Raw genomic sequence first — 70,486 nt, forward strand, 5'->3', positions numbered from 1 at the left:
AAAAATACAAGATATTATGATACCTTTTATAACTTGCACTGGTGAAGGAACCTCTTTCCCCCTTAAATTTTACATATAGTTGTCTCCATTACAAAGCTAACTCAGACTAAAATTAATAAATAAAAAATTGTAGTACGTTCTGCTTCGTGTCTCCAAGTTTTGAAAGTTCTTCTTCATACTCAGCAATCTGCAAGACTCAAATCAATTCACATGATGATATCAATGTCTTGTCATTTTCAACCTTCACAAATTTTGAAAATCTTTGAAATTTTAAGTGAGAATTTTTCATTTTCAAGCAGGTGACTTACAAATATTTTGTCATTGCACTTCTCTATATGCTTCCTTCAAGAACTTTATTCATCTTCTCATTTTCAGCAGCTGGTAGGCTTTCTTTTTTCACTTGATCAAGAATAATTACCTGGTCATAATAACAAATTTAAGAAAAAAATATCCAAATTTAAATTAATATAACATGCATAATGAAGTAAATTTCATGGATTAGAGTCAACGACAAACTTTACTTCTTTAATCATTAATTTTTAACCCGTTTCAAAAGTTTTTACAAAAGGAATGATGAGAAAATTAATCAACGAATAAAAGTAGATATAAATAACTCAACATAAAACAAAACAATATTTATAAAAAAAATTTAAAATAGGTTGAAGTTCACAAATTTGGTGCACCAAACTAAGGCCCAAAATAAGCATTTTTGCCGGGTAAAACAATAACCAATTAATTTGAAGATATATGAAAAAGCTAAAGCTCTGGTATGACAAATATTTGAAAATTAAGAGAAATAATTTTTTGAAGAAATAAAATAGTTATAAGCGCAGGAACACTTATATATGAGAAGATACATGAAGCCTGCCGTTGTTGCTTTCCTTGGTCTGCGACAAGTGAAGAGAACGCTGCCCCTTATGTCATAATATATATGTTTCCTATACTTTTATTTTAAATGGCAGAACAAATTCATAATTCAACAACATTCACAACTAATATCATAACATTCAAATATTCAACAATGTAAGTTCACAAGGACCAGCTAATAGCTAAATAGAAAAAAAAATTGAAGCCACATTATATTTATCCAGTACAATCATCCAAAATTTAAATAGATTTAGTAAGGGAAAAAAAACTACTAAGAAGCGTTAGCTTTTGCAAACTTGCAATTCCCAGAATCCATGACTAAGTCTTCACTGAGGAATGGGATTTCAACCATTTCATCCAACTACCTGCATATTTTGGGGGAAAAATCACCACAAATTATTTAATTTATATCCATTTAAAAATGGATGAGCCCATTGGATCATTTAATTTGTTACGTGACATATAGTATATCAAATGATAATCTAATGAAGATTTATACATACCTGTTAGTCTTGGAATCTCCTTTTAATTCTGGCCTTAAAAATTACCAAACGAACATAAATCCAGTCATACATGTTGGTGAAGAATTGAAAATAAGCCGCTCTCCATGAACTTTTAAGGATTAAAGTTCCACAAACTCCCCAAAATCCAACAAGAAATCCTAAAATCATGGTGATGTAGTATCCAAAAGTTGCGAGTTCATCTTTTTCATTTGCATCATTACTAAGACTTGCCTTGCGATTTGGATCAGTGTCACTATTTCTTGAGCATCCTTTTGTGAGTGGCTGGCCACAAAGTCCATGATTTCCTATGTAACTGGAAGCATCAAATGTCTGAAGCTGAGTGGTTTGTGGAATTTCTCCAGATAAGTAGTTGAAAGACAAGTTCAAGAAACTCAAAAAATTCAAAGCCGAGAAGCTCATTGGAATTCCACCAGAAAGAAAGTTACTTGACAAATCAAGTGATTCCAACATTTTCATTTGACCCATGCTTTTAGGAATGAATCCTGTCAGGTTATTTCTCGATAAATTCAAGGATGCCAATGCCACAAGTGATGTTAGGCTACTAGGAATTTCTCCTATCAGATGATTACCAGAGAGATCAATGGCTGTCATTAGCCCCAGATTCTTATCATATTTCACAACTTCCCCTTTCCAATTCAACATTGCATATTCAATGAAAAATGATGGTTCATAAAGCGGAACGTACACATTATAAGAAATGGTATACCTTGGAAATGTTAAATTTGACAAAGCACTCAAGTTATTGAGGCAATAGGGTATTGTCCCAGTAATATTATTTTGCGAGAGATCTAAAATTTGAAGAAGTGATAACTCGCATAAACTTGTAGGTATATTCCCTTGAAACTGGTTTGATTGGAGACGCAAAACAATCAAATTTGGCAAGTAAAGACCAATCCATGTCGGCAACTCTCCGTACAAATTATTCTGGCCAAAATCAATGAACTCCAAAACTGGAAATCTTAAAGATGGTATCTTTCCAGAGAAGCTATTGTTATTTAAATGGATAGTTTCAATATTCTCCAAAGCACCAATCGAAGATGGTATTGACCCTGAGAAATTATTGTTTGCCAATATCAAAGCTTCCAAGAAAGGAAATTGACTCCAACAGTGAGGAAGTTTTCCTGATAGCAAATTACTTGACATGTCAAGATCCTTTAACTGAGATTGCAATGTTGCACATAAAGAAGATATGGAGCCTGAGAACATATTATTTGAGAGCAACAAGGATGTTACTTCTTGTGAAAATTGCGGTATGGCACCTGACAAATTGTTGAAGCTAAAATCCCAGACAATTCCAGATTTTGGTAACGACTTTGGCAATTCTCCATAGATTTGGTTATGCGAAATATCCAAAAATAACAAATACGGGAATAGCCATATCCATTCAGGAATTGAATCTGAAATTGAGCCATTAGAAATGTCCAATGCCCAAAGCTCCCTTTGATGCTTGAGCCACATTGGAAAGCCAACGCTGAAATTGCATGACCTCGCATAAAATTCATCCAATTGAAAAGGTGGAACCCATTTGAAACTAAAGTTGAAATAAAGGGAATTGTTAGAGACATCCAAACTTTGCAAGTTGGATAAAGTCGATAGATGTACTTCATTGACCACACCATTGAACTTATTGTCAGACATATATATAAGGCTGACAATGATGAAAGTTCATGAAGCTTTGGGAATGGCCCACTCAAATTGTTATGACTTATATCCAAATCTGAAAGATGATGTAAGTGCCCAAGTGATTGTGGAATTGGCCCATTAAGACAAGTATGTCGAAGATTTAGTGAGACCAAGGATAAGAATTTCGAAACATCAGGAAATGGCCCACTACTAAATGAGTTGTCACTTAGGTCCAATTCCTCTATACTATGCTGGGCACAATGCAACTGTGGCACCCAATCTCTTAATGGACCAGATAAATTGTTGAAGGATAACAGCAAGTCACGCAATGGACATAAATGAGAGATGGCTTCCCCTATATCATTGGTAAGATTATTTTTGGAAAGATCTAAGTGTTCAAGAGAAGTGGTATTTGTAAAGGCGCTTGAAGCAACATGTTGCAAGGATGTTGACGAGAGATATAGAATTTTAAGAGATTTCATATTTGAAAATGAGCCAGCAGGAATATATTGGAAAGAATTCGAAGAGAGATCAATTTCTACCAAGGTTTTGCTAATATTAGTCACCCAATACAAGATTGAAGCGTCAAGGTAATTAGCGCTAAGGCTAAGGCTTGTGAGAGGAGTGGAAAAATTATTGTGGACCAAAGATTTAGGATTGACCTGAGGTAGAGCACATGCAGTTAAGTCAAGCTCAAATAGAGAGGAAACTTTTGACAATGATGATTGCCAATCAATAGCTTGACTTAGATTTATGCAAGACAAATCAAGATGCCTCAAAAAGGGAAGTTGGGAAATCCACTTAAGATCATTCATGATCAAATCATTTCCACTAAGATCAAGAGTTTCCAAATTAGATAGATTTCCTAGTTGATGACCAATAGTGCCAACAAGATCTGCACCTGAAAGTATCAACTCTCTTAATTGAGGAGCTTTTCTTGATAAAGATGACTCCCAACCGATAGTTTTACTTAGATTAGCTTGTGACAAATCAAGATGCCTCAAAGAAGAAACATTAGAAATCCACTCAAGGTCAGTTGAAATCAAACCATAATTTTTCCCAAAGTCTAGAATTTGAAGATTAGACAGATTGCGCAATTCATGTGGGATAATACCACTGAGATTGGCATCTCTAAATATCAACTCTCTCAGTTGGTTAAGAGAACCAATGCATTTTCGGATTTGATTTCCTCCAAAATCATTAAAGCTGAGATTCAAGTGAGTTAGATGTTGCAAATCACATAGTGAAGAATCAATTTTACCTCTTAAACATCTGGAATAATTAGATGGGACGTGCAGCTCAGTGACATGACCTGTCAAAGGATTGCAAGAAACCCCATTCCACTCACAACAATCAACTTCATGTTTCCATGAGGAAAGAATTCCATAATCATCAATGAAACCAGCTTTCAACTTCAGAAGAGCCTGCTTATCTGTTTTAGCACAACTCTTCATGTTGGGAATTCCTGCACACATAGAGATGCACAAGGTTGCAATCAAGAAAAAGAGATTGAAAGTATGGCTTAGCACATTGATCACCATGCTTGCAATTCTTTTGAACGATAATGTGAAGTGTCGGTAACGTGTATCAGAATGAGTAATCCTCTGGCCTTTTATAGACAAATAATATCCAAACTATTCCAACTACTCTTTTTTCCCCCACTTGAATTCCCATAAAATTGTATCAAACGAGAGAGTGTCCATAAAATTGTCGCACATATTCAAGTATATTGTTATTTTCAATGTTTTTTGGTATTAGCGGTCTCACTTGATTATCACATTATTTTAGTTGGAAAGAGAAAAAAAAACCCTCACATGATAATCATTTTTAATTTATATTAAATTTTATTTTTTTGGTATCAAACGAGAGAGTGCCCATAAAATTGTCGCACATATTCAAGTACATTGTTATTTTCAATGTTTTTTGGTATTAGCGGTCTCACTTGATTATCACATTATTTTAGTTGGAAAGAAAAAAAAAACCCTCACATGATAATCATTTCTAATCTTCGTGGATTATATAATGTCCTTATTCTTATAATAATAATAATAACAATAGTTCTAGAAAATTAATTTGTAGATATATTATTTTAATCATCCAATAGTTCAGGACACTCTTTCGTTGTCCACTCTCTAAACAAAATACAATTAATTATAACATGATTTTTTTAATAAGTAACTTGGTGATTGATTAGGAATAATATTCTTATTAGAGTTTTTGTGTTACGCATACTCTCTTAAACATACAAGCATGGCATTCTTATTATTAGAATGAGTTAATGCTATATTTTCATTTAAATCATATAAATTAAATTCAGACTATTGGCATTAAAATTATTTTGAAAATAAAATAAAGATTATATATGCTTACAAAAAAATTTTAAAAAATTTCTAATGCATTCAATCGTCAAAGATATCCCCACAATGATGCATATTAACCAGTAAATTACTATTACTATTGTATCTAAATAAGCAAAGATAGAACAGGCATTTGCTGAAATCCTGAAATCCTCAGAAATATACTCAAAACCTCCTTGATTCACGTGCCATAGTAGGTGGGGCAGGACTCAACTACTTAATTCTTCCTCCTTTTGCTCTTGCGCGTGTTAAGTGTAAGAAAGTGACGTGACGTGTCTTCCATTTCCTTTTCAGAAATATCAGGAAGTTAGAAAAAAAAAATTTGTGCAAATTTACTCAAAAATTTTAAACTGTAATAATTTTCTCTTCTACTGTTAAATATATTAACAGTTAATATTATTATTTTAACAGTTTAATATTAATTTTTAAATAATAAAAAATAATATTATTATGATTTTAAATTTTTATATAAATTTACATCCAAAAAAATTGGGTTTCCTAACGCTCCTAAATAAAAACTTTTAAAATAAATATTCATCTTAATCTTTTTTTTGTCACTTACATTTTTTTTATTTGTCACTTACATAGGTATTCTTTGCGTTGGGATAATTAAGCCTTATTTGGAGGATTGTTTCAAAAAGTCATGTTCTTACCCTAAATTGATTATGCGGCAATCATCTGAAGGGTTGTAGGGGGCGTAAACACATGCCGTGCTCAGAGATTGTTGGATTGTCATTGTTATGAAGTCTTCTCTTGTGATTTTTTTGGGTCAAGGTTACTCGGCTATTCACTAATTTTTAAACTATCTATAAATGTTTTTTGCTTTTCTTTATTATATTAAAATAGGAATGTTAGTTATTATCCCTATTGTTATATAATAGTAATTAATTATAAAATTCATATATTTTTCAACCATAAAAAATTTTTGTTTGTTTAATTGCATAAAAAAATCAATAAGAATTTAACTAAGCATAGAACATTGAGGAACCTAAGAAGTAGGTGTAGATTTCAGGTCTCTAATTAGTGAGAAAAATTTTTATTATAAATTTTCTATATTCTTAAAAATATTTCTATGTTATATAATTTAAATAAAATATTTTAAAAACTTTATTATCAGCAAAATGAAATTGAATACAAAATGACATTCAGACTTATAAGAGGAGTGTATGCAATATGTATATTTAATATTTATGCAGCCCCCTCCGCCAAGCCCATCTAACGTGGTAGTCCCATTTGCTAGGCGCATCTAATTATTGCACAGTCATATTTATGCTGTATCATTATTTTCTTGCGACTTATCTAATATAATTATATATCAAATAATAGCAACGCTTATGGATTTTTTTTTTTAATCTAATTTGCTGGTAACCTTGAGTTGACTAAGATTTCATTTTTAATTATTCCACTTATAAAATAATAGATAATACTATCTCCGGTCCTTAATATAAAATCTTGTTTGACTTTTATTTTGATCCTAAATATAAGACCCCAATTCACTTTGTCTCTCATATTTATATATTCTTTTCTAAAGTAGCCCTTCTAACAATAATAATTCTAGTCAATATACTTAATTAGCAAGGATATTTTAGGAACGACAACACCTATTTATGACAAATAACTAACTCAACTTACTTCCTTAATATCCTCAAATTAGTCAACTGGCTCTTATAATTAGGACCGGAGGTAGTATAACTTAAGAGCTAATATAATGCAGGAATTTTCAATCGTAAAATTATAGAAAAATAATAGCTTTTAATAAATCCAATGGTTCTTGTACTTAGAAAAACTTTCATTTCTTAAACTTTATTTCAAAAAAAAAAAAAGAACTTAATCAGTCAAGAAAAACATCGTAAATATATTTAATTACACAAAAAACCCAATGAGAGTTTAATTACACGCAGAACACTTAGGAACTTGACAAGTAGAACACATAGAAATTCAACAAGTAATGGTAGATTCTGGTCTTTAGTTAATGATGAGGGCAATTTTGATCATAAATTTTCTATATTTATAAAACTATTGTTTATATTATATTTTTAAATAACATATTATAAAAATTTTATTATAAGTTTAATGAAATTGACAACTTAAATAACTTGTTGTTATTCAGTAAAGAAAGACATGATATTGTATATACTAAATTTTAATGTATTTGTTATATCTTCCTCTCTTTTTTTGCCATTGTTATATCAACATACATATAAAAAAAATGCTATCACTTAATAACATATTTAACCCTGCCTCCAAAGAAAAATGAACGTATAAGGTCGGAGTGATTAATTTGTTGGTAACTTTGATTTGACTAAATTTAACGTTTAATTCTACCACTTGCAAAATGATTTTAATGGTTTTGAATCGGGACTCTTTCATGTATTATTATTAGTGGTGATTGATGAAGGTTGGGGATGAATTAAGATTTATTGATAATGAAAATAATTTAATTAAATTATTGGTCAAGTATATAAGGACACAAAAAAAATTACCGGGACCAAATCGGTGAACTGTTTATTTCAAAAAATCTACCTAGACATTGTTTAATTTTATGCTATCAGTTGTGTCTTTTTCATGTCCTTATTATAAAATTTTAAAGATGGAAAGTTTGGTTATTACACCTATAACTATACTTACTAAAATCATATATATTTTCAAGAATTAAAAATTACAAGTTTGTTTAATTACATAACAAAATCAATATTAGGAACTCAATAAGTAATGATAGATTCCCTGTCTTTATTTAGTGAGGGCTTTTTTTTTTTATCATAACTTTTTTATATTTATAAAAATATTGTTTATGTTAGCACCCAAAAAAATATTGTTTATGTTATATTAGTTAAATCAAAAGGTATAGATAAATTGTAATTATGTACTATCCTTTCTTTAATATAAGAGTTAGTGGACTAATTTGAGTAAATTAAAAAAATTAGTTAACTTAGTTGTTTATAATAAATAGATATTATAATTCCTAAAATACACTTACTAATTAAGTGTATTAGCTAAAACTTTCATTTAATGAAATCTTTAATATATGCAACTATTATAAGAACTATATTAAAAAAATAGATAAATATAAAAGACAAAGTGGATTGAGTTTTTATATTTATGATCAAATTAAAAGTTAAATTAGCTTGAAAAATTTGAGATGGTATGAACTTGACTCCCGAGCTAGCTATTGGAGATACTATTAGGTTTAGAAAATTATTTCTCTCCCTTCTGAAATTTTCTTCTTCAGTGCCAGAAACTCAAAAATAATAAAATTGATTCTCTTTCTTGCAGAATGATTGATTTCATCGTTACATTCCACTCCTCTATATTAAAACCCTGTTAATGGACATCTTCATAGTTTCATGTAATCACAATGAAACATTTTCATTAATTATGCTTATCGTAAGTAATCATAGTAGAATATTTAGTCAATTTTGTGGACCGTGCAAATAGGGCTATTTGATCAAGTTCTTCTACTTCCAACTTTCCAATCCCCGTTTCACGGCATGACGCATCCCTATCTTCTTTTCTTGTCATTCAACACATAATTATTCTTTGGGTTGGAAAAATTGAGTCTTGTTTGCAGGATTGTGTCAAAAAGTCATGGTCGTGCTCTGAAATTATCTTCTTCAATGCCAGAAACTTAAAAATAATGAAATTGATTCTCTTTCTTGCGGAGGGATTGATTTCATCGTTACATTCCACCTCTCTATATAAAAACCCTGTTAATGGTCATCTTCATAGTTTCATGTAATCACAATGAAACATTTTCATTAATTATGCTTATCGTAAGTAATCATAGTAGAATATTTAGTCAATTTTGTGGACCGTGCAAATAGGGCTATTTGATCAAGTTCTTCCACTTCCAACTTTCCAATCCCTATCTTCTTTTCTTGTTAGTCAACACATAATTATTCTCTAGGTTGGAAAAATTGAGTCTTGTTTGCAGGATTGTGTCAAAAAGTCATGGTCTTGCTCTAGATTAATTACTTGTCGGCTTGTCAGGTTGTCATTCTTATGTAGTCCTTTTCACAATTTTCGCAAGTCAAGTCTATCTAAGATCTTGTTTAATTTTTAGATTACCCCATATCTTTTTCATATTTTAATTATAAAATTTTAAACATAGAAGTGTTAGTTATTACAAAACATATTTTGTAATGTAAATTACACTATAAAATGAGTCTTATATTTAGAATTAGAGAAGTATAATCATACTTATATAATAATTAATAAATTTTAAAATTCATATACTTTTATCGAGAATGAAAAATATTATATATCTGTTTAACTACTTATTAACAAATGATAATTTAATTAAAGGTAGATCATAGCTGGGAACTCAAAAAGTACTGGCAGATTATGAGTCTTTACTTTAGGTTTTTAATTTTTGGTCAGGACTCTTTACTTTAGTTAGTGAGAGTAGTTTATATATTTTCTATCACAGATTTCAATTTTTGAAATCATATATTTTTTTCTAGAATAAAAAATTATTAGTTTGTTTAATTACATAACAAAACCAAGGGGAGCTTTTTATTCAAAGTGGAACATATGGAGAACCCAATCAGTAAAGATACATTCTGGGTCTTTTGTAGGTGGTGAGGGCAATTTTTATCATAAATATATATAGAAAAATATTGCTTATGTTACATTATTTAAATAAAATAATTTCAAAATTTTTATCATAAGTTAGATGAAACTGACAACTTAAAATAATTTTTATACAGTATAAAATGACATTTATATGAGGACTCGACGGTCTAATACTTTTCACATTACTATTAACAATTTCATACTTAGATCTCGATCAAATACATGACATAATATATACTAATTGGGGAGAATCTCAAGAAAAAATTTTAATTTAAAATTTCAAATCAGTTTTATATATTACACTTTAATAACAATTCATAACATTTGAAAAATAAATCACAACACAGTTTGTAATCATTCTTCATTTGAGATTTAAAAAATTTAGAGGTATTTTTTTGAGATTTTTCCCATTAATTATATGTTCACGTATTTTTCAGGCAACAAAAAAAAGTTCTCGGATTACATATATATATATATATATATATAATATACTATCATTAATTTACTAACATATATTTTGACCATGCATAAAAAAAAAAAAAAGGGAACGTAGGGGATCAAAGTTTTATAGATTCAAACTTGACATGATAATTTCAAGATTGAACAAGCTTCTCACTCCACCAACCCCATCCAACTTGATGATGTCCAAAGAAATGATCCCATATTGGTGCCACTAAATCTACACTTATATGAGATAAACAGGGGAAATTTCTTAAAAAAACTTAAATGACTCAAATTTTTATTTGAGTTATTAAATTTGTGAAACTCCTAATCAAGTCACATTATCCAAAAGAAAATTTTAAAATTTTATAAAATAACTCTAATGCCCTTTCATTAGAAACTAAAAGAGAATTCTAAATTAATATGCTCCATTTCGTAGTTAACATGTTTCAATTATAAATTAACAATTTTTTTCTCTACAACTCATTTGCAATGAGTCTTTGAAAAAAAAACTTAATCGCCATACAATCTCAAAAATTAATAAGTTCAATTTTATAATTAACAAGTTTTAATCTTAAATTAACAGCTTTATATCCCCAAAACACATTTGCAATAAGTTTTTAAATAAATCTTGAACACAATACAATCTTAAAAATTAACATGTTCTGTTTCACAGTTTCATGTAATCACAATAAAACACTTTCATTAATTATGCTTATTGTAAGTAATTATAGTAGAATATTTGGTCAAATTTGTGGACCATGCAAATAGGGTTATTTGATCAAGTTCTTCCACTTCCAACTTTCCAATCCCTATTTCACGGTATGAGGCATCCCCATCTTCTTTTCTTGTCAGTCAACACATAATTATTCTTTGGGTTGAAAAAATCGAGTCTTGTTTGTAGGATTGTGTCAAAAAGTCATGGTCTTGCTTTAGACTAATTACTTGTCGGCTTGTCATTACTATGAAGTCATTTTCACAATTTTTGCAAGTCAAGTCTATCTAAGATGTTGTTTAATTTTTATATTACCTGTATCTTTTTCATATTTTAATTATAAAATTTTAAACATAGAAATTTTAGTTATTATAAGACATATTTTGTAATATAAATTACACTATAAAATAGGTCTTATATTTAGAATTGGAGAAGTATGATCATTCTTATATAATAATTAATAAATTTTAAATTTCATATATTTTTATCAAGAATGAAAAATATTATATATCTATTTAACTACTTATTAACAAATGACAATTTAATTAAAGGTAGAACTCAAAAGGTACTGGTAGATTATGAGTCTTTATTTTAGGTTTTTTATTTGGAAAAATTGCAAATAAATACACCTAATATGTGAAATTTCGATATGAAACCTTCAATTTGGAAAATAGCAAATAAAGACTTGGTCCCATATTACAAATATAAAATCTTGGAGAAATGTCTGAAATGTCCTTAAGCCAAATTGTAATTTGGTCTACTCAAATTGTCATTCGTTAAAGTGAACTTGTTGTTTCCCATAGTCAGCTTGTCATTTGGCATATCCTCAGGCAAATTGTGATTTGGTCTACTGAAATTATCATTTGCTAAAGTGAACTTGTTATTTCCCATAGTCAACTTGTCATTTGACTGATGGGCATTTCAGACATTTTACCAATATTTCATATTTGTAATATGGGATCAGGTCTTTATTTGTTATTTTCCAAATGAGGGTCCAAATCGTAATTTTACATATTAGGGAGTCTTTATTTGCTATTTTTTGTTTTTATTTTTGGTCAGGACTCTTTACTTTAGTTAGTGAGAGTAGTTTATATATTTTCTATCATAAATTTGAATTTTTGAAATCATATATTTTTTCTAGAATAAAAAAATTATTAGTTTATTTAATTACATACCAAAACCAAGGGGGGCTTTTTATTCAAAGTAGAACATATGGGGAACCCAATTGGTAAAGTTACATTCTGGGTCTTTTGCAGGCGGTGAGGGCAATTTTTATCGTAAATATATATAGAAAAATATTGTTTATGTTACATTATTTAAATAAAATAATTTCAAACTTTTTATCATAAGTTAGATGAAATTGACAACTTAAAATAATTTTTATCTAATACTTTTCATATTACTATCAACAATTTCATAATTTTGGATCTCGATCAAATACATGACATAATATATACTAATTAGAGAGAATCTCCCAATTTTTTTTTAAATTTAAAATTTCATTTCAGTTTTATTTACTACACTTTAATAACAATTAACAACATTTGAAAAATAAATCACAACACATTTTGTAGTCATTCTTCATTTGAGATTTAAAAAATTTAGAGGTATTTTTTTGGGATTTTTTCCATTAATTATATGTTCACGTATTTTCCAGGCAAAAAAAATAAAGTTCTCCTATTACACACACACATATAATATACTATCATTAATTTACTAACATATATTTTGACCATGCATACAAAAAAAAAAAAAGAACGTAGGGGATCAAAGTTTTATAGATTCAAATTTGACATGATAATTTCAAGATTGAACAAGCTACTCAACCCCATCCAACTTGATGATGTCCAACGAAATGATCCCATATTGGTGCCACTAAATCTACACTTATATAAGATAAAGCAATTAAATTGAGTCATATATTATAAACTCCTTCCTATCACCTATATATGGGTAATAAACAGGGAAAAGTTCTTTAAAAAAACTTAGATGACTTAAATTTTTATTTAAGTCATTAAATTTGTTAAAGTCCGAATCAGGTCACATGATCCAAAAAGATATTTTAAAATTTTATAAAATAACTCTAATACCATTTCATTAGAAACTAAAAGAGAATTCTAAATTAATATGTTCCATTTCGTAGTTAACACATTTCAATTCTAAATAATTTTCTATCTCTATAACTCATTTGTAGTAAGTCTTTGAAGAAAACTTAATTACCATACAATCTCAAAAATAAATAAGTTCAATTTTGTAATTAACAAGTTTTAATTCTAAATTAACAGTTTTATATTCCCAAAACACATTTGCAATAAGTCTTTAAATAAATTTTGAACAAAATGTAATCTTAAAAATTAGCATGTTCCGTTTCACAGTTAACATGTTTTAATTTTAAATTCATAATTTTCCATCCCCATAACATTTGCAATAAATCTTTGGATAAAACTTAATCACAATACAACCTTAAAAATCAATATATTCCATTTTAGAGTTAACATGTTTCAAATTAACAACTTCTTATCTTCATAACATACTTACAGGATTAAGGAAGGAATATTTAATATAAAAAATTTACTCACCATTGCCTCCTTGATTGATTTTTCAACTTTACATTAGTAGACACCAAGTTTCTCTTGTTCTCTTGTTAAGAGCTTTTACACAACATAAGAGTGATAACAAATCTTTACCTTTCTAGGTTTCAAATGAAGGGTATTAGAGTCGTTTCATAAAATTTTAAAATTCCTTTTTGAGTCATGTGATCTAATTAAAGTTTTAACAAATTCAATGATCTAAATAAGGAATCAGGTTATTTAAGTGTCTTTTTAAAGATTTCACTTAATAACTAACTAACCAAATTGCATATATTAAAATATTACCTAAAATATAGAGAACATTACACATATCCCAAACAACACAATTTATTAATTTAAGGTCCCTGAAATTTTCAAAATGAATAGGAGGTCCTATGGGACCTGAGAGTAATAAAATCTAAATAAGAAAGTACATCATTATCCCTATTCTGATTGACAAGCTCATAGACGTGAATTAACAAGTTAATGGGAAGCTATTAATAAGTCAGGGAGTGTTAATTGACAACTAAATTTATGAGACATAAGATCAAATTATAATAAAAGAGTATTATATAATAATCTTTAAGTTGAAATCATGTAGTACCAAAGCATGTACATTAATATTAAATGAAATGATGGATTTATATCATAATTTTGTTATGAACAGCAATTTACAAACTCATGGATATATATTAACAAGTCAATGGGAACATATTAACAAGCCAAGAAGTGTCGATTGACAACTAAATTTATGGGGTAATATAACATTTACATAAGATAAAATTAAGAGAAATTCTTATACTTTTTTGTTATAATTTATGTAGAGGTTATATCATTTCATAAATTTAGTTTTCAACTAACACTTTCTAACTTGTGAACAACTTCCTATTAACTTGTTAATCCGCACCCATAAGTTTGTTAATGATTGTCTACAATAAAATTATGATATAAATCTATCATTTCATGTAATATTAGAATGTATGCTTTGATCACACATGATTTCAGCTTAAAGATTGTTATATAATACTCTTTTGTAATAATTTAATCTCATGTGAATATTATATTATCCTATTAATTTAGTTGTCAATTAACAACCCTTAACTTGTTAATAGCTTTCCATTGACTTCATGAGCTCATCAATCGAGATTGAGACAATGACATAGTTTTTTATTCAAAATATATTACTTTTAAATCCCATGAAACCTCACCAACGGGGGTTGGGTCTAAAGTAAGGAGCTAGTTTCTTACAATATGATGAGCCAAGGTTCGAATCCCTACAGGGAAAGGTACCCATATTTATTGCTCAACAGTCTTTCGAATAGAATTATCTCCAATAGAAAGATACATATGCTTTAGCCAAAAAAAAAAAGATCCCTAGGACCTATTCATCTTGAGATTTTAAGAATTGTATTACTTTGAACCTGTGTGTAATTTTTCCTAAAATATAAGCAATGACTAAAATAGTAATTAAAATTAGTTAAAAGTAATAAATGAATAAGAGATAAATGTTTTTTTTTTTGGGAAAAATCTCCATGAAATACCGGTTGAAGTTCAAAATGCCTAAAAGATTATTTTAATGTGTGAAATGACAAATTGGTGGTAAAGTATCAAATTGGCATTTCAATATTTGGGCAAAAGACAAAACTATCCCTTAGAATTTTTTTCCTTTTTCTTTTTCTTAAATGCCACCTAAGCACTTGGTTGGAGGTCGTCGACAGGAGTTTTGGCGATTATTTTTATAAAGATATTAACTATTTTTGTTAAGCTATTGATTATTTTTATTCTATAGTTTCATGGACTACTACTGTAAAGGTATTGACTAGTCTTGTCACTACTGACTAATTTTGTTTATAGAGTTTTATTAATTATTCTTGTAAAGCTATTGACTATTTTAGTTTTGATATTGACTACATTTCTTTCAAAAATTCAAAGTAAGCCATTGGAGATGTAGTGATTATTTACTATTTTTGAAAAACAAGAGTAGTCATCAAAACTCCAAAACTAAAAATAGTCAATAGTTTAATAAAGACAATCAATACCTAAATAAGGGTAGTCATCGAAACTCTAAAAATAAAAGTGATCAATAGTTTAACAAAAAAAAATTCAACAACCTTACAAGAGTAGTTACTGAAACTTCAGCAACATGCAGCCGAAGCTCTAGTGGTTAGCCTCTGGCTAGGTTCTTAGGTGGCATTAAAAAAAAAAAAGAACAAATTCTAAGGGATACTTTTGTCTTTTACCCGAAATATTGAAAATGTCAATTTGATAGTCAATCACCAATTTGTCATGTCACATATTAGCATCACTTTTTGGTATTTTAAAATTCAAGTGGTATTTTTGGGTTATTTTTCCTAGTTTTTTTCAAAATACCCAAATTCGTGAAGATAATGAATGAGATAGAATGTGTGGAAAAAGATATGAGAGAGAATGAGTGGGAAAAAGAGCTAAGAAAGAAATGTCATTAATTGAGGGTTAAAATGAAAAATTGTGCATTACATTTTGCACAAACCCAAATTTTTACTTACTCTCCCCCGGGTTAACAACATAAATCAGTTTAACTAATTCATTCATATAAAAAACAGAAAATAGTATTTAAATACCCTAGAAATTATGAAATTCTTATGTGTTTTCAAAATCACATAATCATGGTTATCAAAGCGAGATACGAATCGTGAATCGGAAAGCCGATTTTTTGAATCTTGAATCGTAACGTATCGTGAATCGTAAGATTCATGAATAACTATTAAGGATGATATATAAGTAATTTTTGTATAAAAAGATATCAAAAGTTTGTAAATATTAATTATTTTAGACTCTCAAAAAAAATATAAAAGCCACCATATGAAATTCTAAAGACAAATAGTCCTCAAAATCAATTCACAAAATCAAAATCCTAGCTTAAAAAGACTAAAATCACTGAGCATAAAATTCAATTCCTCATTCATCATCTCCAAGATCAATGTCACTCAATTCATGATCATCCTTCATTAACAATGTCACTTCTTCATCATCCTCCTCTTCCCCATCTTCAGCATCATCTTCATTCTCATTCTCTTGTCTTACTATAGATTTTCCTTTGTTATTGGCTTTGGCATTCAAGTTTCTTGGACCTATAGGAAAAAAAACTTAATAAGTATGATGGTATATATTTAAACTAAAAATTAACTTAAGTTTAGCTTGGAAATATTATACCTCTCTTTCTTTTTTTACTTGGAGCTCCTTCCTCAAGAGTAAAACTCTCATGTATGTCCATCCATGACCCGTCCACTGGGAAGCATGGATTTTCTTTTTCAGTGATCCACTCATCATCAGATTCAATATCTGATAAACAGATTGGATCATATGTCTCTCCTTTTTCCTCTCTAATCTTTTGTCTCATCTCAAGTTGAAGGTTGTACTTGACAAATACAAGTGCATTTAACCTTTGTTGTTCTAAACGATTTCTTCGCTTAGTATGCACTTGATCAAATGTGCTCCAATTTCTTTCACATCCAATAGCACTACACGTGAGACTCAAAATCCTCATAGCTATCTTTTGCAACTCCTTGCCCTCTCCTCCATAACTTTCCCACCAAAGAGCTAAAAAAAGATACAATAATGAGAAATGATTTCAAAAATTCATATTTATTATTAAGATTAAAAATTACAGTCTTCTAAATAGAATAGACTATAGACTAGAGAATGGTACCAGGTTGCTTTTTGTTTCTAGTATCTATTGCCATGCTCCTTCCAAAAAGCCCCTTAGCAGACTTAAATGCTTCAAGTTGTTGATCAACTAAAAATCTTGTCTTTCTATCCGGAATCATTCTCTCAATAGTTTCATATAAACCAAAATAAACTTCCTGGTCCGCATTAAATTTTTCATCATAATGAAACCTACGAAAATAACAAATAAGTTATGTTTTTCTAAGTTCTAACATACAATTAAACAATAATATTTAAAATTTAAAGTGTATAAAACTTACTTAGGATTAAGAAAGTAGGCAGCCGCATGGAGGGGTCTATGTAATTGCAAAGTCCAACGAATATCAATGATCTTCCATATTTTTTTATACCTTGATTCCTTCTTTTCAAAATTGTCAGCAATCTCTTCTTTGGCTCTGTCCATTGCTTCATAAATATATGGCATAGCAGGTTTAGAGTCACCATCTACAAGTCTTAAAACTTTTACAAGTGGACTCACACACTTTAAGCAATATTTGATGGAACTCCAAAATCTAGAATCCCCAAAAACCATGTCCACCACTTGCTTGCCCTCACTTTTACTAGCAAAAGTACTAGAAGTCCAATCATCTGAAGCAAACATGGTTCGAAGAGCATTTTTTTGTCGCAATATACAACTTAGTGTAAGATAAGCTGTTGCAAACCTTGTCACTGCTGGTCTAGCTAATTCTTTTCCTTTAGAATACTTTCTATACAAGTTAAGGACCCATGTATGCCTATAAATGAAGGTTGTTATTTTCTTTGCATTGGTGATGGTATTATAAAATACTGGAAGTTGCCCAATGTCTTCAAGGATTAAATCAAGACAGTGTGCTGCACAAGGGGACCAAAATAATTTTGTTCTCTTCTCTTCTAACATCTTCCCTGCTGCCACGAGATTTGACGCACCATCTGTCACAACTTGCACCACATTATCCTCCCCAATTTCCTCAACCAGATTGTCTAGTAATTCAAACATTTGTTTAGCATCCTTAATCACACTACTTGTATCCACTGACTTTAGAAAAACTGTTCCACTAGGACTGTTAACTAAAAAATTAGTAAGAGACCTTCCTTTACCATCAGTCCAACCATCACACATCAAGGTACAGCCCCATTTCTCCCATTCCTTCTTATACTTTGCTAAACTTTCTTGAATTTTATCAACTGCTTTTTTCAAGTGAGAAACTCTCACCTCATGATAACTTGGAGGTTTCAAACCCCTACCATATTCACCAACAGATTTTAACATTTGAATGAATAGTGGACTTCTCACCAAATTAAATGATAAAGCATTACCATAGATGCATTTACAAATATCTTGAATTACTAACTCTCTATCTTTTACCATCTCATTCATTGTTTTCTGTTTGGTAGTTTTTGATGTCCCTTCCTTCCCCTTAGCATCTTGAGCAGTTGCCTCTTCAAATATTTCAACACTACTGGCATCTTTACTTTTTTCTCTATTTTCTAACATTTTAACAAACAAATTTTTCACTTCATCAGGAACACTTATACAAGGACTCACATTCTCTCTAGTTCCAGCCAAATGATGTTTCATCCTAGCTACCCCACCCCAACATTGATGTGAACAGTATTTGCATTTAACCATAAGTCTATGGGGAGGAACACTTTCACAGTGATTCCATGTAATATCAGCTTCCTTTTTTTTCTTATTCTGAGTCTGACTCATTTTTCCTACCTTCACAAATATAATATCCAATAGAAGCAAAAAAGAAGCAGGAAAAAATTACCAAATAGGAGTAGAATGGACCCCAATCAACCAGCAAGTCAGCAACAGCCTTCAATTTTTATTACTTTTCGACCAAAAAGGACCAGAAGAAGAGGAGAAAAAATGCAACCGTGGGGCACAAGATACAGAACGTGAAGAACAGAGCATATGGGAATAAAAAAATAGGGTTTCACATGCTTATAATTCAATTTGCAGCAGTTTCTTCCTTTAAATAACAAAAAAATTGAAAAAAAAAAAAAAAAAGGGGGTATTACCGTGTCGGGTCGCGCAAAGATCCGGGTCGGATCCGCGCGACCCGACAACGTCCAGAATCGCGCGATCCACCGGCGTCGCGCGATTCGCACGATTCCGGCGTGAATCGCGCGATTCATGGCGCGATTCAGACGGCAATGAGATACACTGGGAGATTCGTATCTCCCAGTGTGCAATCTGTAGCGTATCGTGCGATCCGAATCGCGAATCGCACGATACTAATAACCATGCACACAATCCCTATGAGTTACCTTAACTTAAATTAAAATTGTGAAATTCAAACAAAATTACCAAAATATTCCATTGAAAAATGAAAAAAAGGAAACAACCCTCGCCAGAGACCCGCTAGCTGTGTCAACAGCCTAACCGTCAACACCCTAAACCCCCATTGATGTCAGAGCTCTAGCATCGACAGGATTAATGCGCCAACTATGTGCATCCTAAAATTAAGGACGACCGCTGAGCCTACACCAAAGAGTTTCATAGTTGGGCTCAATGAGGTGCTGTAGCGGGCCCTATATCAGACACAGCTTAGGGCCTGAATCTCCCCACAAGTCCAAACAGGTATTGTTGGCCAAAATGGGCTTGGTGGGGTGCGCCAGGGAAGTGCAGTAGTGTAACGCATGGGCGACGCTTGAGAATCCCTACCGTGATGGATGCTCCCCCGAGTAAAATAAATTTAATATCATGTGGGCCGATGACCCACCTGTCAGATATTAAACTAATAAGAACACATACGACACTTGATCTTAGCCGAAAGGCCAAGAAAGACATGTTTTGTACTGTGCATTCGGTAATCTTTTATACTTGCCCTACGCTTTGTTGCCTTTTCCGCTCCTCAGTGTGGGACTAGCTTTTATGGCAAGATTATTCTGAGAATTTATAACTTAAAACTCCGGAAGGGCAGGACTTCAACTTGTGAAATATTAGACTTCAAGGAGAGCATGATTCTCTTTGCTCTACACTTGTGATATCTCAGCAAGCTACTGGAAATCTGGAATGGGCCCTCCCCCGGAAACAAACATTTGAGTTTTAGTTTGTAAAGTTCTTCAGCACTCTGGGCAGAGAAGACCTGCAAAGGAAAAACTTCCATGGCAAGATGAAAATTATAAGTTTGACCCTTTGTAAGTAAGTCAATAAGGTATGGAGAGAATGAAGAGTTGAATGTGGTACTACATTCTTTATCTTCCTTCGTCCCACCTTCCTCATATCTATTTGTAATTTAATTTTTAGCAGAACTGTTTGGGGACGTACTTCAACATTTTTTAGATCATTTTTCAGATTCATGTGCGCGCCACCGGGGGACTTGCCAAATTTTTCTTGTGTACCGTTATATTCAATTTCATGCGCATTTTACAGTCCTTGCATGAAATTAATCTCCTGTGTGCATCGTACCGTGGAGAAGGAAAATTTGATGGTGGCAATTCAATAAAAGAAGGTCGAGAAAAAATTCAGCTTAATCAATAGACTAGTTATGCATTTAGAAGTTCAGCTTAATCAGCAGACTACTTATGAATCCATCCACTATAATGATGAATAAAATACCACGCTCCTAGCCACAATAAATTAAAAGCCACCATTGAGCATAGCCTCACTGCAAAAGGTAAGATCAATGCCAAATACTATAGACTCAAATTGGGCCTTCAATATTGGAAAGTTTCCAAATAACGTATTTCAATTCTGAAGGAGCCGTGCTGATTTCTTTGCTAAAAAGAGTAAAAGACCTGCCGATATTAAACTTTAGGAAGACAAATCATCATATCTGATAACCTTTGCCTTGAACAATTTTTAAATTAATTAAGCTAAGGCGGATAAATATATCTATATCTATATCTATATATATATATATATATATATATAATCATCAGGCCCCATTGATCGGCATTGGCCCTGGTGCATTTGATTAATTTTGGCCAGCTGTATACATATTAATGCATGCTTTTTCTACTTAATTATTATTACCTTTAAAACAATAGAATCATTAGAGTTATGACATGAATTAATTAATTAAGGTGATCAGAATCAAGAAACGCCTCTTGACCCAAGCCAAATACTGCAGACCCTCAGCTTAGCTAATGCGGTGGTTTTCGTCCACGTCTAGTTATTGAAATGAATGAAGACAACCAAGTGGTGCCACCACCGTAGTTTGTTTTTCTCTGCATGATGTTTCGACTTATCTCTTTCACTTCTTGTTTTGGAAACACTAACAAGTGGAAGCAGTTCGAGAAGACTCACAGTGAAGAAATCGGAAAGCAAGCGAAAAACAAGACATCATGGGATTGCGAAGAAGTTACACAGTAATGGAATAAGCTAAGAGACAACTAAGCCTGGCACTTCCTCTCTTCTCGGTGGGTCTCTTGCAGTACAGTTTGCAAACCATCTCTGTCCTATTTGTTGGTCATCTTGGCACCCTTTCTCTCTCTGCTGCTTCCACGGCCACCTCCTTCGCTTCTGTCACTGGCTTCAACTTGCTGGTAAATGCATTCCTTCTCACTTTTACCATCAAAGAAGGACATCATTGTCAAACTTCTTCATCATGCATTTTTTGAGATTATTCCTCGGTAACTTTTCCCTGAATCCTATTCTCGGATCGATTCACTTCTTGAAATTGTTAACTTTGTTGGAGGACAAGATTCAAAGATCAAGTAATTCAGGTGTTTAAAGACCAAAGAGTTCATTTGTCCTGAACTTTCTGAGTTTTGAATAATCTCGGAAGGAACGTTTCTCTGATCTTTGAGGTACCTTGGCAATGGCAAGCGACTAATCCAAGGATCTTTGTTGATAAGTTTTTTTCGGTTTTCGGCCAAATGCTGCTTGTGTTGTTAATAAATATGTTGCTGTGTCCTTTGCTTTGCATGCCATGGGAGAAACAACAACGATTTTGGAACATGAGATATTTGGCATTTTCCTGAAGTGTTGATACCCGACCACATGACCTTTTCAATACTATTAACTGTATATGGAATTTTTTTCTTCGCATGTTCTGAACTCCCAATGTCTTTTGACTGCTTGCAGGGTTTATTTAATATATGAACTCCGAATAAATCGATAACCAGTTTATCATCTCATGCACAGAATATTATCATAATGATAAATAATGAAAATTTGTTGGGAAAAGAAACGAGTGTATACATATGATTGCTGAGTAAAATTGATACTTGAAAATAGAGTCTATCGCAAAAAAAAAAAAAAAAAACAGAAAAAACATGGTGTTGAAGTTTATTACTCACGCAAGTTCTAAATATCATAGATCTGTCTCTCTTTGAGGCCAAGATAAAAAAATGCATTTACAACACAAGTTGGTCTCCTTAAAATTAACAGTTTCAATTTTTGAGACAAGTTAAGAGAATCAAACATCTCTTTGTTTTCTTTTCTTTTCTTTCTTTCTCTAAACCACTTTAGTTATCTGTTGACTTAATTTGTGATTAACTGAACAGATGGGATTAGCTAGTTCCCTGGACACCTTCTGTGGTCAATCATATGGAGCAGAACAGTACCACTTGCTAGGCATACACATGCAAATATCCATATTCGTTCTTTCATTGAGCAGTGTGCTCCTTGCAATAATCTGGGCTAACACAGAACAAATTCTTGTGTCTATGAAGCAAGATAAACTCATATCAAAAGCAAGCAGGATCATATGCCTATGCATGATTCCTATTTCATTTGGCATCCTTCAATCCCTTATGAAATTCTTGCAAACCCAGAACATTGTCTTGCCCATGATGATAACTTCTACGGTTGCGGCTCTGCTTCATGTCATGTTTTGTTGGCTTTTGATTTTCAAATACGGACTTGGAAGTCGAGGAGCAGCCATAGCAATTTCTGTGTCTTATTGGGTAAATGTGGTATTAATGGCACTGTATATGAGGTTCTCCTCTTCCTGCAAAGAATCATGGACGGGCTTCTCAAACAAGGCGCTCCACAACATCCTTGACTTCCTTAAACTGGCTGTTCCATCAGCTGTTATGCTCTGGTATCAGTTTCAAGTCACAGTTAAGATTGTGATTGTGTTTGATTTGGTGTTGTACGTTGATGTTTGTCTTTGAACTTTGGACAGCTTGAAAGTTTGGACGCTTGAGCTGATGGTACTATTGTCCTTAAAATTAAAGCAAAACGTGTGAAGGTGATGTAAATTCGAGTATGGTGTATATATGGCCAGGCATCGTGAGAGGGTGTGGATGGCAGAAGATTGGGGCGTACGTGAACCTGGCATCCTTTTATCTTGCTGGGGTTCCTTGTTCTGTGATATTAGCTTTCTTGTGCACATGAATGCCAAGGTGAAATTAAACTAGGATTAATACACGTAAATAGTAAACTATTGTTTCTTCATTTGGTCATTGTTTTGCTGTATCATTCTGAGCACAATTCTACAATTGTTTGTGTTGGCTGAAACAGGGGCTGTGGTTGGGAATCGTAGTTGCTTTTGCACTGCAAGTGGTATTGTTCATTGTCATCACAGCTCGCACTGATTGGGAAAAAGAAGCAAGGCAAAGAGCTCCATCGTTTATAATTATACACAAACGTTTCTATTTATATGTGTATACATATATTTATGTATAACCTTGGGTCTGTGTGCATATGCATATGTATGCTATGGTTTGCTTCCATATACAAGGTAAGGGATTTGTTGTTTTTTGTCTTCAGGCAAAGGAAGCTCAGAGTAGAGCAGTGTGTTCAAGCATCTTCCTCACAGGCGCTGTACCAAGTGATCAAATATTACCATCTCAACAACACGGACCAATTGCACATATAAACCAGCCTTGTTGGGCCAAGATATCCTATATTGAATTTAGTTTTACCTCATTTTGTATCAAGCCTTTTAATAATTGCCGCATTGAGATGTTGAGTTGATTCGCTTAATTAATGTCTAGTTTTAATTTTACATGTCAATATGAAAATATATTAAGATACTCATTATATTTTAAAATTTAAAATTTTTACGTAATTATTTAGAAATTTGAGATTCAGAAATTCATAATACAACGTAAAAAAGAAAAAAAAGATTAAGGGAAACAATTGAAATTGGCCAAAGAATAGCGTAACTTTTAAGTTAGAAACAATTATTATAATAAAAATATAAATACAAATGAAGAGGTATTCGATTGAAAAAGAAAGAATACAATGTTAACCTCTGGAGATGTCTCCATTTGTTTACTTTACCACCACAGAACCGGGGTACTATTCGGCAAAACTGCTTCGGGCCGTGATATTTATTAACATGAGAAGCATTAACTAAATTAGACCAGATAAACATGTTAAACTGAGGATTGGGGGGGGTGCGCCTGGCCCTTGCTGTAGTGCAACGCAGGGGCGACGCTCGAGGATCCCAGTAGCAAGCTACCGTAATGGACCATCCCCCTAAAAAAATAAATTTAATATCACGTGAGCCAATGGCCCACGTATCAGATATTAAACTGATAAGAACAGATACTACACTTGATCTTAGCCAAAAGGCCGAGAAAGGTATGCCTTGTTAAGTGCATTCGTTAATCTTTTATATCCGCCCTTTGTCTAGAAGCTATGGTATCTAATCAATGTGGGACTCGATAGCCGTGGCAGGCGGGCGTTTGCAACACTGATTCGGGATTTCATTTCGCCGTGTGCTTTCAACTTGACTCTCTGCTGGAATTTAAACTTGGCATTCTATAGATATATATATCATATATGTTTGTATATGATATATTTAAGTTTTGTTTGAATTCTACTATGTATTCATGATTACTTCCTTCGGTTCTAATTATAAGAGCTAGTTGATTAATTTGAATAGAGTAAAGAAAGAAGTTAAGTTAATTATTTGTAATAAATATGTGTTATTTTTTCTAAAATATTCTTGCTAATCAAGTGTATTGGCTAAAATTATCATTGTTAGAAGCACTATCTTTAAATATATATATATATATATATATTAGAGACAAAGTGGATTGGGGTCTTGTATTTAAGAGTAAATAAAAGTCAAAAAAGGCCTTATATTAAGGATTCGTGGTAGTATAATTTTGTTTGCAGAATCGTTAGAGATTGTCAGAAGAAAATTGTGAATGCTCATGGCTAAAATATTTGATCCAAGCCAAATGCTGCGGACACTAGCTCAGCAAGATCTAGTGGGCACGTCCAATATTGAAATGAATTAACTGTTCCCAACAGAAACTCCTTTATTATGTTGAGTTATCTTTCTCACTTCCTCTTTGGAAACGCTAATAAACATGAATGAAGAAATCAGAAACCAAAAAGAAGACATGATGGGCCTGCGAAGAAGCCATCCTCGGTGGGTCTCTTACAGTACAGTTTGCAAACCATCTCTGTCGTATTTGTTGGTCATCTTGGTACACTTCCTCTCTCTGCTGCTTCCATGGCCACCTCCTTCGTTTCTGTCACTGGCTTCAACTTGCTGGTAAATGCATTCTCTCTCACTTTTCCCATCAAATAACGTCATTATTATCAAACATCATCATTTATTTTCTGAGATTGTTCCTCGGCAACTTTCCCCGGGTCTTACTCTATGATCGATTCAGTTCTTGAAAATTTTTAACTTTGTTGGAGGACAAGATTCAAAGATCAAATGATTTAGGTGTTTGAACCAAACAATTCTTTTCTCCTGAGCTTTTTGAGTTTTGAGTGATCTGGTAAGGAAGGTTCCTCTGATCCTTGAGGCACCTGCAATGGCAAGGGACTGATCCAAGGATATTTGTTTTTCAATAGTATTCTTGAGCATATGATAAGACGGCTTCGTGTTCCCATGTTGTCGATAAGTTTTTTGGTTTCGGCCAAATGCTGTTTGCGTTGTTAATACTTATGTTGCTGTGTCTTTTTCCTTGCATGCCCACGGGAGAAACAAAGACGATATTTGAACATGAGATGTTTGGCATCGTACTAAACTGTTAACACAATACACGACCGTCTAGTTTTTCCCATAACGTTATATTCCGTTTTCTGAACTTTTATATTGTCTTGCATTAATTATATATGGAATTTCTTCTTGGCATGTTCTGAACTCCCAGTGCCTTTTTGACACCTTGCGGAGTTTACTTGTTAAATATTTGAGACCTACTGATTAATTGAAAATTCGTTTATTATCTCATATTTAGAATGTCTTTATATTGTTTTTTTCACCTATAGAATGTCTTTATATTGAGAAATAAAGAAAAATTATTGTAAAAAATGATTGTATACTATGATTTTGGGGTAAAATATAGAATTAAAAAATGTTGTTATATTGCAATGAAGAAAAACAAGAAAGAAATACAGTGTCTTTTTTTTTTTACCTTCAAATAGTGTCTAAATTTTGTTACTCAAGCAATTTCTACATATCATAGATCCGTCTCTCTCAGGCCAAAGATAAACCAAAGGCATTTAACATTCAAGCGAACCGGGTCTCCTTAAAATTAACAGTGTCAATTTTTGAGAAAATTTAAGAGAATCAAACAACACTCTTTTTTTCTTTCCTTTCTTTCTTTCTTCAAAATACTTTAGTTGTTTGTTGACTTAATTTGTGATTAATTGAACAGATGGGATTAGCGAGTGCACTGGACACCTTTTGTGGTCAATCATATGGAGCAGGACAGTACCACATGCTCGGCATACACATGCAAAGATCCCTGATCGTTCTTTCACTGAGCAGTGTGCTCCTTGCAATAATCTGGGCAAACACAGAACCAATTCTTATGGCTATGAAGCAAGATAAACTTATATCAAAAGAAGCAGGATCATATGCCTATTGCATGATTCCAAGTCTGTTCGCATTTGGCATCCTTCAATCCCTTATGAAATTCTTGCAAACTCAAAACATTGTCTTGCCCATGATGATAACTTAGGCAGTTGCAGCTCTGTTTCACGTCATTTTTTGTTGGCTTTTGGTTTTCAAATCTGGACTTGGAAGTCGAGGAGCAGCCATAGCAATTTCTGTGTCTTACTGGGTAAATGTGTTGTTAATGGCACTGTATGTGAGGTTCTCCTCTTCCTGCAAAGAATCATGGACGGGTTTCTCAAAGAAGGCTCTCCACAATGTCCCTGACTTCCTTAAACTTGCTGTTCCTTCTGCTATTATGATCTGGTATACGTTTCAAGTCACAGCTAAGATTGTAATTGTGTTTGATGTGGTAGTGTTGAACTTTGTTTTTGAACTTTGGACAGCTTGAAAGTGTGGACGTTTGAGCTGATGGTACTATTGTCAGGCCTTCTTCCTAATCCAACTCTACAAACTTCTGTGCTTTCAATATGGTCAGCTACCAAACCATAATTTTACCATGTTATTTTCCTAGCCATGAGCAAGACAAGTTTCTGATTTATTATTGCAGCCTCAATATGTTCTCTGTAGCTTGGACGATCCCATTTGGTTTCACTGCTGCAGTAAGGTGATGATATATATAGTCTATATAGGACCAATTCTATGATGGTGAAAATCAGTTTTAACAAGAGGTGGTTGAATATGACAGCACACGAGTGTCAAATGAACTAGGGGCAGGAAATGCAGAAGCTGCAAGTTTAGCAGTTCGGGTGGTGTTAGGAATAGCCTTAAGCGAGGGTACGTTATTACTTCTACTGATGATTCTGCTTCGAAATCTCCTGGGACAAGTTTATAGCAATGACAATCAAGTAGTAAGACATGTGGCCTCCATGGTACCAGTTCTGGCCATTTCTAGCTTCCTTGATGCAATCCAAAGTGCCCTTTCAGGTCATTCTCGCATCTATATTTCTCATATTGTCCCGCAAAACACGACTCAAACTTGTGGAGGAAAAGTGATTTTTTGTGGTGTGACTATGGTTGGTCTATTTCCAGGCATCGTGAGAGGATGTGGATGGCAAAAGATTGGAGCTTACGTGAACCTGGCATCCTTTTATCTTGCTGGTGTTCCTTGTTCTGTGATATTAGCTTTCGTTGCGCACATGAATGCCAAGGTGACATTAAACTAGTAGTAATGCACACAAATACTACTATCTCTGATCTTAATTATAAGACTCCATTTGCAGTCTTATAAAACCTCATTTGTTACAAACAAGATCTTATAATTAGAACCAGAGGTAGTATGATTTATTTTGTTTATTGTTTTGTTGCATCATTCTAAGCATAAGTTAATTCTACAAACAAATTCATGTGTTTGTGTTGGGTGCGAAACAGGGGCTGTGGTTGGGGATCGTGGTTGCTTTTACACTGCAAGTGGTATTTTTCCTGGTCATCACAGTTCACACTGATTGGGAGAAAGAAGTAAGGCAAAGAGTTCCATAATTTATTTTATATTATATTATTTTATATATATATATATATATATATTTATATATAAAAGCTTGTGTGTGTTTATGCACATTCGTTCGTCGATAAGGTAAAGGGGTTTGTTATTGTTTGTCTGCAGGCAAAGGAAGCTCAGAGTAGAGTGGAGTGCTCAATTATCTCCCTCACAGACACTGCACCAAGTGATCAGATATCGCCACCTGAATCACATGCAGCATAATTCTATCATACTAGCTAGTCTTGTTTTCCCACGTTGTATCAAGTTTTCTTATAATTAATGATTACGAAATTCGGATGTTAAGTTGATTGCCATGATTAAAAGCCGACCATAATTTTCTCATGTTAATATGAATAAACTAACGTTAGACCTTAGGTCTAGGTCTGTTCTTGATAAGCTAGACTATTTGATCAGAGGCCAGGGAATCTTTTTAGTCAAGTGAATCCTAATAGGAAAAGGAATTAAATCACCATTAATTCCTTTGAGAGAACTAGGGAATAAGAAAAATGACCAATTAGGAAATTAATCAAGCATTAATTTTTTGATTGTGAATTGAGGGGCAAGCGGGAAATCATCTTACAATAAATGAGAGAGATTATACCTTCCTAATCTGAAACAATGACACCCTGGCCCGATAAATAAGAAGTTTTTCTTTAACCTGCTCTTCACACAACTGTCGATTATCTTTTCTCTTCTCTTATTTTTCTAGTACATTTATTGTGACATTTTTATTAGCTCCGGAATCGGCCTGGTGTGGATTCTTACTATCTATTTTATTATTCTTCAATTAACATATCCATTGTATTTGAAAATTTAATCTTTTTTATGTAATTCTTCTTCAAAATTTCAGATATGGAAGTTCATGAAACAAATATTAAGATTTTAATGATCGACTTCTTTTAAAAAAATTCAAAGGCATTTGAAGTTGTGAAAACCATGATATTTAAGTGAGGACAATATTGGAAAGAAGAAATAATTAAAAATTTTAGACATCAATTTACTTAACATGTTCTTTTAGTATTTATTAATAAGAAAATTCGCTCTTGGAATGAAAAATTGAAAGAAAATCTTTAGCAAATCACTTTTTGAGGTTGCTTATGTGGACTTGAAAAGGAAAGGCAGAAATCTAGGAAGGTGGGGTGAAAAAAGATGAAAAGGTTTTGAACTCCCCCTCGTTCTTTGGTAGGTGGATGAACAATTGAAAATTCTAAAATCTTAAATAAGGTGATCTAACATCTAAGCTCCCAGGAGTTTGACTGAAAGACTGGATCTAAAAGAAGCAGCTTATATTGATGAATAAGTGCGTTATGTATAAAGAGTAGACTTTCTCAATTATATGTTAACTGATTTTGTGGTCAATTACATGTTAATTAAAAAAAACAAAGAGAGAATAACCAAAAAAAAACTCAAAATTATTAAATCTCAAATCAAGTTTGATAACATTACTTTATTTGATATTGACAATACTAAATTTGCAAATAATAAAAAAAATTTATTAACATTCTTTATTTGATATTTACAAATTTTTAGCTTCTTTTTTTGTCATTTTACTAAAAACAAATGATAGATTTTTTTTTTATTTAAATAAAAAAACTGGGTGTAATTTGGCTTTTTGTGGGTCACCGTGCAAAGTATTTTCGTTTACCTTTTCTCTAGCTACGTTTTGTCTTTTTCCTCCATTTTGTTTGTTAGTGCATGCCGCATGCATATGAATCAAATATGTTTACAGATTGTGTGCTCTGAGGGATATTCACAGAGTAGTTACTGGATTTTCTTCCTCTCTTCTGCGCCTTCCAGAACTAAACCCCAGGCACCGTCTTCCCTGTGTTGCTCGCTTTCTCGGTCTCTAGTTGAGTGCTCACTTCAACCTTTGTCTCTGTGCAGAATTTATGTGTCCTCTCACCATGGGTACGTGGTTTATCCACCTTATCGAACACGTGCTTATCTGTTTTTTCTTATCCAATCCGATCCATTCATCTCTTGGAATTAATCTGTTTGAGATCTTCATGCTTATGGTTTTGCTCGTTGTTTTAAAAGATAGGGAAATTCCTTCAGTGGAAGATCAAAAGGATGTGACGACAGATAAGAGAAGACACCTGAATGTTGTGTTCATTGGTCATGTTGGTAAGTTGTCTACAAGGTTCTTTAATCATTATATGGGTTAGCAGTAGTTCATATGATTGTGCTTCCAGTTGCTCTGGTGGTCCTTTGGTCGGCTGAATGACCTCAGAAATAAAATAATCTTGGCTTATTGAGGATTTTTTTTCCTTCTGTTTACCTGTTTTTTGTAATTATGTGTGCATATTCATTATGTTTAGTCCTCTGGTTTTCTTTATACAATTAGTAATATCTTCTTGAACTTCTTGTTCCAGATGCTGGTAAGTTTACGACTGGAGGCCAGATTCTCTTCCTAAGTGGTCAGTTTGATGAACGTACTATCCAGAAATATGAAAAAGAGGCGAAGGACAAAAGTAGAGAAAGTTGGTGAGCTCATTTACTTTGTGTTTCTTGATTGGAAAACTCATGGTTAATTGTGGATGGCTTTGAAAACAATGCATTTTTTCTTTCTAGAAAGATTAAGTTCGCATCTTCATATAATTTGGACTGAGAAAGAATCCACCAGTTTCCTATGTTTTTGAAGTGGTGATGATTTTCTCCTTCATAATGTTTTGCACGGTTTAATTGTTTTGTCTAGACATGCTATTTTGCAATGCCATTGTTACGGATTGGACTATAATATGTGACTTGATCAAAGAATAAAAAACAGATGAATAAATAATGAAATTGAGTTAATAAAATTAAATTAAATTAATCAAATTTTTAATGATTGAATGAATGCATAAAAATGTAAATTTTTCTTCACGGCTGCCATTATGCAGGATTTTGATTTATCTATCTGTCTATCTATCTACCTTCCTACTATGTATCTTTCTATCATTATACACGCACACATATGATTAATTGATGATTTTATATCCTAGGCATATGGCTTATATAATGGACACTAGTGAAGAGGAGAGGGTAAAGGTATGGGCCATGAATTTATTAGCTATAAGGATTTGAATGCTTTGTCCAATGTGCTTAGTTTTGGTTTTATGTTTTGTTAAAAAGTTGTCCCAATTGCAGGGCAAAACAGTTGAAGTTGGAAGAGCGCATTTTGAGACAGAAAAAACAAGGTTTACAATTTTGGATGTACCTGTGAGTATCTGTGTTTCATGATTCTTATTCAATTTGTTTTACATGCTTTGAAATTGCAGATTCTCTTAAACAATTGTTTGGTATAGAAGCTAGTTTTTCGGACGCACATTCACATAGTTGACGTGTCGTGTAGTTGTTTATATTGATGATGATGATGATGATGATGATGTTCTCTTGGAAATTTTAATGTTTTTAAATGAATGTATGTCCTAGTCTCTACCCTTCTGTCTCACCTGAATAATTATTATGTAGGGCCACAAAAGCTATGTCCCCAACATGATCAGTGGTGCTGCCCAAGCTGATATTGGAGTTTTGGTAAGTGGATTATGATGTGTCAAACTCGCTCTTGATCTCCGGTGGGGTTTGATTAGCAGACATGTGATGATCTCTCCCTATTTTGCCAGGTAATTTCTGCTCGAAAGGGAGAATTCGAAACTGGATATGAAAGAGGTGGACAAACCCGTGAACATGTCCAGCTTGCAAAAACAATAGGTGTGTCTAAGCTGATTGTTGTTAATAAAATGGACGAGCCTACAGTGAAGTGGTCAAAAGAAAGGTGCTCTCTCATCCCCCCACTCTCTCATCTCCTTATTTTCTCTCCTCCCTTCTTCACTTCTGTTTTTTAAGAGATTTCTTACCTGTGTTGTGTTTCTAGGTATGATAAAATTGAGTCAAAGATGATTCCTTTTCTTAAGTCATCGGGCTACAGTGTGAACTAAGGTATTGGTGTTTAGCAACTTCAATTATACATGAGGATCATGAAATTAATGGAGATGTTAATCGTAGAATTCAGGTTGGGTTTTTTAAATATATTTTTTATTTTGATTTTACTGCTCTGCAACTATCTCAATCGTGAGCTACTTGAAAAGCTTGGAAAATGGCTGAGAAACCCCTATTAACGAAATTATTTTAATAAAGTATTTAATGTCATTCTTAGGTGTTTGGCATTTAAATGGTTAGGGATGTGATACTAATTTACAAGTTTTAATTTACTAGATGTGCTGTTTTTACCTTTATCTGGGCTGACTGGTGCAAACATAAAAACAAGAGTGGATAAAAGCACTTGTCCTTGGTGGGATGGTCCCTGACTATTTGAAGCCCTTGATTGTGTTGAAACCCCACCTCGGGACCCCAAAGGCCCTTTCAGGTAATGTACCTTTTACCTTATGTGCATGAAGTGTCATTGTGTAATCTAGCAACTGGGAAAGTTGTCATATGTCTTCCAAGTTCTTTTTGGGCAGATGTGTAGTTCATATGGTGCGTCTTTAAATTTCAAATATGGTAAATCTTTCCACCAGGATTAAATTTTCTTAGTAGGTTGCTAGGATTGTACTGAGTTTGTAAGATCTTGCTACTTTACCAGAAAATTTCCTTTGAAAGCTGTATATGCTGATTTTAGAATATCCCAGTGTTCGTATTTATTGCCTCTTATGTTCTTCCTGATTCAGCTGTTATGTTATGTTTCTGTTGATTGCTCAAGGGTTCTGCTGAAAAATATGTAGTCTTTTCCCTCCTAAAAAAAAAGAAAGTTGGATGACAAATTTCCTTGTTATTGTTGAACTTCTGATTTGAACAGGATGCCTATTCTTGACAAATTCAAAGATATGGGAACTGTTGTTATGGGAAAAGTTGTATGCCAAATAGGGTTGGATCTTATTCTGCTCTCTAATATTCCTTGAGTTGTGAGCTTTCTCCTCTTTTTCTGACTCGGTAAACATGGAACACTGCCAAAAAATAATAGCAGGATCATGTAAAAGTTGTTGCTGTATTCATTCATGAAGATAGGGTCAAACAATCAGGACCTGGTGAGAATCTACGTGTTAGAATATCTGGTGTTGAAGAAGACATATCAAGCGGGTTCATATTGTCTAGTGTTGGTAAGCATTTTCCGCTCCCTTCGTTTGTTTCCTTTTGTTGTGATTTGTTCTATCCAGTGTTGCTGTGTGGAATAATCTAGAAAATATTATCACCAGCAATTTCAATTGTGCTAAAATTAGGCAACAAGTGATCTATCTTATAGTTCATTTTTCATCTCTGCTTCTGATAGGATGCCCTGAAGTATCTGAACCATGATATGTTCTCAGACTGGCTCAGCTAACTTTTACCAGTACTGCTTATGCACCATTCTCTTGCTTTCACCTAGTGAATAAAGAATGCAATATATATTACTTGGATTTCAAATCTTCATCAATGGGATTCTACTGAATTAAATATGGTTTCCAGTACTTTACTGTTGTTTCTTTTTCTAAACATGGATATCCATTCGCTGTTCATATTTTAATGTCATTTTTGTTTTCATTTTTCCTCCTGCAGAAAATCCAATACCAGCTGTTACTGAGTTTGTGGCTCAGCTGCGGATTCTTGAATTGCTGGACAATGTAAATATTCTCTCATCTGGGTGTTACTTTTTGGATTTCAGTGCAGTATGCATATGCTACGGAGTTCCCATAGTTTTATATATAGATAGATAGTTTCTATATAATCTTCAATAAGATTAACCGATGTTACATCACTTTCTAGGCTATTTTTACTGCTGGGTACAAGGCGGTATTGCACATCCACTGTATTGTTGAAGAATGTGAGATTGTTGAACTCCTACAGCAAACTGATCCAAAGACAACGAGACCGATTAGAAACAGACCTCTCTTTGTGAAAAATGGTGCTTTTGTTGTCTGCCGAATCCAGGTGCATTTTATTGCCACGTCAATTTGGAACATCATTTCTGTTTGATAACTTGTTTGGTGTTGCTATATGTGGAAATTATTTCACAGAACCAGTGTGTGAGTTCCATAAAAGTTCTTACCTCCTGCTGCTTGAGCACGACGATTTTGGTGAGGAACCTCTCAACTGCTTTGCTGTATCATATATGCTGCTAAATTGCTTGTTTCTTACTGTATAATGTTTTATTCGCTGGCAACCTAGCTGTAGAATCAACGTACTGAAGATTTCCAGCCAGAAAAAAAAAAATTTCCAAATAAAAATATTGCAATTCTATATCTTGTTACTAGGCCCACAGTTACTAACTCGAGGACTTAAGTGCTGGTCAAAAAAAAAAAAAAAGGGATTTACGAGCTCCTACCTCAATTTCCGAATATAAGATTTTTTTGGGTACGAATGGGAGGGCCCAAACCCAATCAACTAAAATTCTAAATATAAGATTTAGTTTGTAGGGTGATTTGCGTTACAGATTATATCTTATATTTAGAACTAGAGGTAGTTGCTATTTAGGATCTGTTTGTTTTGAGATTAATTAAGCTAAGTGAAGAAGTTTTCTAGAGAATCTTAAGCTAAATATGAGTTGTTAAAGACCAAGGATTTAGATGTATTAAACATCAGATCGTGATCTAATAATATTAAAGACATTTATTTATTTATTAGATCACAATCTGATGGTTAATATTATAATGCGTATCAATTGAGAGGGAATTGAGGGGATCTAAATCCATGATGTATTCCATTTCTTGTCTTTCAGCTTCCACATAAAATCTATTTGCTTCTGTGGAGGCTGTTTTTTTTTTTTTTAATCTTTTCAACTTCTAACGGTCCTCCTTCAATTTTAATTTTTCAACTCGAACAGGTTTGGTAGTCCAACTCAATGACCGGTTCTCTCAGACTCAGAGCCTGGCATGGGGTTGGGAAAATATTGGCCCACGCACATCCCAGGCATCGATATATTGATTTCTTTTTCTTTTTGTTTTTGGGTGGGGGAGGGGCATTTAATTTATAGTAGTAGAGGGTGCGTATGTGTTAACTCAACTGATCAAGTGCTTGCTTTTATTTTATCCTTCTCATCAATGTGTAATGAGTGACTACAATACAACAGCTTGGTTCCGCTGTGTGCTTGAGAATATTCAAATATTCAAATTATGAAGTGAATTCAACGAAGGAAAAATCCTTAAAAAAATACCTTTGAAATTTTAAAATCTTAAATCAAGAATAACTATAAAAATGTGTTGTTATTTACTTTTTAAATGTTATCCATGGTTATTAAAGTGATTTGGAATTTAAAGGTTTTTTTTTTTTGTTGCAATTCTTCCTTAAACAAATGTGAATATATTGTTTTAAAGCATAATTGATTGATGTCATTTTAAAAACAGTCATGGCAACAAAATCCATTAAGTAAGGGTCTTGGCAATAAATAATAATGAGAGAATTACAATAAGGTTTCAAGAAACAAAAATAATTGTAAAATAAGTCTTATAAGTTGTTATTGAGATTTCTTAATAATTATTTTCTTTCCTTAGAACTTTATTGTAATTCTCCCAGTAATAACTCATAAGACATAAAGTATGGTTGTGTGTTTAAATTTCGCCTTCTGGCAATAATAGTAAACAATAAGTAAATATCTCTATAGATATTCAACTAAATTCGGGAATTTATCCGTAAACCTTTGAGACCTAACTTTCTATGATTTTTCTGTAAAAAAATAAATAAAGATATTTTAGTTAAATATGTACACACACTATAGAGAGAGACAATAGTGGTGTGTTATTTTTTTTTCCCAAAAAAAATTGCTTTTCGGGGGAAATTTGTTTTTCAAATGAGAACCATATATGTATGAAGCCTAGCGTAAAAACACACAACGACGACAGAATCATAAATGACCGTCAAAATGTTTCATACACAGTCAGCTCGGGCGACCAAAACTAAAGGGAATGGAAACCAAGCTAGTTCTTCATCATCAATATTTTTATTCATAATGTGAGGGTTCATATCTTCATCATGGTTTACTATTATTTATTGGCTGACACGGAACGCACGCGGTTGAAGGCGATATTGTAGTAGTCAACGACAGAATTTCTGGGAGGTAAGCAATCGTTGAAAGGTGAAGTTTGCTGCAAGTTGAGGCTCCATTGATGAAGATGTGGGAACCTCTCAGCAGTGAGCAATTCCATCTCTCCAACTTGTTCCACAACATTCAGCCAATGAGGTATCCAACCTGCTACTATGTCCAAATACCCAATCTCTTCTCCCCCAAAGTACTTCTTCCCTTCAATCTGCTTTTCCAGAACTGCAAGTGATTCCACAGCTGACTCTATGGCTTTCCCCTTTCCTTCTCCTTGTGCTACCCCAGCTCTCCATACACCCACCACACACTGTCATTCCATGCTAATTTGTAAGAATTGACCAATCCCGGGAAAACAGTACTATAAAAGAAAGGCACAGAGAAGAGAGAAAAAGACAAGGAATGCTGTAAATTATGCTGTACTATTGAGGGTATATAGACTCAAAAGATGGTTTATAATAACAAATGCAGAGTCTTCTATAATAGTTACAATAATGAATATATTGTTCATATCAGGCAACCAAATAGCAGAGTTTATGAAAATAAATCCAAAGTTCAGAAGACCCAGCTCAGTTGTATCAGCTAGTTAGATCCGATAGCTAGCTCAGCTGGCATATTTACATCCATCAAAACTCCTGGTGGGACTAAAATTATGCCTTGACAGTGCTCAATATATATTGAACTCAGATTGAACCATTGCATTTGACCTGGTGGGATTAACTAAAACCGTCACTCCCTGGCTCATAATTATAAATTCTGGCCAAGTTTCAATCCAATCCAACAATCAACATTGACTCATGGTCATGGGTTAAGTTCTTTGGAACTGAAAATACACTTCACAAATACCATATCGTTAAAAAACTCTTGGTAAAGATCCGAAATCAGATCAGAGCATGTCATTTGAACTACTGCTATTTTTTTTTTCGACTGACATTTGAACTATTGCTGTTGAGTGAAATGAACTTAGTCCCGACTTAACAGTTATAGCTCTTGAATTGAGGATCAGCAATGGATCAAGCAAAAACCAAATTGAAAGATATGAGGATACAAATATATGGAAAGTAAGATCAATAATACCTTCTCATCGATAAATCCTGCCCAGAAACGAGCATGGGCTCGATCGCAAGGGTCCTGTGGAAGCAGAGGGTTTTGCTTCCAAGTCTCGTCGATGTACTCGAGGATGACGAGGGATTCAGCAATAGGTAGGCCGTTATGGAGAAGAACAGGTACCTTCTTGTGTACAGGATTGGACTGAAGAAGTAGGTCGCTTTTATTGAGCAGATTTTCTTTGATGTATTCGTATTCCACGCCCTTCATCTTCAAGACCCATTCGATTCTGGCACAGGGAAAGCTCTGAGGAGTCGCAATCAGCCTCACTTCCCCCATTTTCGCGCATCTAAGCCTGCAGGAGGATCCTCGATTCTTTTGATTTGATCTCCTGATTTAACAGCTGCATTCTTCATTTGGCGCCTATATGCATGATTGTATGGCAAGGCCAGCGGAAGTCAACGTCCAAAATCAGTGTCCTAAAAACTAATTGAAAAAGCAAAAGGCCACAACGGTCGATGTAGGAAATACTGCTACTTTTTGCCACGTAAAATGTTGAGATAAATAATTTACTTATTATTAGATCACGATTTGATAGTTAATATTCATTAATTAATTAAGATTTAATTGGAAGATCCAAATTCAACCTGTAATCTGTTTCTTCTCCTTCTACCTAAAAAAGATTTACCACATGCAAGTGTGGATGCTCCTACAACCAATTGAAAAAAATATATTTTTATATAAATCGAGATAAAAAATTTTTTTTTTTTTTACCTTGTATATGGCAAAATCACTTCTAAAAAGCTAATATGAACACCCTCAACATCTAGTTCTTAATATAAAAGTTACTTTACTAAGTTAGATATATTAAGAAAATTAATAAACTTAGTTATTTATAATAAATATGAGTTAATTTTTTTTTCAAAATACTCTTTTTAATCATGACTATCATTTGATAAAAACTTCTTAGTATGTGTAAGTAATAGAGATACTTTAAAAAATAAATTATAAATTTGTGAAACAAAATATATTAAACTTTTATGTTTAAAATCAAGTCCAATCCTCAATTCCTTTTCATATTTAGGACAGGAGGAATATTTTTTTCATAGGCTTAGATTTTTTTTGCCAACTTTTTGACATAGGCCCAAAAACTACATGTTGCTTGTACAACCTCTGGTCCTTAATATAAGATCCTATTTGACTTTTTGTTTGGTCCTAATTATAAGACTCCAATCCATTTTGTCTCTCATATTTATGCATTCTTTTTCAAGATAGTCCTTCTAATAATCATAGTTGTAGCCAATACACTTAATTAGCAAGGATATTTTAGGAATGACAACACTTATTTATTACAAATAACTAACTTAACTTACTTCCTTAATCTCCTCAAATAAGTCAACTGGGTCTTATAATTAGGACCGGAGGTAGTATTTCTTTTTAAAAAAATCTACACCAACAATTAATGTCAACAAAAGGTAACCTGGTTACTAAGAATTTGACTCATAATATAAGATGGTGTATTTAAATTCCGTTGTGGATACGAGTATAAATTGTTCAGCAGTGATTGTATCAAATTTCATGAATAAGAGCTTCATTCAATTTGCTGTCGTTTCTGCGCCTCTAAAAACCAAACACTCCTGTTTAAACATTTGAAGTCAACAATCATCATATTTTTGACAAATATTATTTTCTGTTTATCATCCAATCTTCATTCCTAACATATCTTTTTTGGTATTTGACGTAGCTTCTTACCATCATACAAAGATCCGAAAGCTCAAAAGCATATATGTGTAAAGCCTAGCATAAACACACAATCACTACAGTATCATAAATTATCGTCAAAATATTCCATACACATCCAGCTCAAGCGACCAAAACTAATTGAAATGGAAACCATGCAAGTTCTTCATCATCAATATTATTCAGAATGTGAGGGTTTATATCTTCATCACGGTTTATTATTTATTGGCTGCCATGGAACGCACGTAGTTGAAGCCGAAACTGAAGTAGTCAACAACAGAATCTCTGGGAGGCAAGCAGTCTTTGACAGGTGAAGTTTGCAGCAAGTTAAGGCTCCATTGATGAAGATGAGGGAACCTCTCAGCAGTGAGCAACTCCATCTCTCCAAGTTCTTCCAGAACATTCAGCCAATGAGGTATCCAACCTGCTACTATGTCCAAATACCCAATCTCTTCACCACCAAAATATTTCTTCCCTTCGATCTGCTTATCCAGAAGAGCCAGTAACTCCAGAGCTGACTCTATGGCTTTCTCCTTTCCTTCTCCTTGTGCCACCCCAGCTCCCCACACACCAGCCACACACTGTCATTTCATGTTAATTTGTAAGAACTGAGCAAACTCGGGCCAAGGCCCCCAAAAAAAAAAGAAAAACAAGACAAGGAATGCTGTAAACCAAACTCTATTATATATACTCAACAGATGGCTTACCATAATACATAATATATTCTATGATGATTCCAATGAATATTATGTGCATATTTGCCAACCAAATATGATGAACACTTGGCTTAGTACAGGACTGAGCTCAGATTGAAACATTAAATTCAACCTGGTGGGGTTAACTATAAAAGGATCACTCCTTAGCCAACAATAGCTATAAATTTTAGCTCAGTTTTAATCCAATCCAAGAGGTAATATTGACTCATGAATCATGATAGTGGGTTCAGTTCTCTGAAACTGAACATACACTTCGCAAATCAAATCGTAAAAAAGACTTGGTAAAGATCCGAAATCAGATCAGAGCATATCATTCGAACTGATGCTGTTATAACTCTTGAATTAACGATCAACAATCAATCAAACAAAAACTTCTTTGAAAGATATAGGGATGCAAAATATGTAGAAAGTGAGATCAATAATACCTTCTCATCGATAAATCTTGCCCAGAAACGAGCATGGGCTCGATCGTGAGGGTCCTGTGGAAGCAGAGGGTTTTGCTTCCAAGTCTCGTCGATGTACTCGAGGATGACGAGGGATTCAGCAATAGGTAAGCCGTTATGGAGAAGAACAGGTACCTTCTTGTGTACAGGATTGGACTGAAGAAGCAGGTCGCTTTTATTGAGCAGATTTTCTTTGATGTATTCGTATTCCACACCCTTCATCTTCAAGGCCCATTCGATTCTGGCACAGGGAAAGCTCTGAGGAGTCGCAATCAGCTTCACTTCCCCCATTTTCGCGCTTCTATGCCTGCAAGAGGATTCTCGATTCTTTTGATTCAATTTCCCGATTAACACCTTCTTTCTTCATCAGTCATCAGTCTTATTTGGCGGTTGGCGCCTATAAACAAATGGTTGATCATATGGCGAGGCTATCGGAAGTCAACGTTCAAAATCTAATCGAAAATGCCAACAATCACAACGGCCCATGCAGGAAATACTTAAAAAAAAAAAAAAAAAGAACGTGTGGATCCTATATTGTAGTCGTATTTCCATAATTATTTGTTTTTATTTTAATAATGAATTTTATTACTATGAAAAATATGTTTAATAAAATCACTTTTTATTGTTAGTTTGTCTTTTTTGCCTACCTAAAGGAATTAGTAATATGACGAAAAGTTTATTTGCGCATAACCTAAATTTGGAAAGTTTATTTACATGTAAAACGAAGTTTGAGTTAGCTAGATTAAAAAAAATAGAAGGCATATGATGAGTAGCATGTTATGTTTTATTACTGAAATAACGAAATAATTGATAATAAGACGTTATTTACATAAACATGAAATTGTCGGAGATTTTTTTGTCTAATTCTAAATATTAATAAAATCATTTATACTTGGTTTACAATTTAGATAAAGCTTGTACAATTTATTCAGTTTATTTAAAAGTTACTTTGAAATGTTAATACTTAAATTTTGGTTAAAATTTTTGGAGGTAAGGTGCGCTTGTAGTAACCCGTTTTATCCCATGCGTGGCTAAATCACTGAGATGAGACAAAAAAAATGGGCTGCATTTTTTCCAAACGACACCGTTGAGGCAATACAGTTGAAAAATGAATGAAAGAGACGTTGTCATGGGGAAGAAATGGATGGCCACGATCTCATAAATCGAGGGCTGAGATGTGCCCTTCCGTTGTCGGTAAACGGCACGCCGTTCGGAAAATGCACAAACGAGCGAGTTGATGGCCTTCAAGCTTTCAGCTTCTACCGCTTTTAGCTAGCCTTGCTTTCAGTGTTTATTAGTAAAGCTTGATGGGGCTTTCAACGGCTTTCTTGCATCTTGATTCCTTCTCGCCAGAGCCCCAATTAGTTCGCAATGTTTTACTGGCAAATTCTTAATTTTTAATTTTTAAGCAGAATTAGCTCCGATAATAGCATCAGGACAAAAATTTGAGGGGGCGAAAATGTCAGACATCGATGCGTCTAAGAAAGTAGCCGATAGATATCTGAGGCGTGAAGTTCTCGGTGAAGGTACCTATGGAGTCGTATACAAAGCCATTGATACAAAGGTAACTCCAAATTAAACCATTTGCTTTTATGCTAATTTTTAATTTATTTTGGAACAAACTTATCTTGCAGTTCTTAGAAACATGATTTTAAAAACGAAAAATGGAGGAAATTGGGTTAATGAAGATGATTTGGAAAAGAGATTTCGATCTCTTAATGTGAATGACGAGCCTTCTTGGTTGAATAATGTTGATGACCCAGAAAATCATTGATCTTCAAATATGGCCTTACAATAATATAAATAAACAATCGAGTGTTTTCGATAGTTTGTTTTTCTAAAGTTCCAATGACTCGCAAAGGGTGTTTATTTTCTTGCCTCCTCTGGGCTTTAAATATGTGCCATAGGGTATAAACAAGAGTTTCTTACCATTTGCTGACGCAAAGGTGGCATCCTTTCATTAGTTGGCGCTCTTATGAAATTGAATTCTATGCTTGAACAGACTGGACAGACGGTTGCAATTAAAAAAATTCGACTTGGCAAGCAGAAGGAAGGGGTAAATTTTACTGCTCTTAGAGAGATTAAACTGCTCAAAGAGCTCAAAGATCCCAATATTATTGAGTTAATTGATGCATTCCCGCATAAAGGGAATTTGCATCTCGTGTTTGAATTCATGGAGACGGACCTTGAAGCTGTTATACGAGATCGAAATATTTTTCTTTCACCAGCGGATATAAAATCCTACCTTCAAATGACACTTAAAGGTCTTGCTTATTGCCACCAGAAATGGGTTTTGCATAGGTAAAGCATGCTACTTTTTGTTCACTAAATTTGTATTACATTCTTTTTGGTGATGAGTGAAAAGTTTGCTAATAAATCCTCAGGGACATGAAGCCAAATAATTTATTGATAGGACCAAATGGACAGCTGAAACTTGCAGATTTTGGTTTAGCAAGGATATTTGGGAGCCCGGATCGAAGGTTCACTCATCAGGTTCGCTTCTTTATTCAGAGTGCATTGATCCTTTTCAATATGTGGGCACCTATACGTTGACTTAGTGGCTCTGGAGACTAGTTCCTTTCTGTTAAATAAAACCCAACATTCTGCATAAAACTTTGAATTCATAATTCACAGAATTCTGTTTGTTATCCTACTTTCTGTGGATTCTCTTGCAACAATTTAGCAATGCTCCCTAATATTTGGATGTCACAGAATGTATAACTAGTAGGGACCTTATTAGTGGTTTGCCTAATATGATTAAATAGTTCTTTTTTAAGCAAATATAGGTTCAAACCTGTAGACTATGCCTTAAGATCTTCATAGTAACAGCTGGTCTGTGTTTGAAATGTTTTATTTTTTAATAAATTATTTTGTATTGTTTATTGCCTTTAAAGATGGGTATACAGGGTAAGAAAAGAACACTTTGCAGATTCAAAACTTGAAATTGGTGGAAGAAGTGCTTCTTCTGATTGCTTGTGTTCTAGGTCTTCCGTTCACTTGGATCATTATCTCATGGTGACTTACAGGAGTTGAGTAGAATATGCGACTAGTGAAATTTAGGAAGCTTGCTTGCAGCATAAATGGCTTGCCAAATGTTTCTTTACGTATTCCAATCAGTCTAGCCGTTTTCATTAGGAACTGCTGCATATTATTAAGCATGCCCTGTTTCATCTGAGGATTCATCTTTTATGCTTTCTTCAAGTGCATGGATCTCCATGCTTGACCCTTATGCTTCTTCTGTGAATAGGTGTTTGCTCGGTGGTATAGAGCACCTGAGCTGTTATTTGGAGCCAAACAGTATGGGTCAGGGGTTGATGTTTGGGCTGCAGCTTGTATATTTGCTGAACTTCTGCTTCGTCGGCCCTTTTTGCAGGTAAAGGAAGATTCTCAGTGACTAGGGACAATCAATTGATATATTTGAATGTTTGTCTTGAGATCATGGATTTTTTATCTGAGTATAATCATTTGGCCCTTTTATATAGAAAAATCTGCTTAGCTTTATCAAACTGTTCATATTGCAGTTTGAATAAGCTGCTGGTTATGTTGATTTTATTGACTATTGGTTTAACTCTCATGTAATCTGAGCTCTCATACTTCATCATATTGGCTATTGGTCTTAAACTTTGCTTTTTAAAAGAGAGAACTTGTTATTTTGTACTTTGATGATGTAATTTGTTGTGTCGGATGATTTTATTCTTGTGCTTCTGTATGCGGTAATAATTAATCATTCATCATTGAAGTTTTTAATCATTTTTCTCTTATTTTCTGAATCTTGATAGGGTTCAAGTGATATTGATCAATTAGGAAAGATTTTTGCTGCATTTGGGACTCCAACACCCTCTCAGTGGGCTGATATAGTATACCTTCCTGATTATGTCGAATACCAATATGTTCCAGCCCCTCCTTTGCGTTCTTTATTCCCAATGGCAAGTGATGATGCTTTAGATTTGTTGTCAAAGATGTTTACATATGATCCTAAAGTTAGAATTTCAGTGCAGCAGGCTTTAGAGCACAGGTATGTTATGTGCCTTGACGTCATAAAGATTTTGATAACTGTGTGTTCTATTGCATATTTAGTCTTCTTTTTTCCTTTAGGTATTTTTCCTCTGTGCCTCTGCCCACGGATCCTGATAAGCTTCCTAGACCTGCCCCAAAGAAGGATCTTAAGGCTTCTGATTTCAATCCACATGAGGGCCCGACTGTTTTATCACCTCCTAGAAAGTCTAGGAGAGTGATGCCAGGGCGTGATGGATTTGAAGGAAATGCATTACAAGGAGATAAAGCTGATGATAATGCTGGTGATTACATACAAAAGGCTGGTGATAATACTGGAAAGAATGATACAGCTGCAACGTCAGTAGACTTTTCTATATTTGGATTAAACCCTCCAAATAGGCCTACAATTAGCAGGTAAAACAATATTTGGATTAAGTCACACAAGCGGATCATAGTCACGGCTCTTCAGCTTGCGTACAGAGCTGTAATCCTTCTGCTAAAATTATTCAAGTTAAAAAGGTTATACGTAAAGCTGATGTAGTACATCAGACACGCTGTTTAGATTTTTGCCATATGCCCTGTAATTGGATTTACTTTAGATAATTTTCATATCGTCATCTGGATACATAAGCACTTTTTCTCTTCCTATTACTACTTTTAGTAACAGCACAAAGTAAAAGGTCTGGACTCGTACTATGCTTGTGTTTTGATACATGATTGCAAATAAAGTAGCAAGACAACCTCGTTATAGATTTATAATTATTGCTTAGGCATATTTCATTTCAATATACTTAATCTGTACACACTACACAGAACCTTTGATTTGTGAATAGCTGTGAATTATGCCATACCGGTTGTACCTGTGAGAAAATAGCGCTACATCAGGGTAATTGGATCTGTTTTATGTTACTTCTATAACGGTATATTTTCACAATGGGTGGCAGTGTGTCGGATCTTTTTTATTGTTTAATTCACGTAAATGATGCAAACTAATTTTTAATCCCTCTTTTGGTTTTGCAGCGCTGACAGATCACATCTGAAAAGAAAATTAGATCTAGAATTTCAACATCCAGAATGAATATTCTAGTACAGGAGCCATTAGAGCCGTCCTGATCTGTGCTTCTCCGTGTAAAGCTACTATGGATGTGTAGGTGTATAAAGGAGAAAGTAGCAGTCACGGAAACTTAACGTCGCACTTGAATTTTCGTTTGGGGACCCAAAATAACTGTTGCATAATTAAAATCTCCCCCACGGGGTTAATTGTGGCTGATGAACGGCACCCCGCTAGTGATTCGTGAGGGCATTTTCTTGAGCCCTCACTGTATCTGTTGCTTGCAGAAGTTATTGTGTAAGCAGTTGTCTACTATAGAACATAAAATGCATGCTATCGGGTGCTTCCAAACTGATTGTTATTCCATTTATCTCACTGAACACAAGTATTTATAGAAATGGTGCCTGATTTTCCTGGCTCTCTGCAATTTTTGTTATTCAAGGAACTCATATTGCGTCAGTTAAATGTTCTGAGCGTTCATGTAATAGTCGGTTTAAATGCACTTTGCTGAACTTTAGTCAATGGATAAGAGCAAAGTCCTCCATTACGTTACTGAATATTTTCTCTGTTTTTCATGCTTAGTTTTACATTTTACACTAAACAAGAACTAAGGTTCTGCTCCATGTACATTGTAGTTTTGTTGCATCTCTTAGTAATCCTCATTTCATACGGTAAAATCTTGACGTCCAGAATGACGACTCCATCAATTAATAACATTTTGGTTACTCTCTGGGACTCTGGGACCTTGCACCCTTATTGCAGCATTCGTAGCCTAGAAAATGAATGATTTTGTTAGGATCTCAGCTCACCACACAAAACAAAGTTGAAGATAAGAGGGTGCCTTACTTCTTTCTCCCAGTTGGTGCAAATGGTTATGAGAAGAAGACATGCTACTTGCACAATAAGTGCTAATGCGATACCTATTAAGAGGCCCTATTTGTGCAACAAACCAATATTATTCAAAACAAGTAGTTTCAATTGAATTGTTTTACTACAGGAAATCGATAGGACCTTACCTTTACTTTCATGTGGAGGGCTATGGAAAAGACTACAGCAAACGGAACACCCACAAGATAATATGTGCAAAGATTGACAAATGCACCAAGTTTCTGCCAACCACATCCTCTTGCAACACCTTTTTAACAAAATATTGCCAATTGCTTATCAATGGTGAATTTCACGCATAGAAACGTAGGCCGCACAGATATAACTAATGCAGATGTAGCATATATTCTTTGGCTTTTATTCCTTCTCCATTTGAGGATCAGGAATAAGTGATATGCACATTTTACACTTGGTTTAATGAGTAAAAGCAATGTGAGTACCTGAGAGTACAGTTTGAATTGAATCCATAAAGACGAAACTTGCCACAATTGGGAGCATGGATGCCACATATCTCACCACTTCAGGTACATTGGTAAATGCCCTACCCCAAATATTCTTTATTAGCATTAGCAGAGAAAATTCAAAAACTCCCATTGTGAGGGCCACAGATAAGGTGACTTTAAGTGCTAATTGTGCAGCTTTGGGAGAGCCAGCCCCTAGTTCGTTTGATATCCTTGTACTGTTGAGTTGAGATACATAATAAAAGTAGTCAAAGTCCACACTAGCATCAAATTAATCCTTGCTACACTAAAAGCCATTTAAATTGTTTAGGAAGAAATAACTGACCTTGCCGCAGCCCCAATTCCGGACGGCAACATCCAAAACATACCAGATGTATTAAGACTGCGGAAGGAGTTCAAAATCCATAAGAAGTGTGCCCGCGTGGGTGTGTGTTTTGTATGTATAGATGCCAACAAGAGTTTAGTACAAGCTAAAGCATCGCTCCTAATGGAAAAACTTACCATATAGAAGAAACAGAAGTTTGTAGTTTTGGATTAGGAAAAGTACCAGACAGGATCACCATTAATTCAAACGTCCATGACTCCAAGCTATTACACAAAGAAAAAAAAAATCTCAACAGTGATCATAACATTATTAGTCACCAAGAAAAGTAGATAGTAATTAAGTTCTTGCAGGACATTATATGCAGTAGTGAAGAAGATGATGATGAATCAATGTATTTGATCCTAGGATAATAAGCTATTATTTTGCTTTCCAAGTTATTTTTTCTTTGCGGCAGTGAATGATGCTTCAATAATAAGAATCATACCAGACCATGAGAGCTGAAGGAAGAGCAAGTTTGAAAAATTGGGGGATGTTATGTAACGATTGTCTTGAAAAGCCCGTCCAAGTCCTCTTGCATGAAGAAGAGTACTTGATATAAAGTGCTAGCATTAGCAAGCTAATCCAATTTGAAATGCAAAATGCGATGGCAGCTCCTTTGATGCCAAGGCTAGCTTTCAGAACCAAAACCCAACAGAAGAAGATGTGTATCAAGGTTGAGATCCCAGTAGTTAGAACCATAGGAAAGACTATGCTCTGGTTTTGTAGGAATTTGATGTTGCACTGAAGAAGACCATAAGCAAAAAGGCTTGGAATCATGTAACGAGCATATACTCCGGCTTCTTTTGCAATATTATGGTCTTGATGCAGTAAAACTAGAATAGGTCTCAAGTTAGCAAAAATAATGGACTGAACCACAGCAACAAGTGAGGTAACCAGCATGCCTCTCTGCATATGTATGCCAAGCATGTGATGCTGCTCTGCTCCATATGATTGACCACAAAATGTGTCCAAAGCACTCGCCATTCCCATCTAAAGCATTGAACAAATGAGTTTTTGAGTATGTGTAAAGGCTCTTAAGATTGATGAAAAACTGAAACGTTGAGGAAGCAAGAGATAATGAAATTCTATGGTCGGCATTCATGATGATCAGATCACTTCTAACTTAACAACTAACATAACTTGATCATTTAGAAAGGAGGCATTAAAGTGTAAGGCGGCCGACTGTGTCCATGGAATGTTAGATTTCTAGAAAATAAACATAAGGGTGTGTAATATCATGAAATATCAACTGAAACTTTCACGAAATCACTTCAACTTTTAAAAAGCATAATATCAAGCACTTGGTAATCAACTAAATCAATGAGATGTTAGACGCAGAGGGAAAGAACGCAAATCCCTAGTCTAAGACCTTGAGACATGAATTATTAAATGCTAAAAACTTTCAATAATTTGCTTGCGCATATCAATGATATTGAAACGCAGAGACAGAGAAGAAACTCTATGAACTCACCAACACCGTAAAACCAGTAGCATTAAGAAACGAAGTGGCCGTTGAAGCACTAGATAGAGACAACTCTCCGAGGTGACCAGCAAACATTATCGAAATCATCTGTAAACTGTACATAAACAAACCCACAGAAATCATAGGTCCGGCCAGCCACAGCTGCTTCTTTGCTTCGCTAGCAATTTCCTTCCTGCACAGCCCCATTTCTTGCTCTACGTACTCTCAATCGTACGTCTTCTTCCCTATATCATTGAACACTGAGAAATATTAAGCCGATACACTTCGAGGGACTTTGAATATATGGGACGATCAAACGTGAAACGTCAAACGCGAGAGTGAAACTACAAAGCCTGAGACTTGTGGTTTAGTTTGTAGAAAGATTACGCTCATGTAAATATACTGGTACAATTCCGGAGTCCACAATTATCCGGTTTATCTATTTCTTCAATGAATTCTCACAATAGAATAGAAAGATTAAAGCTTACAAATCTTTTGCTTTTTGTGTTTTTAAACCAAGAGATGCAGTTTATATTTAATGTTGCAAATCTATACTATAGGATATACAATTAATACTTGAGAGATGCAATGTTGACTTTGCAATGAAATCCGATTTTCTTTAAAATCTCACACGCACGTATGTAAAAGTAAAACCATCTTAAACAAATAATAACTATAATCACCATTGCACAAGTTATATATATATATATATATATATATATATATATATCTGTGTGTGTACGCACAAAATTTTTGGTTGCATTGAAGTTTCAAGATACGTTCTGGGGTTTTTTTTTTTTTTAAAAAAAAAAGGTTTCGAGATGCGTATGCATGCATGCAACGGGCAATAAAAACCAGTTATGGCATCAAAACCGGACCACACTATCAGCCAACTGGACCAGCAAAGCGGGTGGACCCGCTAGGCTAATGGATTGGACGGTCCAGCACCTTTTTTTATTTCCCCTGCAGGAGAAAGGGTACCTTTCCTCACAGCACTAAAGAGACAGAGACTAACAAGAGTTAGTCCAATTGATAAGAAGTTGACTCATAACTCATAAGATTATAAATTCGAATTCCACTACTGATGTGAGGATTTTATTGATAGACGATCTGTAAGTATCTTTGTAAGCACTCTCTGAATCTAGAGATACGTCTTGGCCCTTGTGGATCCTCGGGACCCAACTCACCTAAACTTTTTTCTTACCAAAAAAAATAAAGAGAGGAAGAATAGAGAGAGAGAGATGGCTGATGATGGTGACTTTTCACTTTTTATGTATTTATATTCCAAAACTAATTTTCAGATTTGAACGTGAAATCAACCTTCACACGTACAGTAATGCGCCTTTATATTTCTCCAGAACCCTGCTGCACTTATTTCAAACCCTATGGGAGACTCTGAGTGCATTTTTTTTTTTTTAAATATGGTTGTGTTATTGGATCAGTTTCACGCATTATCGAGTCGAATTGAGCATAGCTTTCCCAGGAGCATCTTTTTTGTTTTTTTTTTCAGGGCCAACGCCTGTTGATATTTGGTAGGCTCGGCTTCTTTTATTTTACTTCTTTTTCATTAATGGCCCAACTACAATTTGAATGTCTTCTCATTTGGGCTTTCTCATCTTCTCCATATGTTTCGTCCCTTTACTTTCTGGGCTTTATTACATCCACTCTAGCCCAAATTCATCACTTCAATTTTTGGCATTTTATGTATCTCATTTTATAATATATATTGAAAAGGGTGTGGCTCTCCTGCATGAGTTATTATGAAGGATAAGAGGGTGCTCATAGCATCATATTCATTAAGAAAAATCTTAAGCTTACGTGATGCTCATGTTGGCTACTCTCACATGGGGGTAAGAGAGTTGTGCATTTGATTTTTTTATCCGTGTGTTATTGTTGATTAGTTAATATAATTTTGTTTTAATTATACAAAATATACCATACAACTTGCCCCCGCAAATCAATGCAATATTATGGTGTATTTTAGGCGAATCTAAACTTATTCAAACTGTCACTAGTAAGTAAAAATGTTCATGGACGAGATGAGACTGGAACAATTTAGGGTATGTTTGGATTGGCGTTGGGCAAAACTGACTTCTAGCTCAACTGACTTTTGTAACTGAAGTTAAAGTAAAAGTCAGTTAGAGTATGTTTGGATAGGTTCTTTTGAAAAGTCAGTTAAAAAAGTTGAAAGTTGTTTGGATGATGAATAAAAAAGTTAGTTTAGTTGTGAAATGACTAAAAAGGACATGAACTTTATTAAATAATAGTTTTTGAAATTTTATGTTTTTAATTTGATAATAGGTTAAAAAAATATAAAATTATTATGATAAAATATAAATAGTTTAATTGTGAAATTATGAAATAAAAATATTTGTGCCTGAGAAAAATTAAAAAATACATTGCAAATAATTAATTAAATATACATAATGGACATAATAGATGTGTGTTACCTGTGAATAGATAAAAACTAAATGTAAGTAAAATTTTCACACAAAAAGAAAAGAAAAGAAAAGATAATACACAAATTGGGCAGGAGCTCTATGGAGGGAGTGACTGGAGCGAATGGATTTGGGGGTAGGGAAAATGTAGGAAGGGTTAAAACTGGTAGATGATATTTTTATGATCTAATAAATGCCCCAAAACAGTAGACTTCAGTTTCAGATGTGCCAAAAGTAACTCTCCTCAGTGTTGCCAACGTTCACCGTTTGCGTGAGAAGTCGGTTGGATAAGATATTCCAGCCAAACAACCATTTTTCTTCATTTCAGTTGCAAACGTTGGTTTCACAATTTTCTAAGCTCTTTCAGCGTTTGAAACGGCAATCCAAAGGTAGCCTTAATCTTGCTAAATGGCATAGGTTGCTTTTCCGTTTCATATTTCATCTCATGTCACAAGTGTCCTAATCCGAGATGAGACGGGTCTTGAACAGTCTGTTCAAATTCAATGTTTTTTACCTCACCAAAACCATCTGATTCCAACCACGTTGGAACTTGGAAGCAATGAGTCCAATGTGAGTATGATAATTAAGAGTATTGTATCCTACAGAATTTGCAAATTTTCCCATTTGAAGAGAGAAATTTATAAAATTGTAAAAATGTGTCTCCATAATTATGATAATTGAATCGATGGAGACAAAAACTAAAGCTCAGTTTCGATCACAAAGAGCTTCCATTGTAACATATTTGAACTCTAATGTACCAAGCACCAAAGATTCAACAATTAGCACAAATTTACACAAATAAGTGAAAGGCAAAGGGCAGATTGCACAGGAAGAGTGAAAGAGGTACGTAGCAGTGAGATTGAGGAGAGAAGGAGGGCCAACGACGAGAAGTACAACAACGCTGGAGAAAGGAGAAGGACAAGGAATAAGGGAAGCACATGAAGAAGGGAGGGGAGAGGAGAGGAGAAGTGAAAACAGCGGGGAACGCACCTGAGTGGGAAGACGACGTTGGGACTTGGGATAAAGAGTCTGAGAGAAAACGACAGGCAGCAAGAAAGAAGGTGAGAGACAAAGCACGTCCACGAGCAATGAGAGAGAGGTCTAAGGTCTAAAAGTACTGAGGTAGTAGAAAAGTATCAGGCTATATGCTGGTTAAAAAAAAACAAGAGAAGAGTATCAGGTTATAAAAAAAAAAGGATTTAAGTATTCCATAAAAAAACTTTTCAGCGAACAATACGGTACCTAAAATATTCCATCAACCCTCCTTTCTTCTGTTTTAACTGTTGTCTTGATCATAATTTGTCTGCTATAAATGCATACTGGCAGTAAATGTTAGTAACTTTAGTTAGCTAATACATATGATTAGCAATAATATTTTAAGAAAGATAATATCTATTTATTATAAATACTCCTTTGGTCCTTAATATAAGACTCTTTTAACTAATTTGATTAGATTAAAAAAGTTAGGTAAATTAGTTAATTATATATGACATATTTTTCCTAAAATATCATAATCATCTTTCTTAATATCCCATCTATCTCTTCTACTTGATTATGGTTGAAGGAGTATCCATGGAGTAATTTAGAGAAAATTGATAAATATGAGAAATAGGTCTTATATTTAACAAACTTTCTTAATCTACTCAAATTAATTAACTAATTTTTATATTAAGAACAGGAAGAGGTAGTATTTAATTTATGCTTTATTAATACACATGAACATGTTCAATTTTATAGTTTTCCACAATGAATCTGTTGACAGGTGAAGAGAGACATTGCTAAAGATACGATTTATTTTGAACGTAATTATTTATTTACATGTAGCAGCGATTGTGGCCTTGTCCATTCAAAAGTAGAACTAATAAATAAATTAAAAAGGCCACAAATTAAAATAGTCTGATGAAAACTCAACAAGGATAAATACAATAACAAATTTGAGCTGGCGCCACCCCTGCACATTCTCCATGGCCATCTTTGCTATATTCTGCCTGGCACTGTTGGGTGCAAGCAGAAGCATCGCACGGTCCAGAATGCATTCTTTTGCAGCCACTGGATTTAGCATGCTACCTTCTGGATAATTTAAAAAAAAATCAGATTAATTAAATCAAAAAGACAAGCAATAACCAAAATTATTACTGAAAATTAAAGCATTAAGCTTCATCTAGTACTCTAAATTATTTTTTAGATGCATCTGACACTTTAAAGTATTTTGTGGTTCATTGAGCACACCAAAATATTTTTTACAGGTACATCTAACATTTTAAAATATATTTTGTAGTTCATCCAACAATCTAATGTTTTAAGTGGGTGTCGAGCACTAAAGTAAATTAGGGTATTCGACACACCTAGAAAATATTTCAAAATATTAGATTAACTACAAAATATATTTTGAGGTGTTAGATACATATGAAAAAAAAAATTACTTCAGAATGCTCGATCAACTATAAAATATTTCAAAATGCTAGGTCCAGGTCAAAAAGTAGTTAAAGAGTGTTGGATCAACATTAACCCAAAATTAAATACACAACATTACTCCCTTACCCAATGTGAGAGTAGCCAACAGCATTAGCAACATCACAGCGTAAAATCTCTTCATTTATTTGACTAGAATGGATCTCAAGGGTAGATTTTGTATGTTACTAGTTCTCTCTGATCCTTGATTTATAATAGATGTTTCTTCATAGCTCACAGGTCAGCCACCCTTGAGGCATATCAACAATGCATGCATCTGTGTATTTACACCATGCACGTATCATTAATACTGGATTTATGAATGTTATAACTATATATATTATCTGACCTAACATATATATATTGTCATATTTTGAGAATGTTTATAACTTTTCAAGATTCAAAGAACCCAATTATAACTTTCATGAACCATTCTATCTTATTTTTCCCACATTCATGAATCTTGAGTTATTAAAAGAGAGAGCATTAACTCATCTGTATCAAACACGTCGCGATTCATTTTCTTTGGGAAATTAATATCGTAATAATGTTAGTTAGAGTTGGGAATTAGCGTGAGTTGGGCTTATTCATTCGGCCTAATCTAAATGAGCCTGAATATGAAGAAGGGCCCCAAGCCCCCAATACACAAGGCACTGCTAAGTTGCGTGAAAAAGAGTTTTTTAATTACATATAAATTTTAAAATTTGACTTGTAAATTACGTATGAAAGCTTATAAATAATATTCTTCTGTTTCTTAATATAAAGAATATTTAAATTATTAAATATTCAAGTATACTCGGTCAAAAAAAAAATTAAGGCATTAATATTTTTAATAAAATATTGTTCAAATCGTACTTTCATAAATCACAATAATGCACCTGATAAGCACAAATGGTTCATTAGTTGTCAACGTTGGTCCCGTGAAGCCAATTTCCAAACACTTTTTTGGAGTATTCTTCGAGGTCAATATTTTATCTCCAATCTTAATTAACACACACATACACATATGTATAACCATCGACATATATATAAGTTTAGAAGTAATCGATTAACTATTCTGCAGGAACTTAATCACGCTGGAGCTGGTGGATTGTGGGCAGAACTAGGTCGTAACAGAGGTAATTAATTAAAGGCCATCTTTTGTTAATAATCTTCTTTTTAATATGATCAAGAAAATTAAGCATACACGCATGGTTGCATTATTGTACGTACTGTGTTTAGGTTTTGAAGAAGGGGCTCACAACTTCCCTCAAACATCTTTCCATGGACAACAGTTGGAGATTCATCCAAGATTAATGTCGAAACTGAAGCAACCTCGTTGTTTCCTACCAATAAAGTTGCTGTCAGATTGGATATTCTTTGTCCTTCACCTGCAAAATGCGCTAATGGCGTTGGTCTTTCTAATCCTGGTTTCTGGGGTATGGTTAGCCTTTGAATATATAACATTTTATTTTATCTATTTTTTTACCATGTAGTATCAATTTTATTATAATATTTGTACAATGTATAACATTTCTTGTTCCTTTTTTCTTTCAGAATATTGAGAAAGGGAAGAAATATAGAATTATATTCTATCTTGGTGCATTAGGACCAATTAATTTGAAAGTAACATTCACAGGAACTTAGACCATATTCTGACTTTCATTTATTACTACTACACTTCTGTTCAAAAACTATACTACATTCGATAACTTACCTCGTTCCAGTCCTAAGGCTTTTGTCAGTGAATATGCCATTAAAGATTACCATATTCTTCCGAAGTAATGGAACTTCTTAGCTACACTGGGTGAAGCTGGATTCCTTAACCACTAATTGATCATTTTGTTTGTTTTTTTCCTCCTAAACAGTGATGTCGTTGAATTGGTGAGTTATGCACCATTGTTTGTAAATACAAAAGACAGGTATTGGATGCCGGATGCTATTGTGTTTCACTCCCATCAAAGTTATGGAACTCCAAGCTACTACCTCCAGTCCTAATTATAAGACCCAGTTGACTTATTTGAGGAAATTAAGGAAGTAAGTTAAGTTAGTTATTTATAATAAATAAGTGTTGTCATTCCTAAAATATCTTTGCTAATTAAATGTATTGGCTAGAACTATTATTATTAGAATGACTATCTTGGAAAAAAAAGCATAAATATGAGAGACAAAATGGATTGGGGTCTTATAATTAGGACCAAATAAAAAGTCAAAGAGGGTCTTATATTAAGGACCGAAGATAGTATTATTTGCAAAAGCTTTTCATAGAGTCAAGCAGAGCAACATATTTGAAGTCAACACTTCAAGCTCCTCCTTCAGTCGTTGCATCTTCAATTATTTTCAAAAATTCAACTAACAAGAGCTACATAAGAGTGAAGGTGGTGAAATACATTCAAGAGAATTAATATCTCTAACAATTATGTCAAATTTGTGTTTTATCTCATTTGTAATAATTAACTCAAATTATTTGAGTAGGTTGTGAACTTCAATGAGAATCCTGCAACTCTCAAGATCACTCTCAATGGCTTGGACACAATTGCCAAACTATCTGAAGCAACAAAGACAGTGATCACATCTGCCAATCCGTTGGATGAGAATTCTTTTAAAGAGCCTACTAGGGTGTATATACCAAGTATCCTCTTTATTAAATTAAAGTTCTTATATTACATTTGGTCACAAATACAAGAGTTAGCTTGAGATTCTTGTCTTAAACAGTATACTTTAATCCACTTTGTCATCCATGTTTATTTATTTTTCCTCAAAATAGTTCTCATAGTAATTATATATGTTAAGGAGTTTTCACTCTAATGTACATGATTAATAATGGTATTTCACTTATTTATTATAACTAACTAACTTAACCAATTTTTTTAATATTCAAAAATTAGTTGTCTAACTCTTATATTAAAAATTGGAAATAGTATTAAAACTTGTAGAGTTCATTTGTAATGCATTTCGTATGTTTTTGCCTTTGTAGGTTGTTCCAGCACAGAGTCCACTCAATAATGCTGGAAAGGACACAACCGTGACACTCCCTCCATATTCAATCCTTTGATTTCCCCTCAATGTGATAGACCACTTTTGATTCCCTTAATTTTTTTTTCCTTTAGCTTCCCCGCCCCACCCCCCTTTTTTAGTTTCTTATTTTAGGCGTTAGTTAATTTTAGGTTTATAGTTCTTTGTTTAAGGTTTTAGGGTCAGTTCAGAATTTCACTGACGTAGTTTTATTTCTTTCCCGTCTGTTGTTCTATAAGTAAGATTAATACTTCAAATCATTTCCATAAATAAAAATATTTACTATTTTTCTTGTTACATTTTTTCCATTCATTCGCACTCTTCATTTGATTGAATATTTATTTACTCAACAGTGCGCTTGTATCAATCTCAATCCAAAACATCACATCAGAAGAAATGGTAAACTGAAATTGTACTTTCCCTTTTCGTGTGAAACTGAAAATTAGGTTCTCTTTAGTTAATTAACAAAAGAAAATTAAAGTTACCATTTTCCTTTTTTAATTGACATATAATTGACCAAAAAATTAGTTAACATATAAATGAGGAAGTCTACCTATGTTTTGCGACCATATCAAATATACAAAACGCAAAAGGGGACGTCAAATATAAAAAGAAATTAGTTAACATGCATAATAATGCTCCCCCACAGCCGAATACACCAATAATCAAGCCGTCCACTTGGCACGATATAATATCATTAAGATTAATTTATAATGAATTAAGATTTTAATTCATAATGAATTGCAATTAATAAATATCTCAAAACTTGTTGGTTAAGAAATGAATTTGTCAAATTTTAATGACAAGTTTTCCAATGATATTGCTAATAAAGATTTACGTATTGCATAATTTGACTTGAAAATTAAACGTGAAACATCATACACACAAAATTTTGAAAAATTCGACGATAGAAGGGAATTCTAATTGACCAACAAGCAATTCAATATATATATGATATGGTAATTTATAATACGCGGTGAAAATGTAGAAATGCATGCATTCTCGGCATGTCTCACCTAAAATTGAAGCGGAAAGGGTGTGGCTTACTTGTGAGTTGTGAATGAGTTATTAAGTAAGAAGCAATAATCTATTATAAATGAAGTATCCTTAGCTTGTAGCATCATAATTCATTCTGAAAAAAAAATAAATTAATTAAGAGAAACAATAATGAAGAGATCATCATATGCTGTAATTATGCCCATGCTGGTCGTTCTCATCACCGGGGGTAAGAGAGTTATGTAATTTAACTTTTTTAAGTAATTAACTTGGTTAATTATGTATATGATTTTATTAATGTAATTAAATATTGCCTCCAATCCTTAATATAAGAGCTTGTTTGACTTTTATTTTGATCCTAAATATAAGATCTCAGTCCATTTTGTCTCTTATATTTTTTTTTCTCCTTTCAAGGTAGTTCTTGTAATAATGAGAGTTTTAGCTAACATACTTGATTAATAAAAATATTCTAGGAAAGACAACACATATTTATTACAAGTAACTAACTTAACTAATTTTTTTAATCTATTCAAATTAATCAACTAACTTTTATATTAAAGACAAGAGGCAGTATGATTTTGTGTGGAAAATACCATAAACCCCATCTGTGCAGCAGAAGAATGCAGTGGTTTTGTGCAATCTGGACCGCCTGATGATGATTCTTGCACCTAACTCTGCCAGGCAAGATATGGTAAAGATGCCTGTGGGCAATGTAAAGGGGAGTCACCAACTCACGTTTGTAACTGTATTTCTCGCTGTTGGGTTTTCATCACACTATTTTGTGGCCTTTTTTAATTCAGTATTTCTACTTTTAAATAATTGCAGTTATAGTGCCACAATTTCAATATTATATGTATATAGATATATACACATACGTATATATAACTAATTGCGTTCAGAATAAATTGAAGGTTTAACTATGTCTTTGTACACCTCTCTACAAATTCATTGTTCATTATGGCAGGACACATCTGTGAGGAAGCAAAAAATATGGAATATAAGTGATATAAATAAGGAAAACGAAATTATACACTTCAAATTTCATATTCAGATGCATTTTCACCAACTTCACAAGATACTCATATCCATCGAAGACTTGGCGATATAAATATAATTGAGCAACCTTTTGATTCTAAAAATTCATTCAATAATTTAACAAACATTTCGTACCTATTAGTCCTAAAGGTGGGACGGGTGCAGTGCAACAATACCCCATTGAAATGCCTTGGAATTTTTTAAAGGAAGAGGATCGTTAAAATTTTAATGTTTGTTTTATGAACTTCCAAGTCTCAAATTTATAAGAGATGCTTATGAATGCATCACATAGACAAGGTAAGTCACAATAATTTCATAATTAGTAAGAGATTTTCTTTAAAAAAAGAAAACTCAAATAATGTATTGCGGCTGAATATCATTGGATACATGGAGCTCATTTGTTTAAACTTCACAAAAAGAGTGATTTCAATTAAACTACGTAAGGGGATTGTTGAAAGAAATTTTGATAAAACAATCCAAATCACTCATCAAAATAACTGTGTGCGCGCATTCTCTTCCCAAACGCTCCTCATGTTTAGCCCAAGGTTCTCTCAAGACCTCCCTCGATTAGTTTAACCAAAACCTCTTTTGACCTTAAACCAAACGGGCCTAGAAACAAACAGTCGATTTGTAGCTCTTCTTGAGTTAGAAATCGTGACCCAAGTACTCTTATGCCACGGCGGAGCAAAATTCAAAACAAACATTTAGCCCGGTAACAAGAATTGCCATATTTTTATCTGAATCCTTTTTTTTTTAATGTTCAATAAGACGATTCCATGCCAGTTACGCAAATTGATAGAACAGAGCAGATTAACATTAAAAAAAAAAAAAAAGGAAAATCCCACTAAGATTGCCTTATCAAAAGCTAGCTTGCTGGTGAACTGAACGTTATGTGGTACAAGTACTACCTCCGACTTTTAATATAGGGATAATTAACATGCAAATAGTTATAGTTTCAATCAGGTTCTTATAATTTTTTATCAAGTTCTTATAATTTTTTCTTTTTATCAAGTCCTTATTATTTTATCTTATTTTTAATTAAGTTCTTGTAGTTTTTATTCTTCATTTTATAAATAATAATATTCTATAAATAATAACTTATTATAATAATCTTATGTTATATGTCAATATTCTTTTAAATTTTTAGTTAAACATTTATATTATTTATTTTTCAATTCTAATTTTTATAATTATAAAATTCAAATTATAATAATAAGATTTTCTAAAATTAGAATATAATTATAAACAATTTATAGTTAAGTATAATTGATTATTCTGATTAATTATTGATTACTAAATGATTATATTAATTATTTTGTCCAATTATATAATTATTAATTTAAAAATAAAATTAATTTTAAAGAATAAAGTTAATAAATAATCTACAAAGGACGTAATTAAAAATAAGTGAAACTATTAGGATCTGATACCAACAAGAGTTAGTCCAATTAGTAAGGAATTAGCTCATAACCCACAAGCTCATAAGTTTGAATTTGCTATCGATGTGAGAACCTTGTTAGTTAGCGAGCTATATATACTATGATGAATGTGCTAACTATGAATATGATGCCGGAAAAAGACCGATTTTCTATCTATATCACCCTTCAATTCGAATTAGCAAAAGCCTTTATAAACGCTCTCTGAGCCTGGAGACATATCCTGACCTTGACCCAACTCATCTAAACTTTAGTATATTAAAAAAAGATCTGATAAAAAGCAAAAAAAAAAAAGTAGAAGGATCTAATTAAAAACATGTGAAAGCAAAAAGATCTGATAAAAAGAAAAAAAATTTATAAAAACCTAATTAAAAATTAAATCAAACTATGAAGACCCAGAGATTAATTATCCGTTTAAAATAGCTAATTGAAAAAATTTGTTAAATTAGTTATTTATAATAAATATATATTGTCTTTTCTAAATACACTTACTAATCATATTTATTAGCTAGAACTAACTAATATTTGATAAAACCTTTAATATGAACAACTATTACAAGAACTATTTTGAAATAAATGAATAAATATAAGAAACAAAACAGATTGAAATCTTATATTCAAAATAAAATTAAAAATCCAACTAATTCTTATATTAATAGTTAAGCAAACAAATGAGAAATTCAGAAGCGTGGCCACCATCATTCAATTCCCCTGCCATAACACACCCTGGGTTTGTCTTCACAGTCTTCAGTCTAAGCCAGCATCAAATAGACGCTTCAGCAAGCTTGCTTTCTTTTTCTTCTCCCCTCCCCCCCCCCCTCTCTAAACAAGTTATATATATCTGCAAATTTTGCAGTTTCGGCCGGGGAGATCTTCAATCTCAATTCCAATCTCACTTTCGTTGATGATATATGCGAATGAGTCGCTGGTATATGCGTCTCTCTACCGGCGGTGTAATGAATAATTGGGAAAGAATTGCAGGAAAACGCCACAGATTGCAAGATTTTTTTTTTCCCAACTAAGGCAAGCACTTGACATTACAATAATAACATACCATAATTTAAAACTCATCCCTACCCATTTTAACGTTCCCATGCTTATCCCCATTCCCATGAATTCACTAGCCATAAGTTAATCACTTCACTTCAAAAAAATTATGTAAGTATATTAAAATAATCGATAGAGGTCAAATTGCATATGTCAAACAATTGACTGGTAAAAGGCTGCTGGATATTTGTTTAAATGCCGCTATCACTGTATTATATGAGAAGCCAGTCCAGAAATGTCTTGAATAATAGTGATACAACGGGTCTAAAACCCGTCCACTCAATTATATTTGGATTTGGAACATGTATGGCTGATACAGAAAGGCTATCACCCGCACAATACATGGGTGCAAACATAAAATTACCCTCAACTATTAATTACTAAGTACGAGCAAATTTAAGATGCCAAAAAACATCGCCAGACTTGTTGCTGTCAATTATGCCTCAACGCCTCCCTCTTTTTACCAATCCAACATTTACGTCCTGCCCACTGTCGGAATATTTCATAATTGATTCAAACAAATTAGAAAACAAACTCACAAATATAGTACTGCAGCGTAATATTCATCGGTACTTTTATCCAGGCAGGTACGAAGATTAAGGGCGAAGTGATTTCGATTAAGCCAGCACATGAGGGAGTCGTTGAGAGAATTTTAAGTTAAGCACGAGCGGTAGCTAGAAGAAAATTTTTTTGAGCATATTTTGCTGACCTAACCACAATCACTGATCAAAATAATCAGAAAAAACATTTTCTACCTACATCCCCACTTATTTAGCTAAAGGTTCTATCAAAAACTCCATCGTGTAGTTTAATCAAAATCACCTTTTAATTAATCTTAACAAACAGTCCCTAAAAAGCTAGTCTGTAGATCATCTTGAGCTAGAAATTGTGAGCCCTGGTAATTCATGCCATGGGGGATCAAAATTCAAAACAATCATTTCGCCTAGTAAAAAGATACAGAATTGCAATATTTTCATTTGAATTATTTTAATGTTCAATAAGTTGATTCCATATCAGTTAAGCAAATTGATACAGAACAGATTAAAACAAAAGATCCACTACTGGAACATCAACAAGCAATTTAGCAGCATATGATACAGCAAAGCAGTTGAGAAGTTCCTCACCTCAATTCAAAATTGTTTCAAAATTAAAAACCAGTGACTTTTCCCACTGCAACAGTTTTTCCTGTAAGAAGAGGCAAGCCTTGAGACGAACAAATATTGAATATCAGGAACAAATTTTCAAGTGAAGGAAAACATCACTTCTTACCTTCCGTGCGAAGAGTAAACCTTCCAAGTTGGGGGAAATCAGCAAATTTTTCAACGCATATCGAATTGTTAACCTGTGAAAAACGTTTTAATTATCAAACTAAAGAAACATCTAAAAATTAAATTACCATCAGCAATATATTCTTATATGGAACTCCAAAATCATCATGCCCAAGCAGCAGGAGGTAAGAACCTCGTTTAGCACTCAGACACTAGCTCGGTCAAATAGTTTCCGCACATAGCAACACAAAAGTTATCAAACAGGAACATGTTCCAAATTGACAAGGCAATAAAATGCACCTGAACTCGGCAGACAACAACAGCACCATTCTTCACAAAGAGAGGTTTCTTTTTCATAGGTTTCTTCAACTTTGGATCAATTTGTTGTAGGAGCTCAACAATCTCACATTCTTCAACAACACAGTGGATGTGCAAAACAGCCTTGTATCCAGCAGTAAAAATAGCCTAGAAAGTGATGTAACAGCCGTTAATCTTAAATATAACTGTAAGTACTGCCTAACATGTGCATGTTGCGCTGAAATCCAAAAACTAACACCTAGATGAGAGATAATAATTTACATTGTCCACCAATTCAAGGATCTGCAGCTGAGCCACAAACTCAGTAACAGCTGGTATTGGATTTTCTGCAAGAGGAAAAATAAAAACAAAAAATCAGATCAAAATATGAACAGCAAATGGATAGCCATGTTTGGAAAAAGAAACAGCAGTAAAGTACAGGAAACCATATTCAATTAAGTAAGATCCCATTCATGCAGATTTGAAATCCAAGTAATACAAAGTGCATTTCTTTATTCACAAGGTGAAAGCAAAGGAATGGTGCATCAGCAATACTGGTAGAAGCTACATGACAGAGTCTGAGAACAACTCATGGGTATAGTCAATTTTTTCATATCAGATGCAGAGATTAAAAAAATGAACAATAAGACAGATCAATTGTTGCCCAATTTTGGCACAATTGAAATTGATGGTGATCCTATTTTCTAGATTATTCTACTCTCACTGGACAGAACAAACCACGACAAAAGGAACCAAGTGAAGGGAGCAGAAAATGCTTACCAACGCTAGACAGAATGAACCCGCCTAGTATGTCTTCTTCTTCAACACCAGATATTCTAACTCGTAAATTCTCACCAGGTCCAGCACGTTTGACCCTATCTTCATCAATGAATACAGCAACAACTTTTACGTGATCCTGCAATTTTTTTGGGAGCAATCCATGTTTATCAAGTTACCAAAGCTCACAACTCAAGGATTATTCGCGAGCAGAATAAAATCCAACCTTATTTGGCATAACCAACAAGGAATCCCCCTCACGTACAGTACCAGATTCCACTTTTCCCATAACGACAGTTCCCATGTCTTTGAATTTGTCAAGAATAGGCATCCTGTTCAAATCAGAAGTTCAACAATACCAAAGAAATTGATCATCCAAATTTTTCTAAGAGGAAAAAGACTATAAATTAGCAGCGTGACCCATGAGAAATCAACAAAAACATAACATTAACAGCTGATGCAGCAAGAACATAAAGGCAATAAACACAAACATTTAAATCTTCTAAAATCAGCTTTTATAGCTTTCAAAGAAAATCTTCTAGTAAAGCAGCAAGGTCTCACAAACTCAAGACAATCACAGTCACCAACCAAGAAAATTCTGTGAACTTAACTGGTCATGATGGAAAGATTTACTGCATTTGAAATTTAAAGACAGAACGTATGAACTGCACATCTACACAAGAAACCATGGTACTAAAAATGGCACAAGAATAACAGACACACACACACAGAGAGAAAGAGCGTCAAACAACACAGGCAGATGTTGCATTGATGACCTTGTATGATTATTCTTGAATTTATCCCTGTACCTCACTATGATGGATTTTTTCCCCTCTTTTCTTTTGTACTCTATCTTCTCTCAGCATTAGAATAAGCAACCAACAATGGCATGCTCACACACAGATACATGCTTGGATGAGAAAAAGGCCAAAAAGAACTTGAAAAACACGACAACTTTCCCAGTTGCTAGAATACACAATGACACTTCATGCAAACAAGGTAAAAGATACATTACCTGAAAGGGCCTTTGGGGTCTCGGGGCGGACTTTCAACACCATCAAGGGCTTCAAATAGGCAGGGACCATCCCACCAAGCACAAGTGCTTTTATCCACTCTCGTTTGTATGTTTGCACCAGTCAGCCCAGATAAGGGTAAAAACAGGACATCTGGCAAATTAAAACTTGTAAATTAAGCATCACATCCCTAACCATTCAAATGTCAAACACCTAAGAATGACATCAAATATTTTATTAAAATAATTTCTTTAATTTCTTTAATAGGGGTTTCACAGCCATTTTCACAAGCTTTTCAAGTAGCTCGCCATTGAGATAGCCGCAAAACAGTAATAATTAAATAAAAATATAGATTTAAAAGCATATTTTAATTTAAAATTTAAATTTAAAAAAAAAACCACTATGCAGAACAACCTGAAAGGCCTCAACCCTAGTTCCTTACACCAGATAAGCAGCCGCTCAATAAAGTTCACGTTCAACATTATGATAAAGAATCTAGTAAACTTTATACCAAAGAATACAGAAGCAAGTCCCCGGGTCAAACCCTTCAACTATTTCCTTCACTACGGAAATATATTTGGAAAAATCACAAAAAAAAAAAAACTTCGAAACAGGAAAATTGCAAATAAAGATTCCATGACAATATTAGTCTAGGTTTTGACAATAATTTTTATGAACAGGTCCCTGTGTGCAATTTTTCAATTTCCAGGGTCTTTTTTTGCATTTTTCCCAATATACTTTGATTCAGTTAAAGTCATCATTATGCTCTCACCCCCAAAAAAGAGTCATCACTATGAAATAAATCCTGCACCACACTAAGCGAATAATGCTACATCAGAAGCTTCTATAAAGGCAACTGGCAGTGTAAAAGTTACAGGATCTATTAACTCTAGATCAAGCAGTTAGAGCAACCAACAACAGAAAAATAGTGAATGGAAGTGTAAAAACAGGAATGAAGGGAGAACACACACCCATCATATTGTCAAAAGAAAGTGAAAAAAACTACAACAAAACACCGATACCTTTCTTCACATTGTAGCCCGACGACTTAAGAAAAGGAATCATCTTTGACTCAATTTCATCATACCTAGAAACACAACAAAGGTAGCAAATCTCTTAAAAAACAGAAGTGAAGAAACGAGGAGGAAATAGAGTGGGGGCATGAGAGGCCACCTTTCCTTTGACCACTTCACTGTAGGGTCGTCCATTTTATTAATAACAACAATCAGCTTAGACACACCCAATGTTTTTGCAAGCTGGACATGTTCACGGGTCTGTCCACCTCTTTCATATCCAGTTTCAAATTCTCCCTTTCGAGCAGAAATTACCTGGCAAAATAGGGAGAGATCCTCACGTTTGCTAATCAAGCCCTACCAAAGATCAAGATACCAAAGATCGAGAGTGAGATTGACATATCATAATCCACTTACCAAAACTCCAATATCAGCTTGAGTTGCACCACTGATCATGTTGGGGACATAGCTTTTGTGACCCTACACAATAATTATTGAGGTGAGACAAAAGGGGTTGTGACCGGGACATTCATCCATTTAAAAGCATCCAGATTTCCAAGAGAACATCATCATCATCAACAACAGTAACATAAAGCAACTACGAACCTTATCCTATTACACGTCTGCTCTATCAACAACTAACTCTTTAATCATAGATCAGTAAATCCCTTTCAATAACTTCCATGAGGATCCTTCATGGTCTTCCACCTACCTCTTTTCCTAGGGCTAAAGATCATCTACCCAAACCTCTTCACAAATGCCACTAGTGACTTTCTTTGCACACATCCAAGCAATCTTAAACAACTTTCTGCCATTATCTCCTTGATAGATGCCACGCCAATTTTTCCTCATACATAATTCAACTTTTCCTCTGCTGAAGTGCAGCTATTCATAATGGTCGCATGGCTGTGAGCAGCGTGATGTTTACATATTTCATCTCTATTTTCTCACGTCAGTTTGTGATAATGGTCTTAAGGGGTACAAGGGCTATTTGGTTTTATCATCTGAGTATAAACAGAACAACACAGACTAGAATCCTTACGAACTCAACAAACTCACACAGGGCTGCATCTTCTAGGCAGACATGCCCAGCTTATTGATTTTTTTTCCTTTGAAATAAGAGGAGATATCCAAATCAGCTTTGAGGCGCTTCTCAGCAACTCGTTCCTTTTCCACAACTCTAAAAAAGATGACATGCCCAGTTTCTTTCTTTTTTTAATTCCTTCTGGTATTGTGTGGACATAATTATATTTTAGCTTTGTCATCATTCATAAAGCAAAGTGTCAAAACTTATTCAGCGTTTAGGTTGTATTAAATTATTTTAAATTACTTCAACGTTGCCTCCTTGCCTCAACATTGGCCATAGCAGCCAACAGGATGTTTTTGGGGCTTGGTACTGCACAGCATTCACGACACCGGAAAGAACAGTATGGGTTAGGCAGGAATGCGCAGGGAATAGAATATCTTAATGGTGAATTACTTTTAAATTCCGTTCCTCTAGTGCTTCCATGCCCTTCCGTGGGCCAAATATTTGATGAGTTTATACACATTCTAATTTTCATGATTCTCTAACTTTAGGGTGGACTGATGCCAACCATCATCTCACAAAGCCCGCCCCAAAATGTCAAACAGTAAACAAAGAAAATTACCTTTCCCTTTAATCCAAAACGAAAATAATTCCAAGAAAGGAGAAATATAAATATTGCAGCAGAGGATAACATGCAATCCATATGAGAGGGTAACCAAACAAAAAGAACAAGACACATCAACTTTGTGTACATGCCTCAGAAAAACTAGCTTCTATACCTGAGAACTGTTTTAGAGAATCTTCAATTTCATAGCACGTAAAACAAATTGAATAACAATCACGAAATATAGATACTCACAGGTGCATCCAAAATTGTAAACCTTCTTTTTTCTGTCTCAAAATGCGCTCTTCCCACTTCAACCGTTTTGCCCTGCAATTGGGACATGTTAAAAAACATAAAACCAGAACTAAACACATTGGGCAAAGCATTCAACTCCTAATAGCTAATAAATACATAGCTCATACCTTTACCCTCTCCTCTTCATTAGTGTCCATTATATAAGCCATATACCTAGCATATAGAACCAGCAGTTAATCATATGAGCATCTATATAATGCTAGAAAGATAGGTAGTAGGAAGGTAGATACACAGACAAATAGATAAATCAACATCCTGTATAATTGGAGAGCTAAGAAATAAATCTTCCTCCTAAAAAGCAATAGGATGACCACAAAACTCAATACACAAAATGCAGTAAAAATAACATAAACAGATAAAATAAGCAAAGCCAGAAACTACACGAACATGGAAGTTAGATTTCCCCAAAGACCAAACAAAATTTACAATTTTATGTATTCATTTAATCATTTAATATGTTTTACTTGAACTTGATTTCATTTCGTACTCCTCTGCTTTTTCTTCCTTGGTCAACTAACATATTCTCGTCCATAACAATGCACTACAAAATAGCATGTCTAGACAAAACAATGTAAAGTAGCAGACACCAAACAATTAAACCATGCAAAACGTTGTTCAACAGAAAATCATCATCATTTAAAAATATCTTCACTTGAAAAGACCATGAAGCTAAAAACACAGAACACTGGTGGGTTCTTCCTCATCCAAACCAAATGAAGATGCGGGCTTGAAACTTTTCAGAAAGAAAAAATGCGTTGTTTTAGAAGCCAACCACAGAATAAATGAGCTCACCAACTTTCTCTACTTTTGTCCTTTGCTTCTTTTTCATATTTTTGGATAGTACGTTCATCAACCTGACCACTTAGGAAAAGAATCTGGCCTCCAGTCGTAGACTTACCAGCATCTGGAACAAGAAGTTAAATAAGATATTACTGATGTTAAAAGAAAAACCAGAGGATTAAAGGTATTGAATATGCACAATTACAAAATACAGGTAGACAAAAGAAAAATTCCACAAGAAGCCAAGATTTTATTTCTTAGGACAATCACCAATGATAATTAGTAGGAATCATTCCACTCAAGTACATTCTTGTATCCAATTTATATTTTAAACAAACAAAACTTTCTTAGAATGCAGCAAGCAGAAGGGTTTAATCAAATCCCTCTAGTAGTCCCAAATCAACATCTAAAATAAATGTGACACGCATAAAAAACGCTGAAAACAGACAGCAACAGATATAATATGAAAGTGAGCCAAATTTTCATTTTCAACTAACACCTGCCAACACTATAAAACTTGTAAATTTCATTCCTAGACAACCCACCACAGTATGAACTAAGTGCATGTTTGCGAGAACCCTCAAAACCAAGGTTTCAGCCCAAACCATGGTTTCAAAAGAAGAGTAGCCAAACAAGGGTCCAAAACCTAGAAGAGATTTTGATCCCCCAAAACCATGGTTTTTGAATGACTGGATTAGCTTTTAGAAACGATTTTATGGTATGGAGCTTTCCAAACACCACCTTAAGCTGGGCAGAATAGCTTTTAACCCCAAAACCATGGTTTTCACCAAAACCTCTTGTAATCCAAGCATGCTCTTAGTGAAACACACAAGCCAGTAACCCAAAGCTGTGTATGTGAGCCAAGACATGAGATGCCAGAAATATTACACTCATTCTAATCCATCCTGCTCTTCATCACTAACTTACCAACACCTCACCCCAATCCAGCCATACAGGCAGGAGCCGAAATAATTTTGACCAATAATTTTCCTCTCTACGAACTCACCCTGCTGAGTTACATGCTCTGATGACTAAACCGAGGCTTTGGCAAAGGATGTAATTGTGGTGGTGAAAAGGCCAGCAAAGCAGTAAATTGGCCATCAAAGATTTGGTGACATATGCTATGTTAAGCACATCTTCTTATAGTCCATTAGACCTATCTTGGATTTGTTTATTAGGATTTTGGACTTTTTTACCGTATATCAGTTCAATTCAGCCAAGTTTCACTCTATATTCACCAGGTTTAGCACCTATTGGTGTCCAATGGCCATAGCATACACAATATACTCATTTTTCTCAGATATAGGGCATTTGATAACACGAGATGTAACTTGGTTTAAAGGCAAGCCTGCCCATGCTAGCCCTACTCCCATCATATTTTTCTGCTCCTGTCCGCAATGTTATAATCCTAATTTTCGATTCATCCCGACAAGCCTAAGCAATTCGCCTCACAAGCATATTAAAACCCAAAACTTTTGAATTCAAACTCCTTAATTTTGCTTCAAGATAAAAATTCCAGTGAATATAAATTAAAATCACCAATATTTCACTTGATAAACTTCAATCGCACCTTTAAATGAATCCCTATACCCTTTTCTTGCTTTTTCTCAAGTACTGACAAAGATATTTACACAAATTTTCCAATGTTTCCCCAGTTATATTCTCAATAAGCAAAACATTTCATATTCCTTTGAATCTTTGATCAACTTTGACTTTCATAACACTGCAGCCAGACCAAGATTTGCCATGCGTTCACACCAAAATACACAGAACCACAAGAAAATACCACTGCAAAGCAAATGCTGAAGCTACAGGCTGAAAAAATAGAACCATAAAGCAGAAAAGCTATGTTACAAATAGAGAGAAAGGGGAATGCAAGACTTTTCAACTAAGGCAACAGACATGATAGGCACAGATGGCACATCATTCAGCCAACCAAAAGACCAAGAGAGCAATTGGAAGCACAATCATATGAACTACTGCGAACCCATATAATGATTAAAGAACCTTGCAAGCAACTTACCAACATGACCAATGAACACAACATTCAAATGGTTTTTCTCATCTGTTATCAGATCGTCTTGATCTTCCACTGAAGGAATTTCCTTATCTGTCAAAACATTAGTAAATGCCATCAGCATAAGAAAATGGAAATTCCAAATTTAATTAACAGAAACTTGTCTAATTTTGTGATAAAAAATCCAAATGCAACTATGTGAGCAAATGACTTGCTAAAAGTGAAACGT

General features: G+C 33.7%; 7 protein-coding genes, 1 non-coding gene and 5 pseudogenes across 14 annotated transcripts in view; 5 read left to right on the plus strand and 8 right to left on the minus strand.

The window, feature by feature from the left end:
- Nucleotides 1-331: 331 nt before the first annotated feature.
- On the minus strand, nucleotides 332-4,555 carry LOC114760312 (receptor-like protein EIX2). The gene is made up of 3 exons (XM_028949572.1): nucleotides 3,045-4,555; nucleotides 1,416-2,922; nucleotides 332-418 (listed from the first exon to the last, which is right to left on the minus strand). Exons 1-3 carry the CDS (start codon nucleotides 4,553-4,555, stop codon nucleotides 332-334), a joined length of 3,105 nt encoding a protein of 1,034 aa, XP_028805405.1.
- Nucleotides 4,556-16,908: 12,353 nt separating this feature from the next.
- LOC114760313 (uncharacterized) lies at nucleotides 16,909-19,495 on the minus strand. Its single transcript, XM_028949573.1, has 5 exons — nucleotides 19,379-19,495; nucleotides 17,635-19,073; nucleotides 17,358-17,545; nucleotides 17,068-17,248; nucleotides 16,909-16,954 (listed from the first exon to the last, which is right to left on the minus strand). Exons 1-5 carry the CDS (start codon nucleotides 19,493-19,495, stop codon nucleotides 16,909-16,911), a joined length of 1,971 nt encoding a protein of 656 aa, XP_028805406.1.
- LOC114760324 (cyclin-dependent kinase D-3) lies at nucleotides 18,427-46,036 on the plus strand. 2 transcript variants are annotated; one of them, XM_028949580.1, is made up of 9 exons: nucleotides 18,427-18,432; nucleotides 25,405-25,410; nucleotides 41,940-42,094; nucleotides 42,533-42,831; nucleotides 42,915-43,023; nucleotides 43,778-43,903; nucleotides 44,310-44,545; nucleotides 44,626-44,940; nucleotides 45,547-46,036. In XM_028949580.1, the coding sequence occupies exons 3-9, from the start codon at nucleotides 41,990-41,992 to the stop codon at nucleotides 45,602-45,604; spliced, it is 1,248 nt and encodes a 415-aa protein (XP_028805413.1). In that variant the 5' UTR covers nucleotides 18,427-18,432; nucleotides 25,405-25,410; nucleotides 41,940-41,989; the 3' UTR covers nucleotides 45,605-46,036. The 2 variants fall into 2 exon arrangements, with proteins under 2 accessions (XP_028805413.1, XP_028805415.1); XM_028949582.1 differs by lacking the exons at nucleotides 18,427-18,432; nucleotides 25,405-25,410 and adding an exon at nucleotides 26,574-26,580.
- On the minus strand, nucleotides 19,965-20,150 carry LOC114760371 (uncharacterized; annotated as a pseudogene).
- LOC114760314 (protein DETOXIFICATION 17-like) lies at nucleotides 21,677-23,500 on the plus strand (annotated as a pseudogene).
- Nucleotides 23,531-28,822, plus strand: LOC114760315 (protein DETOXIFICATION 16-like; annotated as a pseudogene).
- On the minus strand, nucleotides 24,651-24,846 carry LOC114760369 (U2 spliceosomal RNA). The gene has a single exon (XR_003742046.1). It is a non-coding gene; the product is annotated as a U2 spliceosomal RNA (small nuclear RNA).
- On the plus strand, nucleotides 30,613-34,674 carry LOC114760316 (eukaryotic peptide chain release factor GTP-binding subunit ERF3A-like; annotated as a pseudogene).
- LOC114760326 (probable glutathione S-transferase) lies at nucleotides 36,467-38,001 on the minus strand. The gene is made up of 2 exons (XM_028949584.1): nucleotides 37,662-38,001; nucleotides 36,467-36,894 (listed from the first exon to the last, which is right to left on the minus strand). Exons 1-2 carry the CDS (start codon nucleotides 37,968-37,970, stop codon nucleotides 36,532-36,534), a joined length of 672 nt encoding a protein of 223 aa, XP_028805417.1. The 5' UTR covers nucleotides 37,971-38,001; the 3' UTR covers nucleotides 36,467-36,531.
- Nucleotides 39,417-40,947, minus strand: LOC114760325 (probable glutathione S-transferase). The gene is made up of 2 exons (XM_028949583.1): nucleotides 40,513-40,947; nucleotides 39,417-39,952 (listed from the first exon to the last, which is right to left on the minus strand). The coding sequence occupies exons 1-2, from the start codon at nucleotides 40,819-40,821 to the stop codon at nucleotides 39,590-39,592; spliced, it is 672 nt and encodes a 223-aa protein (XP_028805416.1). The 5' UTR covers nucleotides 40,822-40,947; the 3' UTR covers nucleotides 39,417-39,589.
- A 333-nt stretch (nucleotides 46,037-46,369) lies between the features above and the next one.
- On the minus strand, nucleotides 46,370-48,956 carry LOC114760318 (protein DETOXIFICATION 16-like). Its single transcript, XM_028949574.1, has 7 exons — nucleotides 48,759-48,956; nucleotides 47,733-48,277; nucleotides 47,425-47,511; nucleotides 47,249-47,305; nucleotides 46,903-47,141; nucleotides 46,594-46,712; nucleotides 46,370-46,510 (listed from the first exon to the last, which is right to left on the minus strand). Exons 1-7 carry the CDS (start codon nucleotides 48,954-48,956, stop codon nucleotides 46,370-46,372), a joined length of 1,386 nt encoding a protein of 461 aa, XP_028805407.1.
- A 3,169-nt stretch (nucleotides 48,957-52,125) lies between these two features.
- LOC114760319 (alpha-L-arabinofuranosidase 1-like) lies at nucleotides 52,126-55,264 on the plus strand (annotated as a pseudogene).
- Nucleotides 55,265-61,330: 6,066 nt separating this feature from the next.
- Nucleotides 61,331-70,486, minus strand: part of LOC114760302 (eukaryotic peptide chain release factor GTP-binding subunit ERF3A) — an 11,159-nt gene continuing 2,003 nt past the window's right edge. For 5 of the 6 annotated variants that reach the window (XM_028949561.1, XM_028949563.1, XM_028949562.1 and 2 more), the window contains 15 exons: nucleotides 70,264-70,350; nucleotides 68,253-68,364; nucleotides 67,568-67,613; nucleotides 67,401-67,472; nucleotides 65,932-65,994; nucleotides 65,675-65,829; nucleotides 65,524-65,588; nucleotides 64,504-64,654; nucleotides 63,715-63,820; nucleotides 63,492-63,627; nucleotides 62,994-63,058; nucleotides 62,715-62,879; nucleotides 62,416-62,488; nucleotides 62,271-62,331; nucleotides 61,331-61,635 (listed from right to left, as the gene is read on the minus strand). In XM_028949561.1, coding sequence (XP_028805394.1) covers nucleotides 62,294-62,331; nucleotides 62,416-62,488; nucleotides 62,715-62,879; nucleotides 62,994-63,058; nucleotides 63,492-63,627; nucleotides 63,715-63,820; nucleotides 64,504-64,654; nucleotides 65,524-65,588; nucleotides 65,675-65,829; nucleotides 65,932-65,994; nucleotides 67,401-67,472; nucleotides 67,568-67,613; nucleotides 68,253-68,364; nucleotides 70,264-70,350 — 1,334 coding nt within the window. In that variant the 3' untranslated portion in view covers nucleotides 61,331-61,635; nucleotides 62,271-62,293. The remainder of the gene's footprint in view (nucleotides 61,636-62,270; nucleotides 62,332-62,415; nucleotides 62,489-62,714; nucleotides 62,880-62,993; nucleotides 63,059-63,491; nucleotides 63,628-63,714; nucleotides 63,821-64,503; nucleotides 64,655-65,523; nucleotides 65,589-65,674; nucleotides 65,830-65,931; nucleotides 65,995-67,400; nucleotides 67,473-67,567; nucleotides 67,614-68,252; nucleotides 68,365-70,263; nucleotides 70,351-70,486) is intronic. The other variant, XM_028949560.1, reaches the window with a different exon arrangement.

The sequence above is a fragment of the Neltuma alba genome, unplaced genomic scaffold, assembly GCF_004799145.2.
Source record: "Neltuma alba isolate B1F8T4 unplaced genomic scaffold, ASM479914v2 tig00010970_pilon, whole genome shotgun sequence".
Taxonomy (NCBI): Eukaryota; Viridiplantae; Streptophyta; class Magnoliopsida; order Fabales; family Fabaceae; genus Neltuma; species Neltuma alba.

Bases quoted from the DNA above. Each gene is read 5' to 3' on its own strand.
- LOC114760312 (XM_028949572.1), bottom strand. From the start codon at position 4,555: ATGGTGATCAATGTGCTAAGCCATACTTTCAATCTCTTTTTCTTGATT. The intron at 2,923-3,044 runs GTCAGCCTTATA...TTTCAACTTTAG, and splicing joins CTTCATGAACTTTCATCATT to TTTCAAATGGGTTCCACCTT. The intron at 419-1,415 runs GTAATTTTTAAG...TATTATGACCAG, and splicing joins ACTGGATTTATGTTCGTTTG to GTAATTATTCTTGATCAAGT.
- LOC114760324 (XM_028949580.1), top strand. From the start codon at position 41,990: ATGTCAGACATCGATGCGTCTAAGAAAGTAGCCGATAGATATCTGAGG. The intron at 43,904-44,309 runs GTAAAGGAAGAT...GAATCTTGATAG, and splicing joins TTCGTCGGCCCTTTTTGCAG to GGTTCAAGTGATATTGATCA. The intron at 44,546-44,625 runs GTATGTTATGTG...TTTTTCCTTTAG, and splicing joins CAGCAGGCTTTAGAGCACAG to GTATTTTTCCTCTGTGCCTC.
- LOC114760318 (XM_028949574.1), bottom strand. From the start codon at position 48,956: ATGGGGCTGTGCAGGAAGGAAATTGCTAGCGAAGCAAAGAAGCAGCTG. The intron at 47,142-47,248 runs GTCAGTTATTTC...TCAACTCAACAG, and splicing joins GGAATTGGGGCTGCGGCAAG to TACAAGGATATCAAACGAAC. The intron at 46,713-46,902 runs GTACTCACATTG...TTTGTTAAAAAG, and splicing joins AATTCAAACTGTACTCTCAG to GTGTTGCAAGAGGATGTGGT.
- LOC114760326 (XM_028949584.1), bottom strand. From the start codon at position 37,970: ATGGGGGAAGTGAGGCTGATTGCGACTCCTCAGAGCTTTCCCTGTGCC. The intron at 36,895-37,661 runs GTATTATTGATC...ATGGAATGACAG, and splicing joins CAGGATTTATCGATGAGAAG to TGTGTGGTGGGTGTATGGAG.
- LOC114760313 (XM_028949573.1), bottom strand. From the start codon at position 19,495: ATGAATCGCGCGATTCACGCCGGAATCGTGCGAATCGCGCGACGCCGG. The intron at 19,074-19,378 runs GTAATACCCCCT...ATATTTGTGAAG, and splicing joins TCTTTGCGCGACCCGACACG to GTAGGAAAAATGAGTCAGAC. The intron at 16,955-17,067 runs GTACAACCTTCA...TCACTGAAAAAG, and splicing joins AATGCACTTGTATTTGTCAA to AAAATCCATGCTTCCCAGTG.
- LOC114760325 (XM_028949583.1), bottom strand. From the start codon at position 40,821: ATGGGGGAAGTGAAGCTGATTGCGACTCCTCAGAGCTTTCCCTGTGCC. The intron at 39,953-40,512 runs GTATTATTGATC...ATGAAATGACAG, and splicing joins CAAGATTTATCGATGAGAAG to TGTGTGGCTGGTGTGTGGGG.